This window comes from Camelina sativa, chromosome 8, assembly GCF_030686135.1.
Source record: "Camelina sativa cultivar CO46 ecotype springtype chromosome 8, ASM3068613v1".
Taxonomy (NCBI): Eukaryota; Viridiplantae; Streptophyta; class Magnoliopsida; order Brassicales; family Brassicaceae; genus Camelina; species Camelina sativa.
In genome coordinates this window covers 10553445-10619893 of record NC_141887.1, presented here as the reverse complement: position 1 = coordinate 10619893, position 66449 = coordinate 10553445, and the positions used below count along the sequence as shown (strand labels likewise).

The window sequence follows — 66449 nt, the reverse complement described above, 5'->3', positions numbered from 1 at the left end:
AGAGAAGGCTTTGAAGGAAGTGGTTGTGATTGAAGAAGCTGTGGTTGAGGAAGTGTTGGCCATACAAGAGATCACCATTGCTTACCAAGAAGAGGAGAGAGGACCTGCCTTGGAACAGTATGATCCATATCCTCTCTACAAAGACTTTTTGCTTGATTTGTCAAAGAAGCAGGCTGAAGCTCAAGATGAGAAGGATATTGAGGACCTTGGAGGAGTTATCATTCCAATCAAGCTTAAAGATCCAGGTCCATTCTATCTGCCTTGCACACTTAGCTATCTTCACTACAACCAATGCCTTTGTGACTTGGGAGCTTCAACAAGTGTGATGCCATACTCCATAGCACAAAAGCTTGGGAGAACTGATTTCAAGTCCACCAACCTTCATATATGTTTAGCTGATGGGTCAAACAAAGAAATAGTTGGAAGGTTGGAGAATGTCCCAGTCAAGATAGGGAAGGCAAGGGTTCACACTGATTTTGTGGTGTTGGAGATGAACAAGGAACCTGAAGATCCAATCATTCTTGGAAGGCCATTCCTAGCCACTGTTGGAGCAGTTATTGATGTCAAAGAGGGTCTTGTGACCTTGAACATTGCTGAAGATATAGCCATGAAGTTTAACATCTATAACCCAACCAACCTTCCTACCATTGATGATCAACCTTTTACTATCAAGGACAAAGGAGGTCAAGAAGGTTCAAGTGGTGAAGCAACTCCAAAGGCTAAGCTCTCCTTTCAAGATGATTCTGTGGAAAAGCTTAAGAGGTCAGTTCAAGAGTTGACTAGTATGGTTGAGGATCTTCAAGTTAAGCTGAACAAGAGGTCCTTAAGGAAGGCAAGACCAAGGCTCAAAATCAAGAAGAAACATGGTTTGTGTGTTAAGGGTGAGGTGATCAAGGATCAACTTCACAGTGATCAAGAGGTTCCAGGGAGGATTTCATCACCTCCTTGGTATCTAAACCAAGTCTAGAAAGGACACCAAAGTCAAGCTTAGTGACTTTAAACAAGCTCACTAGGGAGGAAGTCCCTAAGGTATCCTTTGTAAATATGGTTTATTTTCCTTTTAGTTTTGATGTGTTTTCCTTTTTGTTTGTGTTGGACAAACCTTTAGGTGAGAATGTAGTTGGGTAAGGAGAGGTTTAGACTTGGAGAAGGAGACTCGCAAGCCCACTCGACCAACCCACGAGAGGTACTCGACCGAGCTGGAAAGGAATTGAGGCCCATTTGATCTTCAAATCATTAGAACGATCGAGTGGAGGGAAGAACAAGAAGAAAAATTTTGAAATTTCAAAATTTGGTCAAGGTGCTCGACCGTGTACAGTCGAGTGTGGGGTCGAGTGGCAGCAAAAAGCAGGTCAAAGATTCCCATTTCAAATTTGAATGGTATGGACGCTCCACCCTTGTCTCTTTGTCCCCTTAGCTTCTTTATATAGACTTTGCACGAAATTATACCTCTCACATTCTCTCATTTGCTCAAAACCATTGAATTCAAGTTTTAAAGTCTCTCTTTTAGCTTATCTTTTGCTCAAGCTTAGTTCTTTCAAGTTTTTGGTTCACTAACCTATTAACTTTGAGCTTTGAGTCTATTCCCTTCAGTTCTATTTGAAAAATGTCTTCAAGAATCACTAGGAAGTCTCAACAAACCGCTGCAACCTCCATGGAACGTCATGATGCTAGCCTTGAATCAAGAGGAGAAGCTGGAAGGGCCACTCGATGCCCCACTCGATCATGCACTCGACCGAGTGGTGGTTCGAGCAGCCGGTCGAGCCAGATGCCGCGTCCAAGGAGAGAGAGAGTTGAGGAAGATCCTGAGAGGACTGAGAGTGAAGAGGAAAGGGAGTCAACTCTCAATGAGTTCATGAGGAGACACAAGGCCAAAGGGAAGAGGCCAGCAGTTGAGGTTGAACAAGAGGAGAGTGAGAATGAGAGTGAGGAAGAAAGTGAAAAAGAAGAGATAGAGGATGATGGAGAAGCTGAGTCCTGTGGGTTGTCAAAGAGGCAACTCTATGATGCTTTCATGAGAATGGAGTTCTTAGGGACAAGATATCCACACAAAGAAACCATGGAGAAGCTAGCCATTGGTGAAGATGTGGAGTACCTCTTTGAGAAGAGCAACCTGACCAAGTTTATGGGGCTTTGCATGGAGGGCTACAAAGAAGAGAGTTGTGAGTTTCTGGCCACAGTCAAGCTGCATACATATGCAAGGAAGGATGCTGAGTTTGGAGCTGGCCACATTGATTTCACAATCAAGGGGAAAAGGTATGAACTCTCAATGAAGAAGATAGCCAATGTGTTTGGTTTTGAGGTTGGGAGCAATAGGAGTTTGATGATTCCAAGAGAAGAGCTCTATGCTGTGTGGGAAACCATTGGGGACAACAAATACTACTCATCCTCCAATTCCAAGAGTTCAAGGATAAGGAGCCCAGTCCTAAGGTACTTCCACAAAGCTCTTGCCAACACCTTCTTTGCTAGGAAGGAAACTGGGAATATTAATGAGGGGAGCTAAAGATGATTGATTTGGCTCTCAATGGAGTCATCTTTCAAGCAAGGAATGGCACCATCATTCTTGGGAGCACTGTGGAGACTGACCTAGCAATGGTGCTCATTGATCACATGGTTTACTTGAGAAGTTGGGTAGGAAAGTTGGAGAATAAAGGATCAAGAGGAGCACTAACCATTGGAGGCATCATTACTCCAATCCTTCAAGCTGCTAAGGTTCCACTTAGAGGAGAAAGGGTTTCACCAAGATGGATTGACTCTAGCTACCTCACTTCTACTCTCATCCTAGCCAAGGAGCTGCATCAAGGGAATCACATTTTCAACTTTGAACTTCCAACACTTGGGAAAAAGCAACTGATTTTGCCTAACCAAGAGCTCACCACCATTCAAGAAGGAGCCAACATTGATTTTTGGCCAGCTGAGGAGCATTTGTTTGATGGGATAGTTCAACTTAGAGTTGATGAAGCTGGAGATGTGCAAATGGCTGATGGGGAGGAGCAATTTTACTTTGAGGATTATGAGCTCAACCCAAGAGATAGTAGAGGAGTGAGGGAGGCTACCAAGAGATTAACCCTTCTGCAAAAATGGAACAAATGGCATGGGAAGAGGTTTGATAAGCTGAAGAAGAAGGTGACCAACATGGCTAAGTCCATCAAGGGCTTAAAGAAAGAGATTGCTGAGTTGAAGAGTGGGAATTCTTCACCTACACCATCAAGCCCTTTGAGGAGGAGTAGCTCAACTAGAGCACTTTCTAGAGTTGCGAACCCTGTGGAACCAGCTAGGGCTTCAATGTATGAGCCAAATCAGAGGAAGAGGAGCTCAAGTACCTGAGAACAACCCTTTTCAAGGTACTCGACCGGGTCACTCGAGCACCCACTCGACCGAGCACCCCAATGCACTCGGTCGATTTCCAGCCCAGATCACCCTATGGTTTCCCACCTCCAGCTGCTTATCCAGGATATCAAGGTTACCCTCCCATCCCACCCCAGTACTTCATGGATCCAGCACTCTACCAGCAGTTCTACCAGCAGCAAGGTCAACATTTTGACAATCGTGGTCCAGCTCGACCCCCCCCACTCGAGCACGTACTCGACCGAGTCCCGGTCGATCCCCATCGTCGAGCTGTCCCAATCTCCACCTCCAAGTCACCAACAAGACCCCAACTACTCCTATGACAGCATGCAGATGGATGTGGACAACTACTTCCACAATCCCTAAGGTACCACTATCACCTTCCCTTGTAGATATCATTGCATTTGACATTGTGTTTTGTTTTTTGTTTTTCATCTTGAATCCTCAATCAAATTTCTTTCACACAGGGACTGTGTGATTTAAGTTTGGGGGAGGGTTTGAGATAGCATTTGACATTGTGTTTTGTGATTCTTATTTCAAATTTTTAGCATAATCATGTTAATACTTGCATAGCATCTAAGGCATAGAAAAATCCTAAAAATTTGAAAATTTTTGCAAAAATCTTTATAAAAAAAAAAGAGAGTGTTCATGTAGTTTGCACTGCACATTAGGATCTTGTTTAGCATGTTTCATGTAGGATTGTATAGTACTTGCATTAGGGATCTATGATGAGTATTCCCTTATTAGCTTGTTTATTCACTAGACTAGGATCAATGCCCAAGTTAATAGTACTTTGATGCTAGTTGAGTGGTTAGAATAAGATTGAACCAGGCCTTGAATTCCTACATTGCATTTGGTCTAAATTGAAGCATGTTGAGATTTGAAACCATTTCCTATTTATAAGAACCTAATATTGACTTTCAATTATCAATGTGTGCAATGCTTTAAACTCATGGATACCACATACATATTTGGATCATCTTCTTCCTTTTTACCACTCTTGTTGATCCAAGTAGCTGATTTCCTCATTAAGAATCAGTTCCCCTACCCCTAAACCAAACCTTCTTTCAAGCCATGTTCATTCTTGTGTGTGTGAGGCCTATTTTTGGGATTGAGCTTGGTAGAAAGTGTTAGGTTTGAACTGACAAGAGTAAAGCCTTGTGTAGTTCTAGTTTGCATTTTTCAAACTAGATAGGACTAGGTGGTTCACTTGTTGGGTTTGGGACTTGGCTATTATGAAAAGAAAAGAGGAAAAAGAGAAAGAAAAGGTTAGAGTCTTTAGGAGGGGAATGTGTTTAAGAAAATTTAAAGTCTAGTGAAAGAATGGGAAGAATAAGGTTGTTTAAAGATGGTTCTAGTTAAAGAAAAGAAAGAAAGGAAAGAGAAGTCTAGCAAAATGCTTTTATGTCTTAAGAATAAGAAGAAAAGAGAACCATAGCAAATAAGTAAGAATCCCCCATTCTACTAGAAAGATCAAATAAGAAACCTCTCCTAAGACTTTAAAACCAAAAGAGAAAAGGGTGAAAAAGAAGAAAAGAAGTTAAAGGGTAGCACTAGGACCAATTGGGTTTAGATTGATAGGATAAACACTTTGGGTACCTTTGGGTAGACAAGGTTTTGTTCTTGTATGTGTCTAAGTGTTCTTACCTTTAGCATTCTTCTAAAGCTCAATTCATTTTTCATGAGAGAACCTTGATATTGATAAGCCCTACTCTAAAAAGAGACCATCATTGTCTCTAAACCTTTTACTGCCAAGCCAAATGAGTTTAAGCATTGCATAGAATTGATTCATGTTATTGATTAATGAATGTTAAAGGAAATGGTTGATTTGAATGCATGTGGATGTCTAAGGCTTAAATCAGTGAAGGTTGTGATATGCTTGTCTAAAGTCTTTAAGTATAGCTCATTCAACTTGCATCATAGTACTAGTAACTTGGACATTGATTCTAGATAGTCTATTTGCAAGCTTTAGGAGCTGAGATCCCACTTTCAAACCTCACCTACCTTCTTTTGTCTTTGATTATTTGCTTGAGGGCAAGCAAAGACTAAGTTTGGGGGTGTTGATGTTCATATATTTTACCTTGTTTTCCCTTAGTTTATTCACAACTTTAGCATCTTTTGCTATCCATTTAGGCCATTATTGTGTAGCTTTAGGACTAATCATGCATTAGAGTGTAGTTGCATTGCATTTGCATCTTTTCATGCATAAACAGGTGATTTTGGAGCTTAAGGAGCATGGAAGCAATGCTGAGGAGAAGTGAAGCTGTCCTGAGGAGAAAACAAGAGAGTTAAGGCTGTAGAATCAAGGTCCGGAGTCCAACTCGACCGCACCACTCGACCACCACTCGACCGTGTGCTGAGGAGGACTCGACCGAGTGGAGAATGAACGAGAGAAGCCAGCTCGACCAGCCACTCGACCGAGCACTGGTCGAGTTGACCGAGCCGTTGACCACTTTGACTTTTTGTATTTTTAGGGCTTCCACCTAACCTCCTATATAATGCCCTTGTACTTGCAGCCACAAAAGAGCCCAGATTTTTAGAGAGTTTAAAACCTAGTTTTTACATTTTTTAGATATTATTCCTTTTGCACTTTTATTTTATTTTTAGATCTTGTACTTGTTTGAGAGAGAAAGACTAGGTTCTTATATTTTGTTTGTTTCATAACTTTCAAAGTATTAAGATTTCGAGTTTTATTCCTTCATCAATATTGTAGATCTCTGTTTCATCTCTCTAATGATGCAAGTTTCATTATTTTCTGGGTTTTTGACATATTTCACCATGTGTTCTTGTGAGTAGTTTGTTTAGGACCTTGAGGATGGGTTAGGCTGGGTTGATCTTGTGGTTTGTTTGATTTGGTCAAGCTTGATTGTTGTAGATCTCTTCTAGGCTAGATGATCTTAATGCTGATCCTATATCTGAGAGGGTAGGGTTTGATTTCAAGCATCTTAGCATCACACCAATGTCTAAGGAGCATAGATAAGGCTAGATCTAGAGCTTACCATTAGGCTTGCTAAGAGATTAGGAGTCTTGTTTGGTTTGAGATGTATTGCTTAATGCCTGCTTGTGTAGATTCTTTTCTTTGTGAGAACAAGTCTAGAATTGCATAGGTTTGATTGTTTCTTGCCATGAGAGTGGATTAAACACGTATTAGAATAGTATGTCTAGAGATCAGCTCAAAGTTTGCTTGAGATTTGTTGACCAAGTTAGATAACCACAATGATTAGCTCAGACCATGAATCCCTCCTCAAGGCCTTCTTTGTTTATTGAAATCCTAGTCTAAATATCATTGCTTGTTTGTTGTTTGATTGGTTTTAGCTTTGCTCTGTTTTTCTTGTGTTGCTCTGTTTTCACGTTTAAGTCTAGCTCGACCACCCACTCGACCTACACTCGGTCGAGTGCTGCTCGAGTTCATCCCCAGAACTTGTGTTTTTGATTTGTGATTGTCTTGTTTCATTCCTGTTTCATTTCCATTGCATTCACGTAGTTTCATGTTCATTACTTGTCTTGCATTAGTCCATTAGCATAGTTTCTATCTTTGTTCTAGTTTCATTATAGCTTCAAGTTGTTTGTTCTGTTTGCATTTAGTATCCTGTTCTAGTTGTTTTTACTTTCTGCATTTCATATCTCATTTTAGGATTGTTATTGACAAACAATCTTTACAATTGGCTTGACTTAGACTCATATGCACATCTTAATTGTTCACAATCACTCAGATAGGATTGACACCTCTTATACTGCAACTGCATAAGGGGAATTGAAACACCCTGACTTCTATTCATTCCATACATCATCATTTCATACATCATTCATTCGTACACCACAAAGAAAGTCAGTTTCATATGTTCAGTGGGTTTCCTGCCTACATTGTCTCTGACAGGGACAAAACCTTCTTAAGCCATTTTTGGAAGGATTATGTTCAAGAAAACATGCACAAAAGTCAACTACAGTACATCCATCCACCCACATATATATTGCCAAGCAGAAGTTTCGAATCTCATCTTTGAGACTTATGATACTAAGATTTTACTCTATCCTAGCATGTTCAATTAACTTTATGCAGTTTTAGTACAGAAGGTGTCAATCCAAATGGGATGATGCTAATCACTTAAGATGCAATTAAGCAGTCACAAGTTAAGCTAGATTCAAAGAAAATTTGTTTGTCTAACAACCTAGAGTAAACTGAATGCAAAAACAGAAATAGACAACAAAACATATGCTAACATGCATAAGTAAAAGGAGAAACGAGTTGGAACATAAACTATAGAACAAGAGCAAGAAAATCTCAAATCTCAAATAACAATTAGAACGATAGAGGTCATAAGGATGAGAGTAATTGATGTAGGCGGAGTCACTTAGTATATAGAGTGTTTAACAAACCACAATCAAGCTATTCCTAGACAATGAACATCACAACTTAGCTAATTCAATCTCTTGATAGAAGCTACACAGACTCAATCACTTCCAAACCTAACTCTTGTCAGAGAAACATAATCAAGCAGGCATTACAAACAAGTTCATTCATGTCAAAAAAACACCCTAGACATCTAATCAATTAGACTATGAATGCAACTCTTTTGCCTTGTGGGTGTGGAAAATGCCTAAGTTCTAATCCCATATGAACAGTAAGAGAATCCTAATCCAAAAGAGAAACATTCAAATCTAAACTTAAACACCCTATATATTAAGATTCTCCACCTAATCTATCCCATCCTCAAGAACACTAACACGACTCAAACCCATAAATCATCATCACCAAGAAACACAAACCCAGAAAACATTAAAACAAGCATGATTAGATAGATAATAATCTAAGTAACAAGATTGATTAAAGAAACAAGCTCAAATTCTAAATAGATTAGGAGAAATTTGGAATACAAACTCAGAAAATGTTTTGGTGGCTACTCATAAACTCTAAGATAAAAGTAGTGTCCTTTGGGTAAAGACATAATAGTGTATTTATAGAAAAAGTTGAAAATCCTAAACCACAAAATGACAAAATAGATAAACGATACAGGAATCAGGTTGGTTGAGTCGCATGTCGTCCTCTTCCAGTTGGGCTTTGCGTTCGTCCTTGGATCCTCCATACTTGGTCTGACAGAGTGGGAGGTTGTCTCTTCCAGCCATAGCGGTTGAGTTGCATGGTTGGAGATGGTGTGGTAGAGTCGCAAGGTTGGAGACATTGAGGGTGCGCTCGAGTCGGAGAACGTCTTGATATTTTGTGTTTTTGTTGGATTTTAAGACTTGGTTTTGCCTTGTTTTGTTGGATAATCTTTCTAGGTTGTTTTAGGGGCATTTACATCTAGTAGTTTGTTTCTCAGGTTCTTGGAGTAACCTCACCACTTTTGGAGGATTGGGACTTGATTTGGTGCAAAAGAAGCATAGAAGAGTGAAGTGGAGAAGTGTCAAAGTTCTAGAACAGATAGGTGACCAGATCCTTCGGCCAGACCATGTCTGTAGCTCCTTCGGTGTCGCCCTTTAGCCAACGAGCGACTGAAGCCACTTCTCACGTCAAGACCAGAACAAATAAGCGGCCTAGCCCTTTGGCCAAACATCAACCACGGCAGTCCTTCGGTTAGCTCCTACCGCCGGGTCCAAACTCCGCTGTTGTCCTGCATCCCAAGCTGAGTTTGGAGCAAGAGTCCAGATGCAATACGCGGCTACTCCCTTTGGTCAAGTGGTGGTCGTGTCGCTCCTTCGGCCTTATCCTTCGACCAAGCCTTACCCGTTTCACTTTCCCGAATGGAACTCCAGATGGAATACGCGGTCTCCCCTTTCGTTCAAGCCCACCCCGTAGCTCTCCTTTGGTGTCTTGCTTCGGCCAGACCAAGACCGAGACGCCAGTTGACCCTCCGAGACCAGAACGAATAAACGGCTAGCCCCTGTTTCAAGGCTTGGGTCTGCAGCTTTGATCAAGCCTTCCCCGTAGCCGCCTAGTCTGCACTTGGTTCAACTTTGATCCGGGTTTGATCCGGTTTGTCCCGAGTTTTCCCAGTTCTTTTCTATTTTCCTATAAATACATTAAACCTATTAAGAAGAGAGCTTATCTTTTATTTAGCAGCTTTTAGGGTTCTTAAACTCGCGTATTCTAGGTTTGCGTACTTTTAAGTTTTCATTAGTAATCTCTTTTTCGTTTCTTCTAATCTACAATCTCTAATTATAATTTTACAAAGATCAAAGCTTAAACCTTTGTCTTATCATGATCATGAGTGAGTAGTCTTTTAGAATCGTTGGGTTTTGGTAGATTAGGATGATTTAGGAGTTAGGTTATGGAGTTTATGGTTAAGATTAGATTAAGCAGCTTTGTGAATTCCTAGTGTGTTAATCATTGCAAAATGAGGTCCGATAATTTAATTGATAGCAATATACTACATCAATTTGGCATTGTTGCCCATTTGCATTAGATTTCACCATTTGGATTTCAACTTCGTTTGAGCCTAAACATGTACTTTACATTGTTGTTTATTTGGTTTGCTTTAGTGTTTTGAATTCTGTTTTGCAGGGTGTATAAACTTGAGAAGTCAAGGCTAAGCAGATTTGATCGAGCGTGTTGACGGCATTTACCGTTTTGAACGAGAGAATCGACGATTAGAAAGACAAGCTATGGAACAGAATGCTCCTCCCGCTGATGGTCATAATGGACATGATCTAGTCAATGATGAGGGAGCTCCTCACCATGCGCCAAGACAAGCACCACTGATTGAAGCCTATGATGCGCCAAGCATCAATGGCCACCACATTGGTATTAGAGCTCCACCAGTGGAGAAAAATCACTTTGAGATCAAGGCCAGTCTTATCAACATGGTGCAAGGGTCAAAGTTTCATGGTTTGGCGATGGAAGACCCACTTAATCACTTGGATCAGTTTGATCGGTTTTGTGGAACTGTTAAAATAAACGGCATTTCGGAAGACGCCTTCAAGCTCTGCCTCTTCCCATTATCTCTTCGAGACAAAGCTCACTTATGGGAATAGAATCTGTCTAATAACACCATTACATCTTGGGATCAATGCAAGAAGGCTTTCTTATCAAAGTTCTTCTCTACTGCAAGAACAACTTGCCTTCGCAATGAGATATCCAGTTTTGCTCAGCGATCTAATGAGAGTTTTTGTAAAGCTTGTGAGAGATTCAAAGGATACATATCTCAATTTCCACATCATGGTTTCTCCAAAGAGTCACAGTTGAGTACACTCTACCGAGGAATCTTTCCTAAATACAGAATGCTTCTTGACACAACAAGCAATGGAAACTTCTTGGGTCAAAATCCAGAACAAGGGATGTTGTTGGTTGAGAATCTTGCACAAAGTGAGGAGAATTATGGGTAGGACTATGATAGAACTCCAAGGAATCATACTGACATGAATGAGCTGCACCGCAAGGAAATCAAGACGTTGAATAATTAGATGGATAAGATGATTCTTGCGAATCAAAAGCCAATTCATTATGTCAATGAGTGTGAACTTTATCAAGGTTATCAAGAGGGTATGGAGACTATTGTTGAGGGACAAGAATCAATTATGTTAGTGACCAAGGGTACAGCAAGTTCAAAATGAACTACCGCAACCATCCAAACCTCCCTTACCGCAGTACTAATGTGGAGAACCCAAAAGATCAAACTTATCTGCCACAAAAGCCTCTCGGTTTTCCCTCCCAGCCTAACTATCAACCTAAAACTCAAGCGAACTACCAACCTAAGCCTCAAACATATCCCCAACGTCAACCCTAAATGAGTTTACCACACCCTCAAGACCATGGACAGGATATTAATGCTCTACTTCGCCAGATACTCTAGGGCCAAGGAAGAAATGCTATTGAGCTTGCCACTCAAATGAAAGTTATGCACACCAAGGTTGAAAAAACGTCTATGGTGAGCTAAATGATAAGATGGAGAGGTTGCAAACACAAGTCCATGGACAAACTTCCTCTTCTACAACACGACCAACGGGATCACTACCAAGAAAACCGGAACCGAACCCAAAAGAGTATATCAATGCCATAAGACAGAGAAGTGATAAGAAGTTGCCTACACAAGAGCTCCATAGGGACATTGAGCCTAAATAAGTGGAGGTAGTGGTTGAGATTGAAGATGAGGATGAGTTGATAGAGCAAGATTGTGGTAAAGACATAGAAGCTGAAGAGGTTGTGGTTGACAAAGGGAAGAGTAAAGTGGTAGATGATCCTAAGCAAGACAAGATCATTAATGGAGTTTCCAAGAAGAGTCAAGTGGCTGCCCAAGAGAATCTAATTGTGCTTCCATCTTATGAGCCAAGATTGCCATTTCCTGGTTAGTTTAAGAAACAACAAGTGGACAAGTATAGAGCTATGTTTGATGCACAAATGAAAGATGTTGCTATTACAATGCCACAATGCCACTAATTGATGCGTTCTTGCTGAACCCATCATACAACAAGTTCCTCAACAATGCATTTATGGAGAAGAAGAGAGCTCTACAAGGAATGGTTATCTTAACCCATGAGTGTAATGCTATCATTCAAAACAAGTAGTAGCAAAGAAGCTTGATGATCCTGATAGTTTCACTCTTCCTTGTTCATAGGGACCTTTATCTTTTAGCCATTGTTTTTGTGTTCGTGGGGATAGTGTGAGCCTGATGCCTCTCCCGGTTGCCAAAAGATTGGGTTTCACTCGCTACAAACAATGTCCGATCACACTTGTTCTTGCGGATAGGTCTGCTAGAACACCAGTTGGAATGCTTGAAGACTTGCCAGTGATGGTTGGCTATTTTGAGATCCCAATAGGCTTTGTGGTACTAGAGATGGATGAAGAACCAAATGACCCGCTTATTTTGGGGTGCCCATTCTTAAGAACTGCAGGAACAATGATTGATGTGGAGAGAGGGAAGATTCATTTGAATTTAGGAAAGGAAGCTTTAACTTTTGACATGAACAAGGGAATGAGAAAACCTACAATTGATGGTCAAGTTTTCTACATTGAGAGGATGGATGCTTTAGCTGATGAGCTTTTAGAAGATCTAGCCATAGAAGATGAGCTCCAAAGCACTTTGACTATTAAAAAAGGAGAGTTTTGTTTACTTAAGCAAGATAGTGAAGGGTATGAGAAGATTCTTGACTCTCAAAAGCCTTCTAGTGATGATGGAGGTTTCCTTGAGTTAAAAGAGCAAGTGGTGTGTTCAGTTGAAGTAGACTCAAATGAAGATTGGACTGAGCTTAAAGCACCCAAGATTGAACTTAAACCACTCCCTAAGGGGATAAGGTATGCTTTTCTTGGTACAAACTCTACTTATCCAGTTATTATCATTGAAGAATTTAGTGAACAAGAAACTGTTACTCTTCTAGGTGAATTAAAAAAGTATAGGAGAGTAGTTATTGGTTATTCATTTGATAATATTAAAGAAAACTCTTTGCATGCATAGGATTCATTTAGATGATGAATCAATGACTTCCATTGAACCACAAAGAAGGTTAAATCCTAACCTAAGAGATGTGGTGAGGAAAGCGATTCTTAAGCTTCTTAATGCTGGTATCATATATCCTATATCAAATAGTACATGGGTTTCACTTGTACATGTGGTGCCAAAGAAAGGAGGAGTCACTGTTGTTAAATATGATAAAGATGAGTTAATTCCTACTAGAACTATAACTGGACATCGCATGTGTATTGATTATAGGAAACTTAATGCTGCATCTAGAAAATATCACTTCCTTTTACCATTTATTTATCAAATGTTAGAGAGGTTAGCTAACCATAGTCATTATTGCTTTCTTGATGGATATTCTGGTTTCTTTCAAATTCCAATTCACCCCAATGACCAAGAGAAAACCACATTTACATGTCCTTATGGTATCTTCGCTTATCGGAGAATGCCATTTGGATTATGTTATGCACCTGCTACTTTTGAGCGGTGTATGATGTCCATTTTCTCATACCTTATAGAAAATGTGGTTGAGATACTTATGGATGACTTCTCTGTATATGGATATTATTTTTCCATATAACCTTATGGATGTCTCTCTAACCTTTGCAGGGTCTTAAAGAGATGTGAAGAAACCAATTTTGTTTTAAATTGGGAAAAGTGTCACTTCATGGTGAAAGAAAGAATTGTGTTGGGGCATAAGATTTCAGAGAAAGACATTGAAGTTAATAGAGCTAAGATTGATGTGATGACCAATCTAGCACCACCAGTCAAGGAAATAAGAAGCTTCTTAGGCCATGCTGGGTTTTATAGAAGGTTTATTAAAGACTTCTCCAAGATTGCTATTTCTTACAAGATTGTTGTGTAAAGAAGTGACATTTGAATTTGATGAGGAGTGTCTTCAAACTTTCAAGAAGATAAAAGAAGAGTTGGTTAGTGCCCCAATAGTTCAAGCTCCACATTGGAATTTGCCATTTGAAATCATGTGTGATGCTAGTGATTATGCAGTTGGAGCAGTATTTGGTCAAAAAAAAGACAAGAAGTTACATGTAATATACTATGCAAGTAGAAACTTAGATGAAGCTCCAGTCAAGTATGCTACAACATAGAAAGAGTTACTTGCTATTGTCTTTGCATTTGAAAAGTTCAGATCATACTTGGTGGGTTCAAAAGTTATTGTTCATACTGATCATGCAGCATTGAGACATCTCTTAGCAAAGAAATATGCTAAACTAAGACTATTGAGATGGATATTGTTACTTCAAGAGTTTGATTTGGAGATTAAAGATAAGAATTATACTGAAAATGGAGTAGCTGATCATCTATCAAGAATGAGGACTGACAATGAGATTCCAATCAATGATGCACTTCCTGAAAAGCAATTAATGGCAATTCAACTCTCAGATAAGAGCCATGAAACTTGGAAAAAACTTGAAATAATCTGAAACTTTGTTGTCCACCCACAAACTTTGCAGTCGACCCAGGAACTTTCAAGTGGACTCTTCCTTTTCTTTCCCACTTCCTTTTACTCTTCACAAACATTTTTTTAGAATTTGCCTCGCCTCCATTGTCATTGTCAATTTGATACCTATCAACAAGTTCGTTCTTTAGTTCCCAAATCATACCACATCAAAATCATCATAATTTATTGAACAGATAATCTTCTTAAATTAATCTTATCAGAATTGTTGACAAAAGCCACTAGAATCACTATTTCCGGCTCAAACGACAAAAACGACTATTTGATTTCTACTCTTGTTTAGGGTTTAATCTTTCATTGTGTCGTTTATATTATTCATTTTCTATTTTTTAAATGAAAATGACACTTCTATAGTTACGAAATTAAATACATGGTTTAGTGTCTTTTTACAACAAATTAGTACTATTCGAGTAAGTAAAACTTTATATGTGCTAGTCTAGTAATAAACCAAAATATTTGCGCTAGTTTAGTAATTTTTTCAAAATGAAATATCTCATACCAGCTATATTACTTCTCATAATTAGCTAATAAGATTTATTTTTAAATGAAAATGGCTGGTCAACGCCCGTAAAGATATGATATCTAATATATATTTTTTTCTATATTTATTATTAATTCAAATTTAATCAAATTTTATTCATAAAGATATTTTTATATTACTAACCGCGCGTTCTAGATATATTAAAATATATTATTAAAAGTAAAAAAAAGAGAGTTAGATAAATTAGTTTTAATAATAAAAATAACTTATATGTATATATATATATAATATTTTATATTATATTAAGTAATAAGCTAATGATAATGCACCAACTACACACAAGAATATAAGGTTCTATATATAGATAAACACATTGTAAATTAATAAAAGATTTATTGCCTGTAATTTGGACTTAGTGATAAGAAACCTAATGAGTAGAGAAACCCTTTCGTTGCTATATAAACAGTCTTTGTGCCAACAAACTTGACAAATCATACAAAATAAAAATAAAGATAATGAGGAAATTGAAATTATCTTTGATAGCGAATGAGAGATCAAGAAAAAAGACATTCATGAAGAGGAAGAAAGGGATAATGAAGAAACTTCACGAGTTGACAACTCTTTGTGGTGTCCAAGCTTGTGGGGTCATCTACAGTCCGTATCAGGCGGTACCAGAGGTTTGGCCGTCAAAGGAAGGTGCACAAGAGGTGGCTATGAAGTTTATGGAGATCCCGATGGCAACAAGAACCAAAAAGATGATGGATCAAGATACGTATTTGCGGGAGCAGATTACCAAAATAAAAGAGCAAGTAGACAAACTGGCTGCTGAGAATCAGGAGTTACAAGTTAAACGATTTATGTTTGATTGTCTTGAAGGAAAGATGTCAAAGTATCATTATGGTGCAAAAGACCTTCACGATTTGCATCGCTATATTGATCAATATATCAATCAGCTTACTCAAAGGATGCAAAGTCTTGTAGAAAATGGTGAGTCTTCTTCTTTCCCTCCTCTTCCTATTGGAGTTGCGGATATAAATCCACCTGCTGTTGCAGATTTTTCTGTTGATGTGAATACAGACGCGATAAGTGCTGCTAGAGAGTTTTGTGCTCATATTCCATACCAAAATATGAATATGAACCAAAATCTGCAAGAACCGGTTCAATATCATACTTCACATGATTTTTATGGTCATATTCAAGAAGAAGTCTACAATAGCATGACTTGGATTCATGATTTGAATTCGGATTTAAATCATAACATGACTTTGAATTTAGATCTGAATTCTAATCAGTATCTGAATCAAGAAAACTCATTTAATGATATGATGCTGGCACAAAATGTGGGTTATGCCGGGGGACATGCTATAATTCCTTTCATAGACCACTATAACTATCACCAGCAACCAACTGGTTATCTTGCCATCACCAATAACATGCCTTCCATCACCTCCTCTACCACCTCTACTACCAGTGTTTATGGTTCATACATTAACAATAATCTTTAATTAAAAGAAGCATATTTCTACTGTAGTATTCAGTTGTCTGACTTTATGTGTTTTATTTTCTTCATTTTGAAAAAAAAATATTTGATGTTGTCTTTGTTAATTTTTTTCCAGTTAATTGTTGTTGGCTAAAGGTTCTACCTTAATGCATTTATCTTATTTTGATTATTAAGAAATGAATTTGCCCATCAATTTTAGTTTTATTTGAAAAAGTTTAGTTATTTTGAATAAAATTATTAGTTATTTTAGATAATAATTAAACAAAAATATATAATTAAGCAGGTACCACAAAACATGTGGGCAAATTAACTAGAGTTTGTTTTTTCACAAAATATCTTATTCTTATCATCGTATTTGCCAAGAAGAAAAAGGTTCATAAATTATATTTGACATTATGCAAAGATCTAAGTATGAATATTTGGTTATTTGACCTTTGATTTGGATTTTTTTTTTTTTTTAATGGAGAATTTGCGACAAAAGTTTAACCACGAACAAAATGAGTTTGACTTTTCAAAAAACGATGATATTCAGTGCTAAAATTCAAAGTATAAAGAGCATGTTAAGTACCCACATTCGTAGACACATTTCAGTGACCAAAATATCTATTATATTTTTGTGGTTTATCCATTAGAATTCCTTTAAATCTGGTACCAAATTCAGGACAATGATTCAATAAAAGAACCTGACGCGTTTTTAAAAATAATATAATTAAATATTCTATTATATTTAATTACATTCAAAAATAAACCAACAACAAACTAGCATAGATAACGGAAAATATACCAAACCAACTTTAATTTATTATAAATATAATAACTATTATAAGCAATAAAAATCAGTAACTTAATATCCTTCTAAACCAGGTTCCACCAATAATAACAATCCAACAATATACAAATTAGACTCTGGATAATTCTTTCTCTTCATTGCGATGATTCTACGTCACCCTATACGTGCACCACACACACAATTAGATGCGTGAGTATTACCAGAAAAACTTAGGGAAACGATCCTCCCATCTACAAATTATACATACAAGTAATCGAAATAACAACCATAAATAACACATAAAGAAATAAGCCAATAAGCAGAACATCCAAAAACAAATTCATCATCTGTTATGCCTAAACCATCCTATGGTCGGACAAGCCAACATACAGTTACGAGACACTGTAACATCCGCGAACCGGAATCCCAGTTTGGGATGTGCATCGATCGATGCAAGTATTGTGTTGATCCATGCAAAGCCGGTTTGATCGAGAAAAGAGTAAGTTAAACGTTGCGTTTTGGGGTTAGGAAAACCCTAGAATCGAGTATAAAAGTAGGAACTCGAGGGTTTGGCCGAGTTTGACCATTTTTGGAGAAAAAGAAATAGAGAAAGAAGTTCTTAAGCATTCCTGTGGAGATATGTAGCTGGGATCGTTGTAGGAGCTTGTTAGGAGTGTAGATCTGCTTATCTGAAGGTTAGAATCTTCTTGTCAAAGGTGAGTGCATGACCATGGCTTATCTAAGCTTGAGATTTCTCTGAATGCATGTTTATGTGTTTATTTGGCTTTTTAGAACGTTGTTCTGTCGCAAGAGGCTTTGGAAAGCTTCTTTGTGGCATTGTTTTATGTATTTTGGTGATTTAGGGACGGAGATCTGGTGAGAAGCTTCAGGAAAAAATGATGCTCGAAATGTGCATCGGTCGATGCACTTTGTGTGTTGATCGATGCAATGCGAGGACGGCGCGGTTTGACCTAGGAGCATCGGTAGATGCCATGTGGAGGCGTCGGTCGATGCAATTAGGGATTTCGTTCAATGTCAAGCATGCGTTGGTCGATGCAGTGTGAGTGTCGGTCGATGCAAGCCTGTGTTGGCCAATGCGTCCCTAGTTGGTGCCGGTTGATGCATGGGTTGGTGTCGGTCGATGCAGTTTTCTGGTTTGTTTTTGGTTATTGATTGCTCTTTGATGGTTAGAGATATCTTAATTGCTTGTGTGTATAGCCCAGTTGATGAGAGGATTGCCTCACTGAGTGTTTATAAAATACTCACGCATCTCATATGTGTTGTGGTGCAGGTAAAGGCAAAGTGTGATCGTGGAATCAAGGCGATGAAGAGGAGGATGTTTTAGTGGCTCGTTATTTGGGGTCTGACTTCTGTTAGGTTATTAGAGTTGGGTCAATTGAGCAATGTTAGGTTGCTGGTTTCATGTTTTATTACTTTGATGGATTAAATTATTGGTTATTAGTTTATTATTTATTGGTTATTGGTTTAATGGTATTGTGTTGGTTATTTTCCGCTGTTTTGTTGTTTGTGGTTAGATGGCTAGTGGATAAGGGAGCACTAGTTAATTTGTTATTTATTATTCTTATTATTATTATTAAAAAAAAACGGGTCGTGTCATTTCAGTTTGGTATCAGAGCCCTTACGGTTCTAGGGCGGTTAAGTGGATTGGTGTTCGAGTCGTTTAAGGGAATTTAATTGGTGAAATTATTTTCTTGTTGTTTGACGCATGATGTTATTGATGGAATTTATTATGAGTAGTTAGTCAATTTGCATTTGGTAAGGAGTCCTATTATCATTCTCTTCGAGCCTTCAATGAGATTTCCCGAGAAGTTATTTTGTGTGTTGATAGTTGTGTAGTGTTTTTAGCTTATATGTGGGAAGTGCAGTTGTCTATTGACAAGTTGTTGGAAAATTGTTTATCATGCCTGTATCGGGAAATACCGTTGGCGGAGATTGGTAAAAGTGGATGTGTTGGAAATAGATTTCCGAGAAGTTAAGTTGGAGACTTACTTCGTCCAAGGTGGCTGGGGTGCCACTGTTTAGTAAGTTAGTAATTCACATGCTGGTCAGGTGGGGGCTTGAAGGTGTGGACGGTGTGCTTACTAGTGTTGTTGAAGGTCTAGTGGGTGTTGTGAGTGTGCCAACAGGTTTTGCTCAGATCGAGATGATCGTATTGCGGATTTACTGACAATGTTGTTGGAGAGGATTTAATAAGATGATTAGTTTTTATAGATTCTTGATTTGTGTTGGAGTGGATTGATTACGCGATTCTGGAAATTGAAAGTTTTCATAAATAAAAAGTTTCTAAATATGGGAAGTGTTTAAAGGAGTTTCTAAACATGGAAAGTGTTGTTGCATATGGAAAATAGAATGTTCTTTGAATAGTGAGGACTTGTCTATTTTTGGAAAGGGGATGTGAAATGCCCAGAGTGGCGGGAATGTTTAGAGGGTGACCTGAAGAGTGGTCATAGATGAGATGATCAGTTCTCATGGATTTTTGATTGGGCATGTCACGGTGCTACAAGATGATGCAGATTCTAAATGGGAAGTTTTATGAATAGTTAAAACTTAACCATTTTTGGAGAGTGAGTGGTTAAACAGCTTTAGTGGTAGGGATGTTTTAGCATTGGCCTAAAGAGTGGTCATGGTGGTGATGATATTCCAGTGAGGGAATATGGTGATTGGTAGGACACTGCGATGTTTTACGCAAACCACGGGAGGTAGTCCCGGTCAGGAGATGCTTATAGGATTTAGGACTTGTTTGCTCATGAGGAGATGATTAGTTCTCCTGGAGAGATGATTAGTTCTCCGGAGGAGATGATTAATTCTCCTGGAGAGATAATTAGTTCTCCTGAGGAGATAATTAGTTCTCCTCATGGGATGATTAGTTCTCCTGAGGGGATAAATAGTTCTCTTGAGGGAATGATTAGTTCTCTTGAAGGGATGATTAGTTCTCATGAGGGGATGATTTGTTCCTCTGGTGCACCGCGGGCTTGACAGGTTGCGACCCTGAGAGTGGCAGAGGAGATGGTTAGTTCTCCAAGGGGATGATAAGTTCCCCGGAGGGGATGAGTAGTTCTCCTGGTACCGAGATCTCGAGAGTGACGATCCTAGAGTGAGTCAGTATGGCTTGAGGATGACGGTCTGAGAGTGCAGGCGGTGCAGTTTGAAGGTTGTGACCTTAGAATGTATGAGTGAGAAAACAAACAATGTTTAGGACGTGGATATGAGCCTAGAAACTGGATGTAGATCTCGGAGGTCAGGAGTGATCTCGGGTTTTGGGTTATGCTAACCATTGGGGTCAGGGTTATGTAGACTGTTGGGTCACAGGGATGTGCGGTCTGTTGCAGTAGTTACACCAAAATCCTTGGCTAGCGATGTTCAATCCGGCTAGAAGAATGTGGGGGCCGTGGTGATGGTTGCACAGAGGTCCTTAGAGGATGGATGGTGTTGCGGGATTCGAGGACGAATCCTTGTTGGTGGGGGTGAATTGTAACATCCGCGAACCGGAATCCCGGTTTGGGATGTGCATCGATCGAAGCAAGTATTATGTCGATCAATGCAAGGCCAGTTTGGTCGAGAAACAAGTAAGGTAAACGTTGCGTTTTGGGGTTAGAAAAACCCTGGAACCGAGTATTAAAGTAGGAACTCGAGGGTTTGGCCGAGTTTGGCCGATTTTGTAGAAAAAGGAAGAGAGAAAGAAGTTCTTAAGCGTTCTTGAGAGTTTTGAGAGATTTGTGGCTGTTCCTATAGAGATCTGTAGCTAGGATCGTTGTTGGAGTTTGTTAGGTGTGTAGATCTGCTTGTTTGAGGGTTAGAATCTTCTTGGCAAAGGTGAGTGCATGACCATGGCTTATCTAAGCTTGAGATTTCTCTGATTTGCATGTTTATGTGTTTATTTGGCTTGTTAGAACGTTGTTGAGTCGCAAGAGGCTTTGGGAAGCTTCTATGTGGTGTCGTTTTGTGTATTTTGGTGGTTTAGGGACGGAGATCCTGCGACTGTGAGAAGCTTTGGGGAAAAACGATGCTCGCCATGTGCATCGGTCGATGCAGTTTGTGTGTCGGTCGATGCAATGCGAGGACGGCGCGGTTTGACCTAGGATCATCGCTCGATTTCATGTGGAGGCGTCGGTCAATGCAATTATGGATTTTGTGTAATATCGATCATGCGTCGGTCGATGCAGTGTGAGTGTCGGTCGATGAAAGTAAACCTTGCATCGGTCGATGCACGCTTGTGTCGAACGTTGTGACCCTAGTTGGTGTCGGTCGATGCATGGGTTGGTGTCGGTCGATGTAGTTGTCTGGTTTGTTATTTTGTTATTGATTGCTGTTTGATGGTTAGAGATATCTCAATTGCTTGTGTGTATAACCCAGTTGATGGGTGGATTTCCTCAGTGAGTGTTTATAAAATACTCACGCATCTCATATGTGTTGTGGTGCAGGTAAAGGCAAAGTGTGATCATGAATTAAGGTGATGAAGAGAAAGATGTTCTAGTGGCTCGTTGTTTGATTTCCTCAGCTGGTTTCATGTTTTAAGACTCTGTTGGATTGAATTATTGGTTATTGGTTTATTATTTATTGGTTATTGGGTTAATGGTATTGTGTTGGTTATGTTCTGTTGTTTGGTTATTTGAGGTTAGGTGGCTAGTGGGTATGAGACCACTAGTTAATTAGTTAATTATTATTAAAAAAACGGGTTGGGTCGTTTCAGACACTACGATGAAAACTTTAATAAGGTGGTCCGGTCGAGGTTTGGAGGTGTAATGACCGCGAACCGAAATCTCATTTTTGAGTGTGCATCGATCGATGCAGGTTGTGCATCGGTCGACCGATGCAAGGTTCGTTTTTGTGGGACAAGTTGAGTTAAAAGCACGTGTTGCTGCGTTCTGGATTTGGGAAATCCATTAGGTCGGCTATAAAAGGAGAATACTTGACGTTTTGGAGATTTCTAGCCGACTCTAGTGAGATCTGTCTGTTGTTAATGTTTGGATTTGCATGTCTTAGATAGATTATGTGAGTTAGTCGATTGAGTGTGACATGGAGTCCTAGAAAATCCTCTGCAAGCATTCAATGAGATTCTATGATAAGTTGTATTTTTGTGTATGGTTTTGGATTGTTTTCTTAGCCTTCTGTTCATGGTAGTTCAGATGTTTAGAGGTGGTGTTGTCGCTGGTAATGGATGCGGACGTGGTCGTGGACGCAGTTGTTATCGCGGTAGGGGCAGAGGCCCATTTGTTAATGACACCGTGGACCAAAGTGTGATAGTCGAGGGCGTCGGCGAGTCATAGGTATTCCAGGAGGGGTACGTGAGTGTGGTCGGTGGGGGTGCCTATGGGGGCAGTAGGCGCTGGTGGAGCCAGCATGGGTGGTGTCGGTGTCAGGTTTGCCGGTGGTGCTGGACTTCCGAGTGCAGGGTTCGTAGTAGGTGGAATCCTTGGTGATATATTAACATAGCGGGCTTGTTGGCGCAGTTGTTGGAGGTGGTTGCCGGGAGTTGCAGCAGTCAGTGGCTGCAGGTGCAGGAGCTCATTCTCCGTATGTCAACATGCTTAAGGAGATGGGTAGGATAGGTATAGAGCGTTTCTCGGGTGGTACCAACCCTACTATGGTTGATGCGTGGAGGAAAAGTCTGGAACGCAACTTCCAGTCACTCAGAAGTCATGAGGAGTATTAGGTGGCCATAAAGGTCCACCACCTCGCAGACGATGTTCACTTATGGTGTAGATCAGTGGGGCGCAGGAGGGCACAAAGTGAGATGACTTGGGTTGATTTAGTGGAGGAGTTCAACCGCAAGTATTTACCTCGAGAGGCACTAGACCGTCTGGAGGTGCAATTTCTGTAGTTATCTTAGGGGACTCGGTCGGTTAGTGAGATCGATGTGGATTTCAGTTGACTTCTGGTGTATGGGGACCGAGCAATGGAGTCTGAAGATTCTCAGGTTAGGAGGTTCATGACGGTGCTTCGTGATGACTTGGGGGTCCATTGCAGAAGGCGGAGTTACACAACGAAAGCGGACACATGCCGTGATGGTCAGTCCAGCAGTTCAGCTGAGAAGGGCTCTGCATCATGGAGGTTCTAGCAAGGGCGACAAGCCTACGCAGGGAACCAAGAGGAAGTGGGAGGCTACGCACAGGCCGAGGGTGTGGGATGCTTCTGACGCGTTAGCTTAGATCACAAGGTTGCAAGCTGTCCACAAAGGAGTGGTTCGACGACAGCTGAGACGGCAGCTCAAGTGTGTTACCATTGCAAGAAGCATGGTCACATCAAGCCCAAGTGTCCCAAATTGCAGCATATGGCTGTGGCAGCGGTGCAACATGGAGTGTAGCCGGGAGTGCAGCCAATGGCACATATTGAGCAGGCACCGCGGGTGTACTCGACTGTGGAGATGGGTGGAACTAGTGCTGACGCGATCATAGGTATAACTTTGAAGACTAAGACATAGTGAATTGCAATATTTCAGAGTTTTTCAAATGTTTGGCAGAAAGTGTTAGCTTTCTTAGCACATGAGATTTGTGTAGGGACCTTATTAGTGGTCGGGTTTAGGTCCCACATCATGTTTGATTCTGGAGAAACCCATTGCTTCATTACCCTGGAGTGCGCCGAGAGCGCCAATATCAGAGGAGATCCCAGAGATTGAACGGGAATTGTCATAGTTGCGAGAGTTGAGTTTCTGAGTTTCCTTAGACGGATGATGGGTGTGGATATTCAGATCATGGGGGAGTTAAGGCCAGTGGATTGTCATCGGGGTAGAGTGGTGTTTGAGCGTCCAAAAGGGAAGTTTTTATTTGAGGGAGTGAGACCGACTTCGGGGAGTCTCGTGACATCGGCCATGCAGGCTAGGAAGATAATCGAGAAGGGGCGTGCGACCTATCTAGTTACAATCTTGATGTTGGAGTCAGTGGGACAGTCTACGGTTGGCGGTATTAAGGTTTTTAAGGAGTTTGAGGATGTGTTCCATTCGTTGCAGGAGTTACCACCATCTCGGTCTAATCCTTTCACGATTGAAGTGGAACCAGAGACTATGTCATTATCCAAGGCGCCTTAATGGATGGCTCTAGTAGAGATGGCAGAGCTAAAGAAGCAGTTGGAGGATCTTTTGAGCAATGATTCATTCATCCTAGCTTTTCACCGTGAGGAGCGCCGATATTGTCTGTTAAGAAGAAGGACAGGAGTTTCGCTTGTGCATTGATTATCTGGATTTGAACCGGGTCACTGTGAAGAACAAGTACCCTCTTTCCAGGATCGATGAGTTGTTGGATCAACTGAGAGGTGCTACTTGTTTCTCCAAGATTGATCTGGTGTCGGGATATCTCCATATTCTGATAGTTGAGGGAAATGTGAGGAAAACTGCTTTCAGGACGAGGTATGGGCATTATGAGTTCTTGGTGATGCCTTTTCGGTTGACTAACGCACCAGCGGCAGCAGTGTTCATGAGGTTGATAAACATGGTGTTACAAGAGTTTTTGGATGTGTATGTTATCATCTTCATTGATGATATTCTGGTTTAGTCTAAGAGTCCTGACGAGCATATAGTACACTTGAGAGCAGTGTTTGGGAAGCTGCTATAGCAAAAGCTGTATGCCAAGTTGAGCAAGTGCAGTTTATGGCAGAGAGAGATGGGTTTTATGGGTCACATTGTGTCTGTAGAGGGAGTTTTTGTGGATCTAGAGAAGATTCAGGCCATCATGGATTAGCCTACACTGCCGAATACTACGGAGAACAGGAGTTTCCTTGTTTTGGCGGGTTACTACAAGAGCTTCATGAAGGGTTTCGCAAGCAAGGCGTGACCAATGACTAAGTTGACATGGAATGATGTTTTGTTTGTTTGGTCACGGGAGTGTGGAGAGGGTTTCGCAAGCCTGAAGGAGATGTTGACTACTACGCCAGTGTTGGCATTGCCAGAGCAGGGTGAGCCCTATGTGGTTTTTATAGACGCTTCCAGAGTTGGCTTGGAGTCCATGTGTATTGATGCAGCATGGGAAGGTTATTGCCTACGCTTCACGGCAGTTGCGGAACCATGAGGACAAATATCCTACTCATGACTTGGAGATGGTTGTTGTAGTTTTCTCCCTGAAGATTTGGCGGTCTTATCTTTATGGTGGGAAGGTAAAGGTGTTTACATATCATAAAAGCCTGAAGTAAATTTCCACTCTGCCAGAGCTGAATTTGAGGCTGAGGCACTGGATGGAGTTGGTGGCAGATTATGATCTGGAGATAGCTTACCACCCTGGTAAGGCTAACTTGGTTGCAAATGCGCTGAGTCAAAAGTGGGCGGCTTTGGCTCAGGAGCAAGATATTCAGACTTGGATGGGAGAGATACGCATTGAGGTTGTCTGCTGTCTCTCAGGAGTCGTTGGTTTGGAGGCGGCTAATCAAAGCACATATTCTGAGTAGAGTGCAGTTGACTCAGGAGAAGGATGTGGGGCTGGTAAAATGCCTCTAGAGATGTTGATTCGGAGTATCAGGTCTCTGCCAATGGTATCATTCTTCTGTACGGTCGGATCTGTGTGGCCAAAGATGAGGAGTTAAGGCAGGAGATCATGAGGGAGACTCATTTGAGCATGTTCTCTATTCATCCTGAAATGACTAAGATGTATCGTGACCTCAAATGATCACTCGGTCAGGATGAAGAAGGATATAGCTAATTGGGTTGCAAAGTGCGATGTCTGCCAGTGTCTTGGACCTTTAATGCGATTTGGGTCATTGTGGACCGGTTGACTAAATCTATCACATTTTATGGCCATTAAGAAGATTGATGGAGCAACGGTTTTGGCTAAGAAATATGTGAGGGAGATAGTCAGATTGCACGGGGTGCCGGCAAGTATCGTGTCTGATATGGATTCCAAGTTCACTTTGGTGTTTTGGAGGGTGTTTCAGGCAGATATGGGCACACAAGTGCATATGAGTACAACCTATCATCCTAAGATAGATGGTCAGTAGGATAGGACAACCTAGACTTTGGAGGATTTGCTGAGGATATGTGTGCTGGACTGGGGTGGCCACTGGATGGATCACCTGAGGTTGGTAGAGTTTGTTTACAACAACAGCTTCCAGGCGAGTATCAGGATGGCTCACAATGAGGCATTGTACGGGAATACATGTCATACACTGCTATGCTGGACTCAGGTGGGGGAGAGGAGCATATATGGTGCGGGTTTTGTTTAGGGGTCCTCGGAGAAGATTCGAGTTCTGAAGCTAAATTAAAAAAGACTCAGGATCAATAGAGGAGTTCTGCCGATAAGAGGAGGAGGGATTTTGAGTATCAGATGGGTGATAGAGTTGCATCAAGATGGCCAGATTGTAGGGTCCGAACAATTCATTATCATAGACTAAGCTGAGCCCGAGGTACATGGATCCATTCATAGTGATTGAGCGGGTGGGACCGGTAGCATATAGGCTAGAGTTGCCTGATGTTATATGTGTGTTCCACAATGGCTTCAATGTGTCGATGCTATAGAAGTGTCTTTGCAAGAATGATCAGTTGTTGGCTAAGATTCTCGAGGATCTTCAGCCCAACATTACATGAGAGGCGAGACCAGTGAGGGTTCTCGAGAGGAGATTCAAAGAACTTTGGAGGAAGAAGGTTCCTTTGATGATGTTGAAGAACAGACATCATCAAAGGATGTGTGGTATTTGTGATGGTCTTTCGGGATGTGTTGTCTTCGTGACAGTCCTTCAGGATGTTTCGCCTTAGTGGCGGTCCTTCGGGATGTGTGGTCTTCGTGACGGTCTTTCGGGATGCTTGGCCTTGGTGAGTTCCTTGTTAGTACATTTTTTTTGCCTTGGTGGCGGTCCTCTTTAGGACATTTGTTTGGTCTTGGTGGCAGTCTGTTAGACAATTATTTTGCCTTGGTGGCAGTCCTATGTAGGAAATTGGTTAGCCTTACTGACGGCCCTTGTGACATTTGGATGATCATTGTGTGGTCATGAAGTATTATAGTGAGGGAATATGTTTGTTGGCAGGACATGGTAATGTTTTACGCGAGCCACGGGAGGGAGACCTGCTTAGGGATGAAACTCAGACGTCTTCAGAATTATTTGCTCTAAGGACAGTTGCTCGTGAACGACTCTTCGGAGATCTTTAGTTCTCCTAGTACCGTCATATTATGAGTCTTTGTGGCTTGGGAATATGGCTGGTATATCGACTTTAGATTACGATACGAGGCTGCGATGTAAATGGCAACCCGAGAGATGAAGATTAGACTTCTCTAATAAATTATGGCATGAAGGCTTAGGCCCAATTAGGAACCAATACTATGACATGCAGGATAAGGCCTGATAAGGAGCCAATTAAAACTCAAGTTTGAGACCTATGAGTAAGGGAAAGTCCAAAAGTCAGAGAGCAACTAATACCTGAAACCTGAGTGTATTGCCTGGATGTAACCTTCGTAGATCGCTCGAAGGAAGTGTAGGGCATGGAGACGGTTGCACAGGAGTCCTGGACTGATGGTTGTTCAAGATTTGAGGACGAATCTTTGTTGGTGGGAAGAATTGTACCGCCCGCGAACCGGAATCCTGTGTTTGGGTGTGCATCGATCGATGCAGGTTATGCATTACTCGATGCAAGGTTCATTTTTGTGGGAAAGCTTGAGTTAAACACACCTGTTACTGTGTTTTGGGTTTTGGAAAACCCTAAGTTCGACTATAAAAGGAGAATACTCGACGTTTTACAGAGTTTTAGCCACTTTTGTTGTTCCAAAGAGAAAAAGAAAGAGAAAAAACGTTGGTGAGAATTCTCTATGAGTTTTTTTAAAGATTTCTAACCAGTTCTTGTGAGATCTGTCTGTGGGAGTTGAGATCTGAGGCTTAGGACGTGAGAGCATCTTGCTAGGATGGTATTAGAATCAGTTTCGTCATTATCAAAGGTGCGTGACCATGCCTGCATCATGTAAATATGTGATTTTGGGTGTTGAATATGTGCTCGTATGTGAGTTTTTTGTGAGTTTTGTTGCCTTTGGAGGTTGATTTCAGCATCACAAAGCCGGGAGAGGACGGAGGAGATAACATGCAGCAATGCATCGCATGACTACATCGATCGGTCAATGCAGTTAGAGATTTGACAGCGACACGAGGAATTGCATCGGTAGATGCATCTAGAAATTTGGAGAATTGCATCGACGATGAAAGGAGTGCGCCAGTCGACAAAAGGAGTGCATCGGTTGACGCAAAAGTGTGTCAGTCGACGTAAGGAGTGTGTCGGTCGACGTAAAGAGTGCGTCGGTCGACGCAAGTGCGCGGAGTCGACGCTTGTGTTTAGAGTTGTATGGTTTGCTTGTTTCTTTGTGTATTGATTGTGTTTGTCTTTTCGCTTGTGTGTATAGCCCAGTAGATGGGAGGATCACATCTCATTTGTGTTTGTGGTGCAACTAAAGGCAAAGTGTGATCGTGGAATTAGGGCGATAAAGAGAAGGATGTTCTAGTGGCTCGTTGATGTGTTGTCTGGATTCTCTTAGGTGGCTAAGGTCGAGTCGTTAGAATGTTGCTAGATTGCTGCTTTAATGTTTAATGACTTTGTTAGATGGTTTATTACTGTTTATGATGAACTGATTATTGGTTTGTTAGTTATTGGATTAATGGTATTCTTTTATATTATCCGCTGTTGTTTGATTGGGATTAGGTTGTTAGTTAGTATGGAGATAACTAGTTTAAAAAGGTATTAAAAATTAAAAAAGTTGGGTCGGGTCATTTCAGGAGGCTACAACTTCCCAACCAGTCCTGCTTTAATACAATTCCCCCGCTTTAAGATAACTTAGGCTTTGCCGCCCTCGCCATCTAGAGGGTTATGTTGACCCAGACAAGACCAAATATCATTTCACTTGTCACTTTTCCCCAAAAATCATCGTTATTGCTTATAGTAAATTATTACAATGAATCAAGATACCAAAGTATTAGTCATATATTTTTTCAGAGAATACATATTAGAAAAAATATTCTTTTACAAAAACACATAAAAATCCTATCTGGCTTCCTAGTGTGAGAACTGAAACCAGATTTCTCCTTCTAAAATGTTTTATGAATGGAGGAGCTCACCACCGTTAAAGTTCCAGACTAAATTGAGAGTGTTTGAGTACTGAAAAGATGTATATTATAGCTTTGGTAAAAAAGTTTTCCGATCACTTTCTCATTCCCCCTCCCCTCCTATTTATAGCCCTATTACAATTATTATATAATCAATCTACTCCGTAATTCTCGCACTCCCATTAACTCGATTTATTACTTGATTATTCTAATGTCCTCCGAACTCCGGAGTGTTTTGCTTCGCCGTTATACTCTGACTACGATTCTCTACGCTCTGGCATAGCAGGCCAGTTCTACTTCGTCTTGCCCATTTTGTCCGTCCGTCTTGGGCTCAGGCCCATGATCCGAGGTGCCGGATCAAGGTACCAACAGTTGCCCTCCAAGTCTCCCGAGCTATTCAGTTCGGGGGACTTTTAGCCTTTGATTAACCGCTTCAGGAAACTGAATATTTACCATATCCCATGATTTGATTGCGATAATGATGGGATTTGCCTTCCCAAACAAGCTTTGGGTCCCACTACGTGGCTTAGTACAATCTAACACGCTATAAGAGAGAGAGAGAGCAAATCGGGACCTTTCGCTTCCCTAGGTAATCATTGCTTCTACTCGACCCGGTGTATAAAGGTAGGTCGTTTATTTTATTTTTGACATTTCATTTTTCAAAGTCTTTTTTTTCCTGTATTCTGCTTTCTCATCCTCCTTGCTCTCGTTATCTGCCGGAAAAAACTGTTCCTTCTCCTTATTTCTTAAACGGAGATCATGTCGCCTCCCAAATCTACCCCGATCAAAGCCGCAAAACCGGGCATCCCCGGAGTTTACGGCCCCCACCCCCTTCTATCCTCTCGGAAGACGATATTGCGGAGATTAGGGGGTCATGTAGTATCTCGTCGGAGATTGAAATTCGCATCCCGGGTGCCAACGAGTCGCCGGAGAATCCTCCTCCCGGTTACTGTTGTGCATTTGTCAAGTTTTTTTCTGGATGTGGACTTTCTTTCCCACTCCCGGAGCTCGTCGTTCAAATGATGTCCGAGCTAGGTTTTGCTCACCCCCAAATGTGTCCGAATTTCGTTCGGACTGTCCTCTGCCTCCAGACTCTGGCGGAGGAGCACGACTTTAAGCTGTCGCTTGCGGACTTCCTCCACGTATACATCGTGAAGACGGGGCGAACCAAGGGCACTTTATACGTGAGTCCGCTCTCCGGTCTAAAAGTATTTTACGACCTCCTAGAGAAGGACGAAAACTAGCGAAAATCGTTTTTCTTTTTCTTTGTGAACGAACTCACCTTCGGGCCCCACATGAATTAGTTCGTGTCGAAGTGGGCCTCGAAAATTGGTAGCTTAGAGTAGTCTGTACGGTATTAGATTTCCTTTTCTCTTTCTTCCATTTCTAACCCTTTTTTCATCATTTTTGCAGCTCACTTTGAGCGTGGACAGCTCTCCCCTACCTTCGCTGAATATTTTTCTAGGCTCTGCGAAGGTCAGATTTCTTGGGATTCGTTCTCGTGTGAATGAATCAGAGAGTCCGGAGTCCGAATTAGGAGCTGTTCCTACGTTTTCTCTACCAAACCCCGCTTTTTTGACACCTCCTCCATGGCTTACCGAGAGGAGAAAAACTTCAGGAGAGAGCTGTATAACGCCGAGAAAGAGGCGAAGAGGCTAATGTCCAACTCCCTAGCGAAGGGCAAAGCTCGCCTTCCAGCGAGAAGTGCGGACTCTTCTGCTTCGAAATCGACTGAAGCTCCACCCTCAACTTTGGTGACTACCGCAACTCCTGCTCGGGAGCACAGTGCTGAACCAACCTCGGAACCTCCCGTACCCTCCTTGATTGTTATCTTGGACTCGAGTGACGAATGCGGAGAAGGCGGTATTCTTGCTACGGTTATCAAGAGTGGTCGGGCTTCTAGTGGTTCACATTAGACGGAGCCGTCAAAGAAGAGGAAAGAGCCTGAAACTTCTTCTTCTTCCCGTGAGAAGGCCCGGGCCCGAACTAGCTCCTCTGGAGACGAGCGAAGCAGATCTGGTTTGAGGGAATGCGTACTTCCCTCCGAGAAGAAATCCGGGGACCCTTCTTTGATTAAAGAGTCCGGAGGCTCCACCAGTAGACTTCCGCCGAAGGAACAACGTCACTCTCCCAGAGGTAAGCACTTCGTTATTATTTATTTATTTATTTTTAACGTAGAAAAAACCGTAAGTTAAACAGCTTCCTTTGATGCAGTTCCTCCTCCCTCGCCCGCATACTTGATGAGGAGTTTTGTTCGCCCCGGGGTTCGTGTTCCGCCATTTACGGACATGACCGACACTAACCACGGAAACTTCTTCCGATTTGGGGATAAAGTTGGCGAGGTGAGTCTAGACTTACCTCTCCTCATCTTAGATAACAGTAGCTGGAAGGCTGTACTAACTCCCTATTTTTGCAGATGATGATTGAGTTCAACAGTTCGGTCTCCGAACTGTCGAAGCTAAAAGACAAAGTGTCCGAGCTGGTGACCCAGGTGGAGGATTTCACCCGTCTAGAGGCGATAAACGCCAAGACTGTGGAGAAGGCCGAGTAGATTCGGTCTCGGATGAAGAAAGCTGAGCTTCAAGTACTCGACCTCGGGATTGCAAATGAGGATCTTAGGGGGAAGCTGAAGAAAGTCGGCGACCTTTCCTATGATGCTTCGGCGGGCGAGAAGGCTGCCAAGAACAGGCTTCATGAGATCGAACTCCGGAACCAACTCCTAGAGGCCAATCATAACTGTGAGATGGAGAAGGTTCAGAGAGAAGAGCGCCAATCCTTAAAGGGATCCCTCCGCCCCTTGATTGAAGATGTAAGAGCTCATTTTGAAGAGAGGGAGCGTCTAACCCCAGCTTTGGTCAGGGCTGCTGAGATTAAGGCGAACCGAATGCTGATCGAAGAGATCTCGAAGGGTGAAATCGCAGACCTCGAAGCAGAGCTCGAATCAATCCAGGCTGACAAAGAGAAGGCCGATGGTGACGTCACGAAGGTAACCCTCCGTGATTTTGATATTTCAGCCTTCTCAAGCCTCTTGGCGGACTCTCCCCCTGAATTGCTATGCAGCGAGCCCCCACTGAGCATCGTAATCGATGAATCCGGGACTAACATCGGGCAGATGTCAAACCAGGAACTTGAGGTGATTAGGACTAAAACTCCCAAAGCTGACGCGCCCGAGGTGTCGTTGTCTGAGCTGTTCCCCGACGTTCCTGAAGAGTTGACCGTGGGTTCTGTGGAGCGCAGTTCGGCCCCTGATCCCCCTTCCACTTCGTGAATTGCTTTTTCTTGGGGTTGTTTTGGGCCCGAGTTGCCTCCCCTCTTGTTGCTTTTTTTTGTTTAAAACTTGATTCGGGAGTTCTTTGGTCTTGGTGACCCTCCCATTACATTGCCTGCTTTTATTAGATGAACTTTTTTGCTATATAGATTGCCAAGTGAATTTCCAGCGAAGTGTTCTTCGACAAAGTCATTAAATTTACATAGGCAAAGAAAAACAAATTTAGATTTGGAGTCTGTCGATGTACGGGACTTTTGGTTTTTAAGGATGTGAAGTGAAACTTCAGGACTTTATAAACCAGTCCACAAATGTTTTAAACTCCACAAATGAGCCTTCAGGACTTTAAACTTTCGGACTCTATTTGTATGAAGTAGAACTTCGGTTGAAAGGTACGAAGTAAGACTTCGGTTTTTAAGGATACGAAGCGTGACTTCGGCTTAAAAAAAAATACGAAGTGTGACTTCGGTTTTTGAAGAATATGAAGTGTGACTTCAGTTTAAAGAATACGAAGTGTGACTTCGGTTTAAAGAATACGAAGTGTGACTTTGGTTTTTTGAATACGAAGTGCGACTTTGGTTTAAAGAATACGAAGTGTGACTTCGGTTTTTTGTGTCTACGAAGTAACGCTGGACCCGAAGTGGGCTGCCTACGTACCCTTTCAAGATCAAGCCAATCGTAGTTCGATACAATATTTAAATCGAACTAAATATAAAAATGTTTAAGATGTAACGAATTCCAGGACCTCGGCACGGTTTTCCCGCTTGAATCCTCCAGACGATAAACGCCATTTCGGACTTCGCAGGTGATCTTATACGGACCTTCCAAGTTGATCCCCAACTTTCCTGCATTGTTTTCTTTGGTGTTTTCATGGACTTTCCGAAGGACTAGATCACCAACTGCCAAGGGCCTGCTTCGGATTTTGGAGTTATAATAACGGGCTACTGCGTTCTGGTAGTTCTGAATCCGAACTGAAACTTGATCCCGGCGCTCATTGATTGTGTCAAGGGTATCTTGTAAAAATTCTTCATTTTCCACAGCTCGGAGCGGTTTTCGCGAGGTTTGGACTCCGGGTATTTCTATGTCAGCTGGGACTACAACATCGACTCCGTAAACCAAAGAAAAAGGTGTTTCATTAGTAGCCCGACGAGGTGTTGTGCGGCCAGCACCCTTTACGATAATTGAGCCGTTTCTTCAAGATAGCTAATATGACTTTGTTCATTGCCTCGGCTTGCCCATTACCTTGTGGGTAACGAGGAGTTGACTTACTGAGTCGAATTTTCCATTTCGCGCAAAACCCTTCGAACTGCGAGGAGATGAACTGCGGACCATTATCGGTGACGATTTCATGAGGAATGCCATAACGATAGATTATGCTTTTTATCACGAACTGCTCTACCTCTTCACTCGTTACTTTCGCGTAGGCCGCTGCTTCTACCCATTTAGAGAAATAATCAGTAAGAGCTAGAACGTACTGAACTTCTCCCGGTCCCCGGTGCAAAGGGCCAATCATATCCATAGACCACCTCATGAATGGGTAAGGTGCGGACACCGAAGACAATAGTTCGGTAGGTTGGTGGATCGACGAAGCATGCTTTTGACACTTCTCGCAAGTTCGGGAATATTCTTCGCAGTCAGACACCATAGTATGCCAGAAATACCCTTGTCTTTTGATTTTGTAGGCCAGAGCTCGTCCTCCGGAGTGATTTCCTTTGGGGCCATCATGAACAGCTAGCATTAATGCCGCAAGCTCCTCACATGCTACACATGTTAGGAATGGACCAGCCACACTTCAACGTAGGAGAATTCTGCCATAGATGCAATACCGTGCACAGACGATTTTGAGTTTCCTGGCTGCCCACTTGTCAGCTGGGAGTTCCCCTTTATCCAAGTAAGCCCAGATCAGGCTCCGCCAATCTTCTGCCCCCCAATTGTTGGTGTTCGTATTGCTCGAAGGGGTATTCGACTGGTTGATAGCTGGTGGGCTGGATGTTTCCTGAACTTGGTCCGAGTTTTGTTCGACTAGAGGTGGATGAATAATATCCAGAGCGGGTGTCACAGGAGCAAGGAGGATTCTAACATCGTCCTGCTAACTACCTCTTCAGCGGCTAATTTTTCCTTCATTGTCCGAGTTACTACATTCGAGCTCTCTAATCGTATGCTTGGAAATTCGATGACTTCGGGGATAATTCTTGTCATTGCAGGGTCCGAAGTTGATGCCAGAGCCGCTAAAGCGTCTGCAGCGGAGTTTTCACCTCGTGGTCTCTTAGTGATTTCAAAATCCTCGAACTTAGTTACTAACTCCCGAGCCGCAGATAAGTAAGCCTCCATACGGCCATCCTTTGTCTCGTACTCTCCTAAAAACTGGTTGGTGACCAGCTGCGAATCACAAAAAGCTCGGAGCTTTCGGACACCAATCCATACTACGAGGCGTAAGCCAGCGAGGAAGGATTCATATTCGGCTTCGTTATTTGATGCACTGAATGCCAAGCGAAACGACTGCTCAATCACTTCACCAGTAGGAGAGGTGAGACGAACCCCAATTCCTGCGTCTGACCTAGAAGATGCTCCATCCACATATATTGTCCATGGGATCTCAATACTGTCGTTGACCGAACTAGCTAGTGGGAGTTCTATCAGGAAATCTGCCAGCACTTGCGCCTTAGCACAAGTTCGAGTTTGGAACTCGATGTCGTATTCACTAAGCTCAACGGACCACTTAGCTAACCTCCCAGACTGGCTCGGACTATGAAACACCATCCGAAGTGGTTGCGTTCTTAAAATTACGATTGTATGGGATTGAAAGTAAGGTCGCAGCTTTCTTGCCGAAGTAACTACTGCTAGAGCCAACTTCTCCATCATAGGATACCTTGACTCTGCCCCTGTAAACGACTTACTGACATAGAAGATTGGTCTATGCTCCCCCCCTTTCTTCCCGAACTAAGACTCCACTTACTGTGTTGTCCCAGACAGCTACGTAAAGGAAAAGTGGCTCACCTAATTCAGGTTTAGCCAAGACCGGAGGTTCAGATAGGTACGCTTTCAGCTGAGCGAATGCTTCTTCCCACTTTGCATCCCACAAGAAATTTTCCCCCCTTTTTTTAATAACTGGTAGAATGGGAGGCATTTATCTGTAGAGTGGGACATGAAACGATTGAGAGCTGCAATTCGTCCGGTAAGACGTTGCACTTCGCGTAATGTCTTAGGGGAGCTCATGGATAAGAAGGCGTTAATTGGCCTCGGGTTTGCTTCAATTCCTCGCTCTGTGACGATGTATCCTAAAAATTCCCCTGATGGGACTGCAAAGGTGCACTTCGTGGGGTTAAGCTTCATTTCGAACTGGTTCAAGATGTCAAAACAAACTTTCAAGTCCGAAAGGTGCGAGCTGGCCTCCATGGACTTCACCAGCATGTCGTCAATGTAGACTTCCATGGTTTTTCCGAGTTGATGCTCGAACATCCGGTTCACTAGACGTTGGTAGGTGACTCCGGCATTTTTCAATCCAAAAGGCATCACCTTGTAACAATACGTCCCGCGGTCCGTAATGAATGCGGTCTTTTCCTGGTCGTCCGGGTTCATGAGGATTTGGTTGTAACCAGAGACGGTGTCCATGAAAGACATTAGCTCGTGGCCCAAAGTGGACTCAACTAGCCTATCGATGTGCGGAAGTGGAAAGCTGTCCTTGGGGCACGCCTTATTTAGATCAGTAAAATCGACGCAAACTCGCGATTACCCATTCTTCTTCTTTACTACCACAGTGTTTGCAAGCCACTCGGGGTATTTTACTTCGCGTATCTGCCCTGCATTCAGTAAGCGATCCACCTCTTTGTTGATGATTTAGCCTCCCTTGGGGCCGAGTTTCCTTCGCTTCTGTTTTACCCGTCTGAAAGTCGGATCCACATTCAACTCATGCGAGATGACCTCCGAACTAATCCCTGGAATTTCGTCAACAGACCAAGCGAAGGTGGAAATATTCTCCTTCATAAGGAAATAAGATTGGCTCGTAGCTCGCCTCCTAATCCTGCTCCGATCTTGATTTCTTGATCTAGGAGCTTAGCATGAATAAAAATTGACTCAGTGAGATCACCCTTGAGCTGCTTCCGAACTGGATTCCTTGTGACCTCGAGCTGTGGGTGCTATTGAACCAAAAGCTTATGGCTGGCGAGATAGCAGATCCTTGCCGTTCTCTGGCTTCCTAGGATTTTTCGAACTCCCTGAGGGGTTGGGAACTTGACGCACTGATGGTATGTGGAAGCTACAGCCTTCATCAGGAAAAGCCATGGGGTTCCCATTATTGTATTATAGACCGCAGGTCGATCAAAGACCGTGAACTCCACCATTTTCGCAACTCCCTGAGTGGAGACAGGTAGCGTTATTGTACCTAAAGACATCAACGTCTCACTTGTGAACGAAACCAAAGGGGAAGGTGGTCCTGCGATGTGCTCTCTTCTGATGCCCATTCTAGGAAGTGTTTCGAGAAATTTTAAGTCCACTGAGCTCCCGGTATCTACTAGGATCCGGCATACTTCGTGGTTTGCTACATCCAACGATATGACGAGTGTGTCATCGTGCGGAGTGTCTAATTCCTCGGTCTCTTTCTCCGAGAAGGTGACCTCGGGCAAATTGCTTGTGGTGACCTTGATTCGCTTTGGCTGTGGGTTCGTGAGCTTGCTCTGATGGTCTTTTATCGCTGTGATGGAGTTTCGAAAAAGGCGTGAACCCCCCATTATGACGTCGATTCTTTTCTTAGGAGCTTAATTTCCGTCTATTTGTTTTGGTTTCTTCGGGGGTGGAGCATCTTTATCCACTTCGGAGATTGCCTTCTGCTCCAGCTCCTCGATAGTCAAGTTTGGCATTTCACCAGACACGTACTTTTCTGCGAGAAGGTGCATCAGCTTCTTGCAGTCCCGAGTTGAGTGGTTGTTGGTTTTGTGGAGTTTGCAATACGTATCCTCATCTCGAACCCATTTGTTACTTGGGAGCACTCCACTCTTGGAGCGTGGTGAAAATGGTGGTTAGGAAGGTGAACTCTTTGGAGATTTTTTCTTGGGAGATTGGTTCACCGCAAATGTGCTAGGTCCGGACTTCGGGGTTGAAGGCGGGGTTTTCTTAGCAGGTGCTTCGAATCGAGGTCTGCTTGCTGGTGGAACTTTATGTTTCAGTGCAGCTGCAACCCTGTCTTCCTCTGCAATTATCCAGTTAGAAGCTCGGTGTAATGCATCCTGGATTGTAGGGAACTGGTTTACAGTCAGCTCCTCGCGGAAACGGGACTCGTGCCAAAGGCCATTTTTCAGTGCGGCCAAAGCAGTTGAGTCTGAAAGCCCCGGAATCTGGATCTGAATTTCCCTGAATTTTGTTATGTATGAACAGAGAGATTCTCCGGCAGCCTGGTTCAGGTTCCAAAGCTGAGCGTCCGTTACTGCGGTTTCGATTACGCTAGAATACTGTTTAATGAAAGAAGTTGACAGCTCCGTGAAGTTTCTGCGAACAGCTTGCAGTACCCAGCGTCTGCTTCATGAGGCTCGAGGTCCACACGGCTAGCTGTAATCAAGAAGGTCTTGAGATGACTGGTCGGATCTCCTTTTCCCTCGTAGCTTGAGAATTTTATCTTGCCAGTATTTTTGACGCGGACTCGGGCTACTTGATCAGAGAAAGGAGTTCGCTTTGACTCTTCAATCACCCGAGAAATATCCGGTGCCGAAGTGGTTGCACTGTGCACCATGGATCGCATTTCGCGGATCTCATTCTGCATTTTGTGGAACTCAGGTATAGAAGAGTAACCCGGCGCCAGGTTCTCTTGCCGAACACTTCCTCCCACAGGAGGGGGATCCGAACTGGAATCCCGGAGGGCCCAGCCACTTCGTCTTGAACCGGAGCGTTACTAACCCCAGCCAATGGTGGAGCTGACTGAGGAATTACCTGTGGCGGGAAAGTATTCCCTGGAGTTGCTGGTATTGTTGCCGGCTACGACGTGCTAAGTGGAACGGTGTCGGTAAAGTCTAAAGCACGTCGCTGTGGGTTTTGGTCGGAGGACAGGAGGTCGACCCGATCGGCGTACGCCTGGTGAGAGGCAGAAAGATCAGCGATCGAAGTTGAGACCGCTTCTAGCCGGGTGGAAACCTGACCTTCCAAGCCGTCGAAACGCTCGGACAAAGCAGCAGATGCAGCTTGCTGGCGATCAGATTTTTCTGTTAGATCCTGCAAAAGCTTTTGGATTGTTTCCAGAGTTACCTGATTAGCAGATGCTTCGGCCATAGCAGAATCTGTTCGATGTGGATTTGTGAAAAAGCGTCGGAACTATATGGAGTATAGGTGATGACCCCCTCCTTCTAGCGCTAAATGTGAGAACTGAAACCAGATCTCTCCTTCTAAAATGTTTTATGAATGGAGGAGCTCACCACCGTTAAAGTTCCAGACTAAATTGAGAGTGTTTGAGTACTGAAAAGATCTATATTATAGCTTTGGTAAAAAAAATTTCCGATCACTTTCTCATTCCCCCTCCCCTCCTATTTATAGCCCTATTACAATTATTATATAATCAATCTACTCCGTAAATCTCGCACTCCCATTAACTCGATTTATTACTTGATTATTCTAATGTCGTCCGAACTCTGGAGTGTTTTGCTTCGCCTTTATAGTCAGTAATCAACTATCTAAAGTCTAAATACTCTGTTACTCAACTTACACAAGATACGACGCATAAATCCTAGCAATTAAAGCAAGTTCGATTCTAATCTGCAAAATTCTATATAACTAAACTAACGTATGTTCTAACACGATACTCGTCTAGGCTAGTGTGAGAAAGGCTTCAACACTTTTGATGTGTAAAACGTCTATTATCAATCACAAGTTACCTATTGATAACATCATTATTTTACCTATTTTAATATAGTTTTCATATGCATTTAGGAAGAGTTTGATATGATTTCAGATATGAAAGGTCTATTATCAAGTATTTCAAGTTTCAAGACGGTTTTACAGGTTTTAGAGCAAAAAGAACTAAAAGACAAAGAAAACACGTTGCAGGACAGATTCAGAGCTTTACAATGTGGGTCACGTTTAGAGAACTTTCAGAAGACAAGCCCGGCCCACAGGGGAAGCCACTGAAGCCAAAGATTCGGGTTTTAAATTTTGAAGGTCTTCTCTCCTTAGAAATCTGTTAAACAATAGACATGTAAAAGACTTTTTTGTAAAAGTCTTTTTTTTTTTTTTTACAAAAAGGTCTTCTATGTAGAAGGCATTTTTTTTAAGGTCTTCTATGTAAAAGGCTTTTTTTTTTATAAGATATGTAAAAAGCCTTTTTTACTTAAAATTTGTTAAGCAATATACATGTAGAAGACTTTTTTTTTTGTAAGTGCACTTTGATGATATTTGTTACCAAATCAATTCTTTTAAACCTCTTCACATGTAAGGCCATATATCCTGAAACTAAGGTGTTACAATTCACCCCCACTAACAGACTGCAACATCCTCATTGCACACCAAGACCGTCACCCTTGACAGTGTGAGCCCTCTTAACTCCACATTCGTCTAGGTTCGGCTCTGCTACCACTGGCAACTCCCCGACCGCCGCCTTTCTCAATGGACTCCACGTCCTTTCTAACGTGAACACACCCTTATCCGACGACTGGTTTGTTACTTTCAGGAGGCTTTAAAGATTTTTTTATCGACCCTACAAATCACACATGATTTTTCCATGTATTTTGTCCTCAATGAACTATTCCGACAATCACTTTCCTGAAGGTCATCCATCTTGAAACTACTCCAGCATAAACACGCTTAATAGTGTAGTTCTCTCGGGATTGTTGACTAAAAGATAATTGCACTTTGGTGACATAGATGACTTAATCAATTCTTTTAAACCTCTCCGCATGTACCACCATATCTCCTCAAACCGAGGTGTTACACTTCCAGCCGTACCAAACACGACCAAGACTTTAACATCAGCCAAACCATGCCCCAAACATCAAGATAACATGCACACAAGAGAAAAATCAACCACACAATCACATAAAGAGAGGTCTAATCCCTTATATTAGTTATGGTAGTGCACTCACCTCTAAAACGCAAAGTGTCTAACAAAGAGAACAACACATACAGCCACATCAGCTTCTTAAGTGTCACCACACACTCAGATCTCCTTCTCTACAAAGCTCTCAATAACAGGCACATAAAACTCTCTTTTCAATCACATAAACTCTCAAGAAACTTTCTCTCTTCTCTTTCACAAAGGAGGAAGAAAAAGAGGCTCCTAAAACTCTAAATTGTTGAGACTACCCTCTTAAAACAAGTCCTAAGGTTTCCTTTCAACCACAACAAACCAGAGAAACATAAATCAAACCGTAACCCAAATCAGCTTCTGGTGGCAAGCGATACCACTTACCACCTAGTGTCGATTGGCATCCCCAACCAAAAACCAGTTCGCAGACGCTGCATTATTTCTTCTCTTTTCTTTTGTTAACTAGTCACTTTTAATATCTTCGATTTTTATTTGAACAAATTAGCAACAAAAACACAAGCAACTGAGAAACCAATGTTTAACAAACAGCAAACAAACACAAACAAACCAGGAAAACCAGTATCAGTCGTCTGCTGAAAAGATTGGTGTCGACCGACACCCCTATGGTGTCGACCGACACTCCTCCCTGGTGTCGACCGACACGTGTCAATCGACACCGACTCCGCAGACACGATCTGCTCGAAGCCGAAAGTCGCATAACCGCTTCCCAAATCCTCCAAATCGTCTGAAACTCACTACAAACTCATGGAAACCAACAACCAACCACAAGAAAACAACACAAACAGCCACAAAACAAGCAAAACAAAGGATTATCATGCTTAGATCAGCCATGGTCATGCACTCACCTCTTTTGTAGAAAGTGTCTGACCCAAAACCAACGAATCCAACCCTTAGAAACCTGCTCCTTTGTTCCTAGCACAAGATCTCGACTCCACAGGGACAGATCTCACCAAAACAGCTTAGAATCTCTTCAAAAAGCCTCCATCTCTCAAGAACGCTGTATCTTCTCTCTTTTCTCTCTAACTTTTCTCTATAGCGGCTAAAAGTGTTATCCCCAAAACCCTCAGGTCGATTTCGCACTTATAAACCTCGGTTTGGGATCCCACTTAAACCAAACCGTGCCAAAACGACAGTTAAAACGATTTCATCAAACCAAAAATTGTTGGTGTTGACCGACGCCACCCTTGGTGTTGATCGACACCCATCCCAAAAACCCATTAATTGGTTCGCGGATGTTACAATGTCGCACCAAACAAGACCAAGACTCCAACATCAGCCAAACCATGCCCTAAACATCAAAATTACAGGCACACAAGAGTAAAATCAACCACACAATCATTTAAAGAGAGATCTAATCGCTTATATTAGTTATGATAGTGCACTCACCTCTAAAACACCAAGTGTCTAGAGAAGAGAATGACACATACAGCCACATCAGCCCCTTAACCTTCACCACACTCAGATCTCCTTCTCCACAAATCTCTCAAGAACAGGCACATAAAACTCTCTTTTCGATCATATAACTCTCAAGAAACTTTTTATCTTCTCTTTCACAAAGAACGAAGAAAAAGAGGCTCCAAAAACTCTAAATTGTTGAGACTCCCCTCTTAAACCAAGTCCTAAGGTTTTCTTTCAACCATACCAAACCGGAGAAACATAAATCAAACCGTAACCCAAATCAGCTTATGGTGGCAAGTGATACCACCTACCACCTACGGTGTCGATTGGCACCCCCAACCAAAAACCAGTTCGCACATACTGCATTTTTTCTTCTCCATTCTTTTGTTAACTATTCACTTTTAATATCTTCTGTTTTTATTTGAACAAATTAGCAACAAAAACACAAGCGAATATTATTGACAACAAAATAGAAACCGTTAGTATAAATGTAATACTCGACCTAGTCAAATTTTTGTAACAAAGATCATAGTGAAAACATAAAAAGAAAAATTAAGAAATCAGATAAACGTTTTAAAATATATAACCACACTATATCAAATTTGCTTTAGACCTCATACATTCTAGGACTGGCAAAGTGTATGAACCTTAAACCTACTAATGTGTAATTTGTTCTATAGATTGACGCAAGTATTTATTGTCATATTGGATTGTGATAAATTTTGAAGGTTTTCCAAGTCTAAAATACAAAGGTTAATTTTGTGGGTAAATCTGATTTTTTATGATAGATTTCTAAACAATATTTAATGCTCTCGTTTGGAAGATTTACATACTACTATTTATTGGCATCTTGGAAATTTAAAGTTTTGGAAAGATTTCCAAGTCTAAATAGAAAAGGTTGAATTGGTGGGAAAATCTTATTATTTTAAATAGATTTATATTTTCTAAATACTAATTAATTTTTTCTCTAAAGATTTACATAAGTATTTATTGTCACATTGAATTTTAATGGATTTCTAAATATTAGTCTATATCAACAGGTTGAATTTTAAAATCATTATGAATTATCAAGTTTTTATAAATCTTATATACATTTCCAGATTAATTAACATATACAAAAAATACCCTCTTAAGATGATTTAATTTTTAATTTATTTTTGAACAACTTTTGAAATATATTTAAAATATGTAAGGTATTTGCGTGTAGGTAATTATTAGTAGTGTAATTAACCCCAAAATAATATATTCCCTCTGTTTGATTGGATTTTTAAGGCATCCAATTAAGAATAATGATGGTCACGGATAAGAAAAAAATTATTAAAATTAGCCCTATTACGCATGTTAATACTCAAACTTTTGCATATCAAGGAAAATTAATAGTTGATAAAGTGGGTAGTAATAACTATATTTTTACAGGAAAAAAAAACTTATTTAGACTCCTTGATAGCAAACTAGAAAAAAAAAAAAGTAAACTAATATAAAAAAAAGTAAAAAAATTAGCCATAATTGAATAGTAAATTTACTTCTATAGATATAAATATTTCTTTCCATTCAGTTACTACCAATTATGATATCTTTTACAAGGTATGGTATAGATTTGTATATGTTTGAATTGTGATAAAATTTCTTCTTTTTTTTTTTAGTTGTGATAAAATTTCCTTAACTCAAACAATCAGATTATATATATATATATATAAGGAGCACCAGTCCCTTAAAAAATTATTACAAATATCAAAAAAAAAAATAATAATAATAATAATGACGAGAAAGAAAGTGAAAATGGCTTTTATTGAAAATGAGACAGCAAGAAAATCAACTTTCAAGAAAAGAAAAAGAGGTGTTCTGAAGAAAGCTCATGAGTTGGCAACACTATGTGACGTCCCCATCTGTGTTATCGTCAACAGTGCGTACGAGTCGAACCCAGAGGTGTGGCCATCGAGAGAGGAGGCTGACAAGGTTGTGTCCCAATGGAGGATGATGTCGGTGATGGACCAGACCAAGAAGATGGTGAACCAAGAGTCCTTTCTCCAACAAAGGATCACCAAAGCCACCGAGTCTTGGAGGAAGGCGCGGAGAGAGAACAAAGAGCTGGAGATGAAAAACATCATGTTTGATTGTCTTAGTGGCAAAACTTTGGTTTCTCGTCTCCCGAAAAGTGATCTTCGAGATTTCGGTTCTGTCATTGAACAACATCTCAAAGATGTTAATCGTAGGATGGAGATTCTGAAGAGGAATGATGATGAATCATCTTCGTCCCTTGTTCCTATTGATGCCGCTACAACATCAAGTGTCATGCCTATGATTGAGATGGGTTCTTCATCATCAAGTGTCATGCCTATGATTGAGATGGGTTCTTCATCTGTTGGATTTCATGAAAAGATTCTAGAACAAATTCAGAATACTTTGAATATGAAGAACACCAATAAGGATTTGGATCTGAATAAGAAACAGTGGTGATCAGAATTTGATCATATCTTAAGTTTTCGTTATTTAAATTTTCAAGAAACCTTTATATTTGAGTTCTCTTTGTTTTAGTTACATGTTTGGGTTGGTCCTGACATCTTGTTGTATTTTGTCATGAATGAAATTTCATTTTCTCTAGTTAATGAATGTTTTCCCCTTGATGTTATCTTCCTATCGAAGCTATGTATTAAACTTTACCCATAAAAATGATCGAAGTTGGATAAACTCCTACATCAAATAAGTTCTTAAAACATGTTTATCAGTGAATCTAACAATCAAGAGCTAGGGTTATGCGAGACAATTTTATTAATCCCCAACTTTTGGTTGTTTTCTTCAATGTTTCATTAATTTAATTAAGGAAATATAATCTTCAAAACTATAAAATAAATTTAAAAATCGTCAATATCTTGGGGTTGAACATGATTTTGTTGAACCAGATAAAATTAAAGTCAAATTTAAAACTTTCTTAAAGGTTTACTAACACTAAAACTAGTTTGGCTAAATTAACGTAGATAGAAACTAATCTCACCAAAAAACAAAGATATTACAAATTCTCTTGGCGATTTAAAAAGTAAGATTGACCAAAACACGTAAATCGAGATTTTTACAAATTTTTATTATGTTTTTTTATGAAAAAATGAATTATATTTTTTTGACTAAATTAATGTAAATAGGAACTAATCTCGCAAAAAACCAAGAAATTACATATTCTCTTGGCAATTTAAAAAGTAAGAATGACCAAAACACGTAAATCAAGAGTTTTCCAATTTTCAACCATTTTTTAATATAGAAAAATTATTATATTTTTTTATTACTATACAAAATTATGATTTCCTTAGTTTGTACAAAAATTTCTTAATTTTTGAATTATCTAGATCACTTATGAGAATATATTTTTTTGTGTTTTTTTTGATGATATTTTGATCTACAACAGTAGGTTGGAAGCCATACTCAGCACCCCACTGTGATACAAATCTTCTATCACCACCAGCATTTTCCCAACAACAAGAAGTGTCTATTTGACCAATGTCAGGTGGAGCATATGGGCCATATTATTTTTGCTGATGGAGTTGCCACAGACCCTTCCAAAACAGCAGCAAGGTTCTGAGTTTGAGCCCCTATTCTAATATTTCCAAACTTTGCAAAAACTTTTTGTGGTTGAATCAGATGCTTCAGGTTTTGGCTCAAGTGAAATTCTAATGAATGACCACATGCCTCTCGGATTCTTTAGCCACGGTTTGACAGCCAAGGAGCAGTTAAAATCAGTCTTTGAAAGGTAGCTAATAACCATCGTCTTGTATGTTTAAAAGTGGTGACACTGTTTATTGGGCAGACGATTTTTGGTCCACATAGACTAAAAGAGTTTAAAGTTTCTTTTGGAACAGAGGGAAGTATCAATGGATTTCCAAAACTGATTGACAAAAACTTTTGGGTTACACATTTGATATTGTTTACAAACCTGGATTAGACAACACGATAGCTGATGGGTTTTCCAAGATAGTGCAAGAGGCTGATCAGGTGTGTATGTCCTTGTTGGCCATATCTACTCCTTCAGAACTCCAAGATATTTAAAAAGAAATTAAGAAGGATGAGGAGCTACTGACTATAACTGCTTAGGTTCAATCTGCTGCTAATGCAAAACCTGATTTTTGAGTAAAAGCAAACAAGCTCTAGTTTAAAAAACGTTAGACATATCTAAATCCTCTACCTTTATTCCACTTATCATTTATGAGTGCCATGATGGTAAATTGGGTGGACACTCGTGGGTCCTCAAGTGCTAAGCACATTTAGGAATCTTTTCATTGGCCGGTTTTACTCCATGATGTTGAGAGATTTATGGCTGAATGTCAAATCTACCAAACAAATAAACAGTCCACACTATCTCCATTTGTTCTTCTCCAACCTCTACCCATTCCTAGTGGTGGTTGATTATCGCTTATGTAGCTCAATGATTATTGCAAGAGGTTGTATGTTCAATGGGTTTCCTGCCTACATTGTCTCGGACAGGGACAAAACCTTCTTAAGCCATTTTTGGAAGGACTATGTTCAAGAAAACATGCACAAAAGTCAACTACAGTACATCCATCAACCCACAGATATATTGCCAAGCAAAAGTTCTGAATCTCATCTTTGAGACTTATGATACTAAGATTTTACTCTATCATAGCAGGTTCAATTAACCTTATGCAGTTTTAGTACAAAAGGTGTCAATCCAAATGGGATGATGCTAATCACTCAAGATGCAATTAAGCAGTCACATGTTAAGCCAGATTCAAAGAGAATTTGTTTGTCTAACAACCTAGAGTAAACTGAATGCAAAAACAGAAATAGACAACAAAACAGATGCTAACATGCATAAGTAAAAGGAGAAACGAGTTGGAACATAAACTATATAACAAGAGCAAGAAAAACTCAAATCTCAAATAACAATTAGAACGATAGAGGTCATAAGGATGAGAGTAATTGATGTAGGCGGAGTCACTTAGTATATAGAGTGTTTAACAAACCACAATCAAGCTATTCCTAGACAATGAACATCACATCTTAGCTAATTTAATCTCTTGACAGAAGCTACACAGACTCAATCACTTCCAAACCTAACTCTTGTCAGAGAAACATAATCAAGCAGGCATTACAAACAAGTTCATTCATGTCAAAAAAAACACCCTAGACATCTAATCAATTAGACTATGAATGCAACTCTTTTGCAATAATAGGTCAGACATTTCATCAAACACCATGTGGGTGTGGAAATGCCTAAGTTCTAATCTCATATGATCAGTAAGAGAACCCTAATCCAAAAGGGAAACATTCAAATATAAACTTAAACACCCTATATATTAAGATTCTCCACCTAATCTATCCCATTCTCAAGAACACTAACACTATTCAAACCCATAAATCATCATCACCAAGAACACAAACCCAGAAAACATTAAAACAAGCATGATTAGATAGATAATAATCTAAGTAACAAGATTGATTAAAGAAACAGGTGCAAATTCTAAATAGATTAGGAGAAATTTGGATTACAAACTCAGAAAATGTTTTGGTGGCTACTCATAAACTCTAAGATAAAAGTAGTGTCCTTTGGGTAAAGACATAAGAGTGTATTTATAGAAAAAGTTGAAAATCCTAAAACACAAACCGACAAAATAGATAAACGATACAGGAATCAGGTTGGCTGAGTCGCATGTCGTTCTCTTCCAGTTGTGCTTTGCGTTCGTCCTTGGATCCTCCATACTTGGTATGACCGAGTGGGAGGTTGTCTCTTCCAGACATTGCGGTTGAGTCGCATGGTTGGAGATGGCGCGCTAGAGTCACAAGGTTGGAGACATTGAGGGTGCGCTCGAGTCGGAGAACGTCTTGATATATTGTGTTTTTGTTGGATTTTAAGACTTGGTTTTGCATTGTTTTGTTGGATCATCTTTCTAGGTTGTTTTAGGGGCATTTACATCTAGTAGTTTGTTTCTCAGGTTCTTGGAGTAACCTCACCACTTTTGGAGGATTGGGACTTGATTTGGTGCAAAAGAAGCAAAGAAGAGTGAAGTGGAGAAGTGGCAAAGTTCCAGAACAGATAGGTGACCAGATCCTTCGGCCAGACCATGTCTGTAGCTCCTTCGGTGTCGCCCTTCAGCCAACGAGCGACTGAAGCCACTTCTCACGTCAAGACCAGAACAAATAAGTGGCCTAGCCCTTCGGCCAAACATCAACCATGGCAGTCCTTCGGTTAGCTCCTACCGCCGGGTCCAAACTCCGCTGTTGTCCTGCATCCCAAGCTGAGTTTGGAGCAAGAGTCCAGATGCAATACGCGGCTACTCCCTTTGGTCAAGTGGTGGTCGTGTCGCTCCTTCGGCCTTATCCTTCGACCAAGCCTTACCCGTTTCACTTTCCCGAATGGAACTCCAGATGGAATACGCGGTCTCCCCCTTCGTTCAAGCCCACCCCGTAGCTCTCCTTTGGTGTCTTGCTTCGGCCAAACCAAGACCGAGACGCCAGTTGACCCTCCGAGACCAGAACGAATAAACGGCTAGCCCCTGTTTCAAGGCTTGGGTCTGCAGCTTCGATCAAGCCTTCCCCGTAGCCGCCTAGTCTGCACTTGGTTCAGCTTTGATCCGGGTTTGATCCGGTTTGTCCCGAGTTTTCCCAGCTCTTTTCTATTTTCCTATAAATACATTAAACCTATTAAGAAGAGAGCTTATCTTTTATTTAGCAGCTTTTAGGGTTCTTAAACTTGCATATTCTAGGTTTGCGTACTTTTAAGTTTTCATTAGTAATCTCTTTTTCATTTCTTCTAATCTACAATCTCTAATTATAATTTTACAAAGATCAAAGCTTAAACCTTTGTCTTATCATGATCATGAGTGAGTAGTCTTTTAGAATCGTTGGGTTTTGGTAGATTAGGATGATTTAGGAGTTAGGTTATGGAGTTTATGGTTATATTGCTTTAGATCCTTGCTTATTAGTTGCTAATAAATCTATATCAACCTTGATCATGTTGATTTTAGACTTTAGGAATTTTACGTCCAGAAGGTGTTTGATGAAATTGCTGAACCAAAATTTTTAATTGATTTGCATTCCTTACCTTTGGAAATAGTTGACTTGGGTGCTTAGTGGCTATATAGACCTGATTGTAATGCTTTTTGATCATTTAATTGCCTTTGGAAGAAGTTGATGATTGATTGATTAATAAAAATATTAATTGCATGGAAATGTGTTAGTCTTACTATTGTTTAAGTTGTTTGAAACTCCATGGGTTGCCTGAATATTCCCCCCCTACTAATTGCATTCTCAAATTTCCTACACCTACTTTTAGTCTCTGAAAAAAACATCAAAATAAAGTTTATTCTTAATAAAACTACACCTAGTTTCTTTTTTATATGAATAACTACATCTACAATCAAACCAAACAATAAACCGATATTACTTAATTTGGCTTGACTTAATCCAGTTTTAACCAAATTTAGACCTGATTTTAGCCCTAATCTAACATTCAACCCGACCCAGCAAAGAAAAAAAAAATTGAAAAAAAATCTTCTTCACCTCCTTCTTCTTCATCCTCTTTCCTTAATGTTTTTTGTTTCGAGTCCAATATTCTTTTTACTTATATCAAGCATATTTTTTGTTCGTCACTAAACTTAACGTCACGTGTAAAAGTAAAACGCTTGAGAGCTAATTTTCTCCGTCAAATCATGTTCATACATCGGATGCTCTCTCCACTTTCCATTTCTTGTCTCGCAGCAGATCAGGAGAAGATTTCCACCGTTGTGGCCAGCAGTCACGGAGGAGATTTCTTTCTTCTCTTCCGGCCGGAGATGTTGCAATGCTTGTTTTTCCCTCTCTACCTGCTAATTCAAGCTTTTTGTTTTTGTAACAATTTTTCTGGGCCACCTATAATATAATTTAATTTTTCAAAAAAAATAAATAGAAGACCACAAATAAAAGAAGGATTATAGTATTAAACTATTTTTTTTATTGATTCGAGTCAAATGTTTAATTCGGATGAAATTATGGTTAAAACTGGATTAAGTCAAACCAAGTTAAGTAATATGGTTTATTGTTTGGTTCAATTGCAGATGTAGTTTTTATTAAGAACAAACTTTATTTTGATGTTCTTTTCAGAGACTAAAAGTTGAGAATGCAATTAGTAGAGGGGGGAATATTCAGGCAACCCAAACTCCATAATCCATCTCTTATTTCATTCCTAATCAAATACCTTAACCCTGAGATTCGCTCTTAGTTATTGTTGAGTTAATCTTCTATTTCTTTCTTGGTTTAATTGTTTGAGCATTTTATAATTTGGTTGTTTTGCTTAAGTTAAGATTGTTACAAAAACCATTCTCTTGTTTAAGATTAGATTAAGCAGCTTTGTGAATTCCTAGTGTGTTAATCATTGCAAAATGAGGTTCGATAATTTAGTTGATAGCAATATACTACATCAATTTGGCATTGTTGCCCATTTGCATTAGATTTCACCATTTGGATTTCAACTTCGTTTGAGCCTAATCATGTACTTTACATTGTTGTTTATTTGGTTTGCTTTGGTGTTTTTAATTCTGTTTTGCAGGGTGTATAAACTTGAGAAGTCAAGGCTAAGCAGATTTGATCGAGCGTGTTGACGGCATTTACTGTTTTGAACGAGAGAATCGACGATTAGAAAGACAAGCTATAGAACAGAATGCTCCTCCCGCTGATGGTCATAATGGACATGATCTAGTCAATGATGAGGGAGCTCCTCACCATGCGCCAAGACAAGCACCACTGATTGAAGCCTATGATGCGCCAAGCGTCAATGGCCACCACATCGGTATTAGAGCTCCACCAGTGGAGAAAAATCACTTTGAGATCAAGGCCAGTCTTATCAACATGGTGCAAGGGTCAAAGTTCCATGGTTTGGCGATGGAAGACCCACTTAATCACTTGGATCAGTTTGATCGGTTTTGTGGAACTGTTAAAATAAACGGCATTTCGGAAGACGCCTTCAAGCTCTGCCTCTTCCCATTATCTCTTCGAGACAAAGCTCACATATGGGAAAAGAATCTGTCTAATAACACCATTACATCTTGGGATCAATGCAAGAAGGCTTTCTTATCAAAGTTCTTCTCTACTGCAAGAACAACTTGCCTTCGCAATGAGATATCCAGTTTTGCTCAGCGGTCTAATGAGAGTTTTTGTAAAGCTTGTGAGAGATTCAAAGGATACATATCTCAATTTCCACATCATGGTTTTTCCAAAGAGTCACAGTTGAGTACATTCTACCGAGGTATCTTTCCTAAATACATAATGCTTCTTGACACAGCAAGCAATGGAAACTTCTTGGGTCAAAATCCAGAACAAGGGATGTTGTTGGTTGAGAATCTTGCACTAAGTGAGGAGAATTTTGGGTAGGACTATGATAGAACTCCAAGGAATCATACTGACATGAATGAGCTGCACCGCAAGGAAATCAAGACGTTGAATAATTAGATGGATAAGATGATTCTTGCGAATCAAAAGCCAATTCACTATGTCAATGAGTGTGAACTTTATCAAGGTTATCAAGAGGGTATGGAGACTATTGTTGAGGGACAAGAATCAATTATGTTAGTGACCAAGGGTACAACAAGTTCAAACTGAAATACCGCAACCATCCAAACCTCCCTTACCGCAGTACTAATGTGGAGAACCCAAAAGATCAAACTTATCTGCCACAAAAGCCTCTCGGTTTTCCCTCCCAGCCTAACTATCAACCTAAAACTCAAGCGAACTACCAACCTAAGCCTCAAACATATCCCCAACCTTAACCCTAAATGAGTTTACCACACCCTCAAGACCATGGACAGGATATTAATGCTCTACTTCGCGAGATACTCTAGGGCCAAGGAAGAAATGCTATTGAGCTTGCCACTCAAATGAAAGTTCTTGAAACTGAAAATTTTTATTGTTGATGGTGAATGATGTATGGAATGATGACTTATGAATGAATGGATGTCAGGGTGTTTCAATTCCCCTTATGCAGTTGTAGTACAAGAGGTGTCAATCCAATCTGAGTGTTTGTGAACAATCAAGATGTGCATATGAGTCTAAGTCAAGCCAGATGTAAAGGATGTTTGTCACTAACAATCCTATTATGAAATGTAAAGTGCAGAAAGTAAAACTACAAGAACTAGGAGCTAAATGCAAATGGAACAGGGTGATTATAACAAACAGAAATAAAAACTATGGAAATGCAAGTATTGAACTTATGCAAGATAAGTAATGAACAGGATACTAAATGAATGCAATAGAAATGCAACTAGGGTGAAACAGGACAAATACAAATCATAAACACAAGTTCTGGGTTGGAACTCGAGCAAGCACTCGATCGAGTGCTGATCGAGTACAGGGTCGAGCTGGACAAATACGCAAAACAGAGCAACACAAGAAAAACAGAGCAATACCAAAACGAATCAAACAAAGATCAAACAACAGGATTTAAGCTAAGAAATCAATAAACAAGGAAGGTCTTGAGGAGGGATTCATGGGCTGGACTATGATTGAGGTCATCTAACTTGGTCAACAAATCTCAAACAACTTGAGCTAATCTCTAGACATATATTTCTAAGACATGTTTAATCCACTCTCATGGCAAGAAACAATCAAACTCATGCATCTCTAGACTTGTTCTCACAAAGTAAAGAATCTACACAAGCAGGCATTAAGCAATATGTCAAAAATCAAACAAGACTTCTAATCTCTTAGCAAGCCTAATGATAGTCTCTAGATCTAGCCTTATCTATGCTCCTTAGACATTGGTGTGATGCTAAGAGGCTTGAAATCAGATCCTACCCTCTCAGATATAGGATCAGCATTAAGAACATCTAGCCTAGAAGAGATCTACAACAATCAAGCTTGACCAAATCAAACAAACCTCAAACACAGCCCAGCCTAACCCATCCTCAAGATCCTAAGCAACTACTCACAAGAACACATGATGAACATCAAAGTCATAAACCCAGAAAATGATGAAACTTGCATGATTAGATAGATAAATCAAAGATCTACAATATTGAAAAAGGAATCAAACACGAATTCTTAATATCTTGAAAGTTATGGAACCAACAAAATCCAAGAATTCTTTGTTTTTTCTCCTTCAAGGAGGTACAAGATCTAAAAATAAAAGTGCAAAAGGAATAATTCCCAAAAAAGGTAAAAACTAGGTTTTTGACTCTCTAAAAAGCTGGGCTCTTTTGGTGGCTGCAGGTACAAGCCCTTATATAGAAAAAGTAGTGGAAGCCCTAAAATGCTAAAAGACAAAATAGCCAGGCGGCTCGACCAACTCGACCTGGTGCTCGGTCGAGTGACCGGTCGAGTTGACTCCTCTTGTGCTCCTCCCACTCGGTCGAGTCCCTCTCAGCACACGGTCGAGTGTCTGGTCGAGTGGGCAGTCGAGTTGGACTCCGGACCTTGGTTCTTCAGCCTTAGCTCTCTTGCTTTCTCCTCATGATTGCTTCACTTCTCCTCAGCATTGCTTCCATGCTCCTTAAGCTCCAAAATCACCTGTTTATGCATGAAAAGATGCAAATGCAATGCAACTAAACTCTAATGCAAGAACAGTCCTAAAGCTATGCAATAATGGTCAAAATGGATAGCAAAAGATGCAAAAGATGTGAATATATTAAGGGAAAACAGGGTGAAATATATGAACATCAACACCCCCAAACTTAGTCTTTGCTTGCCCTCAAGCAAATGAACAAGACATAAAAAGGTAGGTGAGGTTTGAAAGTGGGATCTCAGCTCCTAAAGCTTGCAAATAGACCATCTAGAATCAATGTCCAAGTTACTAGTACTATGATGCAAGTTGAATGAGCTGTACTTAAAGATTTTAGACAAGCATATCACAACCTTTACTGATTTGAGCCTTAGATGTCCACATGCATTCAAATCAACCATTTCCTTTAACATTCATTAATCAAGAACATGAATCAATTATATGCAATGCTTAAACTCATTTGGCTTGGCAGTAAAAGGGTTAGAGACAATGATGGTCTCTCTTTAGACTGGGGTTTATCAATATCAAGGTTCTCTCATAAAAAATGGATTGAGCTTTAGAAGAATGCTAAAGGTAAGAACACTTAGACACATACAAGAACAAAACCTTGTCTACCCAAAGGCACCCAAAGTGTTTATCCTATCAATCTAAACCCAATTGATCCTAGTGCTACCCTTTAACTTCTTCTCTTCTCTTTCACCCTTTTCTCTTTTGATTTTAAAGTCTTAGGAGAGGTTTCTTATTTGATCTTTCTAGTGGAATGGGAGATTCTTACTTATTTGCTATGGTTCTCTTTTCTTCTTATTCTTAAGACATATAAGCATTTTGCTAGACTTTTCTTTTCTTTCTTTTCTTTAACTGAAACCATCTTTAAACAATATCATACTTCCTATTCTTTCACTAGACTTTGATTTTGACTCTAACCTTTTCTTTCTCTTCTCCTCTTTTCTTTTCTTTCTTTTTCAAGCAACCAAATCCCAAACCCAACAATGAAATCATCAAGTCCTATCTAGTTTGGAAAATGCAAACTAGAACTACACAAGGCATTATTCTTGTCAGTTCAAACCTAACACTTTCTACCAAGCTCAATCCCAAAAATGCCTCACACACTCAAGAATAAGCATGGCTTGAAAGAAGGGTTGGTTAAGGGTATTGGAAACTGATTTTAATGATTCAATCAGCTACTTGGATCAACAAGAGTGGTAAAAAGGAGAAAGATGATCCAAATATGTATATGGTATCCATGAGTTTAAAGCAATGCACACATTGATATTTAACAGTCAATATTAAGTTCTTATAAGTAGGAAATGGCATCAAATCACAACATGCTTCAATTTAGACCAAATGCAATGCAGGAATTCAAGGCTTGGTTCAATCTTATGCTTCTAACCACTCAACTAGCATCAAAGTACTATTAACTTGGCATTGATCCTAGTCTAGTGAATTAAACAAGCTAACAAGGCAAAACTCATCATAGATCCCTAATGCAAATATTATACAATCCTACATGAAACATGCTAAACAAGATGCTACTATGCAATGCAAACTACATGAACACTCTTTTTTTTATAAAGAATTTTGCAAAAATTTTCAAATTTTTAGGGTTTTTCTATGCCTTAGATGCTATGCAAGTATTAACATGATGATGCTAAAAATTTGAAATAAGAAAACAAAACACAACATCAAATGCTATCTCAAACCCTCCCCCAAACTTAAATCACACAGTCCTCTGTGTGAAAGAAATTTGTAAGAGGATTGAAGATTAAAAACAAACACAACATCAAATGCTATGGTATTTACAAGGGAAGGTGATAGTGGTACCTCAAGGATTGGAGAAGAAACTGTCCACATCCTCTTGCATGCTGTCAAAAGTGTAGTTGGGGTCTTGTTGACGACTTGGAGGTGGAGATTGGGGCAGCTCGACGATGGGAATCGACCAGGACTCGGTCGAGTACGTGCTCGAGTGGGGGGGGTCGAGCTGGCTGCCGAGTCTTCTTTTCCTCTTCTATCTGGCCTCCCTTGCTTCCCTGATCATGAAAATACCAAAACAAAAATCAAAATACCAAAAAACCTTAAACAATATGTACATGGATACCTTAGGGACTTCCTCCCTAGTGAGCTTGTTTAGAGTCACTAAACTTGACTTTGGCTGCCTTCTTAGGCTTTGTTTAGATACCAAGGAGGTGATGAAATCCTCCCTGGCACTTCTTGATCATTGTGAGTCTGATCCTTGATCACCTCACCCTTAACACACAAACCATATTTCTTCTTGATTTTGAGCCTTGGTCTTGCTTTCCTCAAAGACCTCTTGTTTAGCTTGACTTGGAGATCTTTAACCATACCAGTCAACTCTTGAGCTGCCTCTTAAGCTTTTCCACAAAATCTTCTTGAAGAGGGAGATTGTCCTTTGGAGTTGCCACTTCACTTAAACCTTCATGACCACCTTTTTCCTTGATAGTAAAAGGTTGATCATCAATGGTAGGAAGGTTGGTTGGGTTATAGATGTTAAACTTCATAGCTATATCCTCATAAATGTTCAAGGTCACAAGACCTTCCTTAACATCAATAACAGCTCCAATTGTGGCTAAGAATGGCCTCCCAATGATGATAGGATCTTCAGGTTCCTTGTCCATCTCCAATACCACAAAATCTGTATGAATCCTTGCTCTTCCTATCTTGACTGGAATATTCTCCAATTTGCCAACCACATCTCTGTTTGAACCATCAGCTAGGCATATATGAAGGTTGGTGGACTTGAAGTCAGTGTGCCCAAGCTTTTGTGCTATAGAATAGGGCATCACACTGATAGATGCTCCCAAGTCACATAAGCACTGGTTGTAGTGAAGATAGCTAAGTGTGCAAGGCAGATAGAATGGACCTGGATCCTTAAGCTTAATTGGGATGATTACTCCTCCAAGGTCTTCAAGATCTTTCTCATCTTGAGCTTGAGCCTTCTTCTTTGATAAATCAAACAAAAAATCCTTATAGAGAGGATATGGATCATACTGTTCCAAGGCAGGTCCTCTCTCTCTTCTTCTTGGTAAGCAATGGTGATCTCTTGTATGGCCATCGCTTCTTCTTGTTTCTCAATCACAACCACTTCCTTCAAAGCCTTCTCTTCCTTTTGTTGCAAAGCCAACATTTGTTTTCTCAATGATTTCCCTTAATTCTTTAAGCTTCTGTGCCTTGAAACGTCCTGGGAATGGTAGAGGCGGTTTGTAAGCAGGAGGGATGTACTTAGCAGGCTTGACAGCTTCTGATTCTTCAGCTCGATTAGCCACTCGAACACTCACTCGGTCGAGTGCATGCTCGAGCACCTGGTCGAGTGCAATACCGGAGTCAGTCTGCTTTGCACAAACTTCACTTTGAGCTTCAAGAAATGACCAATCCTCCCCAACTTGATCTTCACTGTCCCCAGTGACTTCCTCTTCAAAGAGATGAATGGCTTTGGCAGTAAACTCCCTTGGGTTTTGAACTGCTTTTCCAGGGAGTTGGGTGGGTTTTGGAGCTGAAGTAGATGCTATATTGCTCTCCATATACTTCACTCTTGAGTTAAGTCCCTCAAACTTCATATTGAGATCATTATATTTTGATGTTAACCTTTGATTCAGCTCAGCAAACTGTTTGGCTTCCTCAATTTTCCCATTGGTTTGCCCAATCAACAGCTGTTGTATCATTGCTCTTAGGTCTTGTTCCTGGCCTTGGTTAGTCTGAAACCCTGGTGGGGGACACAATTGGGGCTGGAACACTTGTTGCTGCTGCTTTGGTGCATAGTTGTGCTGTTGTTGAGGCTGAGGAGGTGGATAGACTTGGTCTTGAGGGTTGGCTACATTGGTGCTCCTATAAGAGAGGTTGTTCTGCTTGAAACCTCCACCTTGGTTGTAGCCTTTGTATCCTCCTCCTTGGTTCTGCATATAACACAACTCAGCAAACTCCCTATCTCCTTTTTGGACTGGAGCTTCTTCTTCACCAATGAAGTGAATGGTTTTTGACTGGCTTAGGAGAATCTTGTCAAGCTTCTCATTGACCATCTTTAAATCCTGCTTGTATTTGTCCTCCTGATCAGTGGAGGGGATCCTCATGGTTCTATCATAATCTTCATTATAATTTCCATCTGACTGAGCAAGGTTCTCAACCAATTCCCATCCTTCTTCCACATTCTTGTTGAGGAAGTTGCCATTTGAAGCTGTATCAAGAAGCATTCTTATCTTGGGAAGCACTCCTCTATACAAAGTGCTTAGAAGGGACTCATTGCTGAAGTCATGGTGAGGACACTGAGTTTGGAATCCTTTAAACATCTCCCAAGCTTCACAAAAGCTCTCATTATTCCTTTGAGCAAACCCAGAAATTTCATTCCTCAATCTAGCAGTCCTTGCATTGGAGAAGAACTTGGCCAGAAAAGCTTTCTTGCATGCATCCCATGTGGTTATAGCTCCAGTAGGAAGAGTCTTCTCCCATAGATGAGCTTTGTCTCCAAGGGAAAATGGGAATAGCCTTAACTTGAAGCCATCTTCACTTACTCCATTGATTTTTGTGAGTCCACATATTCTGTCAAACTAATCAAGGTGATCTAGAGGATCCTCCATTGGCAACCCATGAAATTTGTTGGCTTTTATCATGGAGATTAATCCACTCTTTATTTCATAATTATTATTTGCCACAGCAGGAGGCACAATACCAGCTCTTTGGTTGTGTGTGTTAGGTGCATCCCCAGCACCAATGTGTCTAGGTCTATGATCATGGTGATCTTGCTGCTCCATGACTACTTGTTCTTCTTGTTGTTGAACTACTCTTCTTTGCTTATGTCTCAAACCCTTTTGTAGCCTGTGGATGTTTTCAATAGGCCTTTGAAGACTGTCTTTGCCTTTTGACCTTGTGTGCATCAACAAACTCGACTACAGACTCGAACAAGTACACGGTCGAGCGCAGGCTCGAGTGGGTGGTCGAGTCAACTGGGAAGTAATGGCTATTTGGATCCGGCTTCTGACTCGATCAGGTGCTCGATCACGGCTCGGTCGAGTGGTGGTCGAGTGGGTACCTGAAACTCAAGACAGCCAAGCAAAGGAAGATTCGAGTTCAGTAACTTCACAAGTGCGTAAACGAACTTAATCTTAGACTAATAATGATCCTAAATGTCACAAAACAAACTCAAATGGGCAACGACGCCAAATTGAAACTGACTATTTTTGTTGTTGATGGTGAATGATGTATGGAATGATGACTTATGAATGAATGGATGTCAGGGTGTTTCAATTCCCCTTATGCAGTTGTAGTATAAGAGGTGTCAATCCAATCTGAGTGTTTGTGAACAATCAAGATGTGCATATGAGTCTAAGTCAAGCCAGATGTAAAGGATGTTTGTCACTAACAATCCTATTATGAAATGTAAAGTGCAGAAAGTAAAACTACAAGAACTAGGAGCTAAATGCAAATGGAACAGGGTGATTATAACAAACAGAAATAAAAACTATGGAAATGCAAGTATTGCACTTATGCAAGGTAAGTAATGAACATGATACTAAATGAATGCAACAGAAATGCAACTAGGATGAAACAGGACAAATACAAATCATAAACACAAGTTCTGGGTTGGAACTCGAGCAAGCACTCGATTGAGCGCTGATCGAGTGCAGGGTCGAGCTGGACAAATACGCAAAACAGAGCAACACAAGAAAAATAGAGCAATACCAATACGAATCAAACAAAGATCAAACAACAGGATTTAAGCTAAGAAATCAATAAACAAGGAAGGTCTTGAGGAGGGATTCATGGGCTGGACTATGATTGAGGTCATCTAACTTGGTCAACAAATCTCAAACAACTTGAGCTAATCTCTAGACATATATTTCTACGACATATTTAATCCACTCTCATGGCAAGAAACAATCAAACTCATGCATCTCTAGACTTGTTCTCACAAAGTAAAGAATATACACAAGCAGGCATTAAGCAATATGTCAAAAATCAAACAAGACTTCTAATCTCTTAGCAAGCCTAATGATAGTCTCTAGATCTAGCCTTATCTATGCTCCTTAGACATTGGTGTGATGCTAAGAGGCTTGAAATCAGATCCTACCCTCTCAGATATAGGATCAGCATTAACAACATCTAGCCTAGAAGAGATCTACAACAATCAAGCTTGACCAAATCAAGCAAACCTCAAACACAGCCCAGCCTAACCCATCCTCAAGATCCTAAGCAACTACTCACAAGAACACATGATGAACATCAAAGTCATAAACCCAGAAAATGATGAAACTTGCATGATTAGATAGATAAATCAAAGATCTACAATATTGAAAAAGGAATCAAACACGAATTCTTAATATCTTGAAAGTTATGGAACCAACAAAATCCAAGAATTCTTTGTTTTTTCTCCTTCAAGGAGGTACAAGATCTAAAAATAAAAGTGCAAAAGGAATAATTCCCAAAAAAGGTAAAAACTAGGTTTTTGACTCTCTAAAAAGCTGGACTCTTTTGGTGGCTGCAGGTACAAGCCCTTATATAGAAAAAGTAGTGGAAGCCCTAAAAATGCTAAAAGACAAAATAGCCAGGCGGCTCGACCAACTCGACCTGGTGCTCGGTCGAGTGACCGGTCGAGTTGGCTCCTCTTGTGCTCCTCCCACTCGGTCGAGTCCCTCTCAGCACACGGTCGAGTGTCTGGTCGAGTGGGCAGTCGAGTTGGACTCCGGACCTTGGTTCTTCAGCCTTAGCTCTCTTGCTTTCTCCTCATGATTGCTTCACTTCTCCTCAGCATTGCTTCCATGCTCCTTAAGCTCCAAAAGATGCAAATGCAATGCAACTAAACTCTAATGCAAGAACAGTCCTCAAGCTATGCAATAATGGTCAAAATGGATAGCAAAAGATGCAAAAGATGTGAATATATTAAGGGAAAACAGGGTGAAATATATGAACATCAGTTATGCACACCAAGGTTGAAAAAACGTCTATGGTGATCGAAATGATAAGATGGAGAGGTTGCAAACACAAGTCCATGGACAAACTTCCTCTTCTACAACGCGACCAACGGGATCACTACCGAGAAAACCGGAACCGAACCCAAAAGAGTATATCAATGCCATAAGACAGAGAAGTGATAAGAAGTTGCCTACACAAGAGCTCCATAGGGACATTGAGCCTAAATAAGTGGAGGTAGTGGTTGAGATTGAAGATGAGGATGAGTTGATAGAGCAAGATTGTGGTAAAGACATAGAAGCTGAAGAGGTTGTGGTTGACAAACGGAAGAGTAAAGTGGTAGAGGATCCTAAGCAAGACAAGATCATTAATGGAGTTTCCAAGAAGAGTCAAGTGGCTGCCCAAGAGAATCTAATTGTGCTTCCATCTTATGAGCCAAGATTGACATTTCCTGGTTAGTTTAAGAAACAACAAGTGGACAAGTATAGAGCTATGTTTGATGCACAAATGAAAGATGTTGCTATTACAATGCCACAATGCCATTAATTGATGCGTTCTTGCTGAACCCATCATACAACAAGTTCCTCAACAATGCATTTATGGAGAAGAAGAGAGCTCTACAAGGAATGGTTATCTTAACCCATGAGTGTAATGCTATCATTCAAAACAAGTAGTAGCAAAGAAGCTTGATGATCCTGATAGTTTCATTCTTCCTTGTTCATAGGGACCTTTATCTTTTAGCCATTGTTTTTGTGTTTGTGGGGATAGTGTGAGCCTGATGCCTCTTCCGGTTGCCAAAAGATTGGGTTTCACTCGCTACAAACAATGTCCGATCAGACTTGTTCTTGCGGATAGGTCTGCTAGAACACCAGTTGGAATGCTTGAAGACTTGCCAGTGATGGTTGGCTATTTTGAGATCCCAATAGACTTTGTGGTACTAGAGATGGATGAAGAACCAAATGACCCGCTTATTTTGGGGTGCCCATTCTTAAGAACTACAGGAACAATGATTGATGTGGAGAGAGGGAAGATTCATTTGAATTTGGGAAAGGAAGCTTTAACTTTTGACATGAACAAGGGAATGAGAAAACCTACAATTGATGGTCAAGTTTTCTACATTGAGAGGATGGATGCTTTAGCTGATGAGCTTTTAGAAGATCTAGCCATAGAAGATGAGCTCCAAAGCACTTTGACTATTAAAAAAGGAGAGTTTGGTTTACTTAAGCAAGATAGTGAAGGGTATGAGAAGATTCTTGACTCTCAAAAGCCTTCTAGTGATGATGGATGTTTCCTTGAGTTAAAAGAGCAAGTGGTGTGTTCAGTTGAAGTAGACTCAAATGAAGATTGGAGTGAGCTTAAAGCACCCAAGATTGAACTTAAACCACTCCCTAAGGGGATAATGTATGCTTTTCTTGGTACAAACTCTACTTATAAAGTTATTATCATTGAAGAATTTAGTGAACAAGAAACTGTTACTCTTCTAGGTGAATTAAAAAAGTATAGGAGAGTAGTTATTGGTTATTCACTTGATAATATTAAAGAAAACTCTTTTGCATGCATAGGATTCATTTAGATGATGAATCAATGACTTCCATTGAACCACAAAGAAGGTTAAATCCTAACCTAAGAGATGTGGTGAGGAAAGCGATTCTTAAGCTTCTTAATGCTGGTATCATATATCCTATATCGGATAGTACATGGGTTTCACCTGTACATGTGGTGCCAAAGAAAGGAGGAGTCATTGTTGTTAAATATGATAAAGATGAGTTAATTCCTACTAGAACTATAACAGGACATCGCATGTGTATTGATTATAGGAAACTTAATGCTGCATCTAGAAAATATCACTTCCTTTTACCATTTATTTATCAAATGTTAGAGAGGTTAGCTAACCATAGTCATTATTGCTTTCTTGATGGATATTCTGGTTTCTTTCAAATTCCAATTCACCCCAATGACCAAGAGAAAACCACATTTACATGTCCTTATGGTATCTTCGCTTATCGGAGAATGGCATTTGGATTATGTTATGCACCTGCTACTTTTGAGCGGTGTATGATGTCCATTTTCTCATACCTTATAGAAAATGTGGTTGAGATACTTATGGATGACTTCTCTGTATATGGATATTATTTTTCCATATAACCTTATGGATGTCTCTCTAACCTTTGCAGGGTCTTAAAGAGATGTGAAGAAACCAATTTTGTTTTAAATTGGGAAAAGTGTCACTTCATGGTGAAAGAAAGAATTGTGTTGGGGCATAAGATTTCAGAGAAAGACATTGAAGTTAATAGAGCTAAGATTGATGTGATGACCAATCTAGCACCACTAGTCAAGGAAATAAGAAGCTTCTTAGGCCATGCTGGGTTTTATAGAAGGTTTATTAAAGACTTCTCCAAGATTGCTATTTCTTACAAGATTGTTGTGTAAAGAAGTGACATTTGAATTTGATGAGGAGTGTCTTCAAACTTTCAAGAAGATAAAAAAAGAGTTGGTTAGTGCCCCAATAGTTCAAGCTCCACATTGGAATTTGCCATTTGAAATCATGTGTGATGCTAGTGATTATGCAGTTGGAGCAGTATTTGGTCAAAAAAAAGACAAGAAGTTACATGTAATATACTATGCAAGTAGAAACTTAGATGAAGCTCAAGTCAAGTATGCTACAACATAGAAAGAGTTACTTGCTATTGTCTTTGCATTTGAAAAGTTCAGATCATACTTGGTGGGTTCAAAAGTTATTGTTCATACTGATCATGCAGCATTGAGACATCTCTTAGCAAAGAAATATGCTAAACTAAGACTATTGAGATGGATATTGTTACTTCAAGAGTTTGATTTGGAGATTAAAGATAAGAATTATACTGAAAATGGAGTAGCTGATCATCTATCAAGAATGAGGACTGACAATGAGATTCCAATCAATGATGCACTTCCTGAAAAGCAATTAATGGCAATTCAACTCTCAGATAAGAGCCATGAAACTTGGAAAAAACTTGAAATAATCTGAAACTTTGTTGTCCACCCACAAACTTTGCAGTCGACCCAGGAACTTTCAAGTGGACTCTTCCTTTTCTTTCCCACTTCCTTTTACTCTTCACAAACATTTTTTTAGAATTTGCCTCGCCTCCATTGTCATTGTCAATTTGATACCTATCAACAAGTTCGTTCTTTAGTTCCCAAATCATACCACATCAAAATCATCATAATTTATTGAACAGATAATCTTCTTAAATTAATCTTATCAGAATTGTTGACAAAAGCCACTAGAATCACTATTTCCGGCTCAAACGACAAAAACGACTATTTGATTTCTACTCTTGTTTAGGGTTTAATCTTTCATTGTGTCGTTTATATTATTCATTTTCTATTTTTTAAATGAAAATGACACTTCTATAGTTACGAAATTAAATACATGGTTTAGTGTCTTTTTACAACAAATTAGTACTATTCGAGTAAGTAAAACTTTATATGTGCTAGTCTAGTAATAAACCAAAATATTTGCGCTAGTTTAGTAATTTTTTCAAAATGAAATATCTCATACCAGCTATATTACTTCTCATAATTAGCTAATAAGATTTATTTTTAAATGAAAATGGCTGGTCAACGCCCGTAAAGATATGATATCTAATATATATTTTTTTCTATATTTATTATTAATTCAAATTTAATCAAATTTTATTCATAAAGATATTTTTATATTACTAACCGCGCGTTCTAGATATATTAAAATATATTATTAAAAGTAAAAAAAAGAGAGTTAGATAAATTAGTTTTAATAATAAAAATAACTTATATGTATATATATATATAATATTTTATATTATATTAAGTAATAAGCTAATGATAATGCACCAACTACACACAAGAATATAAGGTTCTATATATAGATAAACACATTGTAAATTAATAAAAGATTTATTGCCTGTAATTTGGACTTAGTGATAAGAAACCTAATGAGTAGAGAAACCCTTTCGTTGCTATATAAACAGTCTTTGTGCCAACAAACTTGACAAATCATACAAAATAAAAATAAAGATAATGAGGAAATTGAAATTATCTTTGATAGCGAATGAGAGATCAAGAAAAAAGACATTCATGAAGAGGAAGAAAGGGATAATGAAGAAACTTCACGAGTTGACAACTCTTTGTGGTGTCCAAGCTTGTGGGGTCATCTACAGTCCGTATCAGGCGGTACCAGAGGTTTGGCCGTCAAAGGAAGGTGCACAAGAGGTGGCTATGAAGTTTATGGAGATCCCGATGGCAACAAGAACCAAAAAGATGATGGATCAAGATACGTATTTGCGGGAGCAGATTACCAAAATAAAAGAGCAAGTAGACAAACTGGCTGCTGAGAATCAGGAGTTACAAGTTAAACGATTTATGTTTGATTGTCTTGAAGGAAAGATGTCAAAGTATCATTATGGTGCAAAAGACCTTCACGATTTGCATCGCTATATTGATCAATATATCAATCAGCTTACTCAAAGGATGCAAAGTCTTGTAGAAAATGGTGAGTCTTCTTCTTTCCCTCCTCTTCCTATTGGAGTTGCGGATATAAATCCACCTGCTGTTGCAGATTTTTCTGTTGATGTGAATACAGACGCGATAAGTGCTGCTAGAGAGTTTTGTGCTCATATTCCATACCAAAATATGAATATGAACCAAAATCTGCAAGAACCGGTTCAATATCATACTTCACATGATTTTTATGGTCATATTCAAGAAGAAGTCTACAATAGCATGACTTGGATTCATGATTTGAATTCGGATTTAAATCATAACATGACTTTGAATTTAGATCTGAATTCTAATCAGTATCTGAATCAAGAAAACTCATTTAATGATATGATGCTGGCACAAAATGTGGGTTATGCCGGGGGACATGCTATAATTCCTTTCATAGACCACTATAACTATCACCAGCAACCAACTGGTTATCTTGCCATCACCAATAACATGCCTTCCATCACCTCCTCTACCACCTCTACTACCAGTGTTTATGGTTCATACATTAACAATAATTTTTAATTAAAAGAAGCATATTTCTACTGTAGTATTCAGTTGTCTGACTTTATGTGTTTTATTTTCTTCATTTTGAAAAAAAAATATTTGATGTTGTCTTTGTTAATTTTTTTCCAGTTAATTGTTGTTGGCTAAAGGTTCTACCTTAATGCATTTATCTTATTTTGATTATTAAGAAATGAATTTGCCCATCAATTTTAGTTTTATTTGAAAAAGTTTAGTTATTTTGAATAAAATTATTAGTTATTTTAGATAATAATTAAACAAAAATATATAATTAAGCAGGTACCACAAAACATGTGGGCAAATTAACTAGAGTTTGTTTTTTCACAAAATATCTTATTCTTATCATCGTATTTGCCAAGAAGAAAAAGGTTCATAAATTATATTTGACATTATGCAAAGATCTAAGTATGAATATTTGGTTATTTGACCTTTGATTTGGATTTTTTTTTTTTTTTTAATGGAGAATTTGCGACAAAAGTTTAACCACGAACAAAATGAGTTTGACTTTTCAAAAAACGATGATATTCAGTGCTAAAATTCAAAGTATAAAGAGCATGTTAAGTACCCACATTCGTAGACACATTTCAGTGACCAAAATATCTATTATATTTTTGTGGTTTATCCATTAGAATTCCTTTAAATCTGGTACCAAATTCAGGACAATGATTCAATAAAAGAACCCGACGCGTTTTTAAAAATAATATAATTAAATATTCTATTATATTTAATTACATTCAAAAATAAACCAATAACAAAATAGCATACATAACGGAAAATATACCAAACCAACTTTAATTTATTATAAATATAATAACTATTATAAGCAATAAAAATCAGTAACTTAATATCCTTCTAAACCAGGTTCCACCAATAATAACAATCCAACAATATACAAATTAGACCCTGGATAATTCTTCTCTTCATTGCGATGATTCCACGTCACCCTATACGTGCACCACACACATAATGAGATGCGTGAGTATTACCAGAAAAACTTAGGGAAACGATCCTCCCATCTACAAATTATACACATAAGTAATCGAAATAACAACCATAAATAACACATAAAGAAATAAGCCAATAAGCAGAACATCCAAAAACAAATTCATCATCTGTTATGCCTAAACCATCCTATGGTCAGACAAGCCAACATACAGTTACGAGACACTGTAACATCCGCGAACCGGAATCCCAGTTTGGGATGTGCATCGATCGATGCAAGTATTGTGTTGATCCATGCAAGGCCGGTTTGATCGAGAAAAGAGTAAGTTAAACGTTGCGTTTTGGGGTTAGGAAAACCCTAGAATCGAGTATAAAAGTAGGATCTCGAGGGTTTGGCCGAGTTTGACCATTTTTGGAGAAAAATA

The 66449-nt window shown here is 40.0% G+C and overlaps 1 long non-coding RNA gene, 3 other non-coding genes and 3 pseudogenes across 5 annotated transcripts; 4 read left to right on the top strand and 3 right to left on the bottom strand.

The window, feature by feature from the left end:
• Window positions 1-10401: 10401 nt before the first annotated feature.
• LOC147939903 (small nucleolar RNA R71) lies at window positions 10402-10508 on the bottom strand. Its single transcript, XR_015564882.1, has one exon. It is a non-coding gene; the product is annotated as a small nucleolar RNA R71 (small nucleolar RNA).
• A 4702-nt stretch (window positions 10509-15210) lies between these two features.
• Window positions 15211-16200, top strand: LOC104774083 (agamous-like MADS-box protein AGL36 pseudogene; annotated as a pseudogene).
• Window positions 16201-39377: 23177 nt separating this feature from the next.
• Window positions 39378-42526, bottom strand: LOC147939902 (uncharacterized). Its single transcript, XR_015563804.1, has 3 exons — window positions 41655-42526; window positions 40306-41556; window positions 39378-40183 (listed from the first exon to the last, which is right to left on the bottom strand). It is a non-coding gene; the product is annotated as an uncharacterized LOC147939902 (long non-coding RNA).
• An 861-nt stretch (window positions 42527-43387) lies between these two features.
• LOC104706981 (agamous-like MADS-box protein AGL80 pseudogene) lies at window positions 43388-44272 on the top strand (annotated as a pseudogene). The gene has a single exon (XR_015563348.1). The product of XR_015563348.1 is annotated as an agamous-like MADS-box protein AGL80 pseudogene (transcript).
• A 6478-nt stretch (window positions 44273-50750) lies between these two features.
• Window positions 50751-50857, bottom strand: LOC147939901 (small nucleolar RNA R71). The gene has a single exon (XR_015564881.1). It is a non-coding gene; the product is annotated as a small nucleolar RNA R71 (small nucleolar RNA).
• Window positions 50858-57396: 6539 nt separating this feature from the next.
• On the top strand, window positions 57397-57503 carry LOC147939900 (small nucleolar RNA R71). Its single transcript, XR_015564825.1, has one exon. It is a non-coding gene; the product is annotated as a small nucleolar RNA R71 (small nucleolar RNA).
• A 6589-nt stretch (window positions 57504-64092) lies between these two features.
• Window positions 64093-65182, top strand: LOC104774162 (agamous-like MADS-box protein AGL36 pseudogene; annotated as a pseudogene).
• Window positions 65183-66449: the final 1267 nt, after the last annotated feature.